At 36.6% G+C, this 72,089-nt stretch overlaps 1 pseudogene; it reads left to right on the top strand.

The window, feature by feature from the left end:
* Window positions 1-41,654: 41,654 nt before the first annotated feature.
* Window positions 41,655-41,753, top strand: LOC132280409 (small nucleolar RNA R71; annotated as a pseudogene).
* The last annotated feature ends 30,336 nt before the right edge of the window (window positions 41,754-72,089 follow it).

Here is a 72,089-nt window from a genome sequence, read left to right as displayed (position 1 = left end):
TAGACATTATGCCTTGTTCTTAAGTCCGTAATTAACTTGCATAGATATTATGCCTTGTTCTTGAATCCGCGTTTAACTTGAATAGATATTATGCCTTGTTCTTGAATCCGTGTTTAACTTGCATAGACATTATGCCTTGTTCTTGATCCGTGTTTAATTTGCATAGATATTATGCCTTATTCTTGAATCCTTGTATAACTCTTATTGTGTTAATCAGAATGTACTGATCTTGTTAATTGTATAGATATTGTGCTATGTTCTTGATTTCGCGTATTATCCCTATCGTGTTAATTGGTATATTCCAATCTTGTAAATTGCATTGCTTTATGTGATCCATGTATTCTAGTATCTTCTGGTCGTGTTGTATGGATTATTCCAAATCTTGCTTAATTGTATTAAAAATGTAATTCATGTTAATCTATGTTCAAGCATTCTTCTTATCGTGTTCTGTGGATTATTCCAATCTTGATTCATTTCATATACGTATGTATATAATGATTCTTGTTAATTTATGTTCTAGGGTAGCTTAGGATGCTCCCTGAGTCTCACTTTAACATAGACGTTAGGTGACATGAGCCTTTTGACATGTTTCACCTTAAGGTGATATATTGTAAAACGCTAGGTCGATGCATGCTCATTTCCTACGAGTAGCTTTATGTTGCTCACCCCAAAGTTACTGGGGCATATTTCAAGTACGAAGACTTTGTTCGTGATGCTTAGCATTCCTTGGATGTCGTGTAGCTTTCAAGTTTCAATTTCATGCAAATGTTAGCATGAAATGTGATTTTGTAGACTTATATGTCAAACTTGTATTATTTGACTCCATAGATGTAATGTGTACATAAGTACACCCTTTGTATTGCATTTGTATTGTATGAGATGAGGCCGGAGGCCAATGACATGTAATTTATATCCCATGTAATTTTCGACTCCATGAAATATTATGAATATATTGAGAAATGTTAAGTTATTATTTTGCCATGGTTGCATCGGGTGTGGGAATTCCATTTTCATTCTTCCACTAGGTCTCATTAATCTTGTATGAAGTGTGGCCAAGGGCCAAACGGTCATTTGTGTAACGACCCGGTCATTTGCCTTCCTTTCCTTTTTCCTGAAATTTTACGAATGAATTTTTTTCGTTTAATTTTCTTTTCTGAGCTCTGTTTCATATCGCTTAGTGTCAGATCGAGTGCTCAGAATTGGTTTCAGAGACTCTTTCACGTGGATTGATAACTTCCTTTTAGGACCGAGTCATTTTCACATTTTTCATTTTTCGATACTATGCGCTATTTCGTCCTCTTCCCTATTCTGTCTTATCCCCGTTTGTCAATTTTTGGCACAACCTCACTTTTTCGTGCTCGGAGTTAGTTTTTGACTTCATATATCTTGATCTTGCGTGGTTTCCACGAAATACGTATCTTCACTTTTTCAAGAAAGTACTCTAGTTGCTCCCGGTGTCCATAGGGGCATGGATGCACAATTCTTTAGAATCCTTTTCATTTCTTGGGGTGTTTTTTGTAAATATATTTTGAAGATATTTTATTTCAGGGGCATTTAAGAAAATATCTTTTGGAATATATTTTCATTCTGGGGCAGTTTCGCAGTTAACCCTTTTTATAGGGGCCATTGTGCAATTAACGAAAGTTATTGCAAAATATCTCGTCTGGAGCCTGGATCCTCGTACAAGATTCATTTTCACTTTTTGTTGGCTCGTAAATTCATAGAATTCCGTTCTGGTCGTTTTTCTCCAGTTTTAGAGTTTTTGGATCCGGTTGCCGTCGAACTTGTTCGGGGCATAACTTTATGCTCGGGACTCGGTTTTTGACGCCGTTTCTTCCGTTGTTCATATTTTCTTATTTTAAATCTTTTTATTCATGAAGTTTTGCTATTTGAGTGCGTTTACTCAAAATCCACTTTTCCGGACCCGGCGGGGCCCTTTCGGGGCACTTTTTGAGATTTCTATAAATAGGTTGCCCTAATTTTTAAAATCAGATTTTCAGACCTTCTTCCTCCTCTTGGCTGGCAGCCATGGGAGCACAAGGTGCTGCCTTCACTCTTTCTTCTCCCCCACTTGATTTCCTTGGTAGAAATCCTTCGGCTTTAGCATTTGTTGTTCGCCTCGTCGTGCTCTACCATTACCCCTTATTAGAAACCATTTTTGGCCAAGTTTTGAGTTTGGGTTTGAGGCCAAGTTTGGATTTTCATGGGGCTTCTTGGGGATTCATATAGATCGTGTTGTCCTCAACAAAACCCTTTAGTTTCGGCGGATTCGGAACATTTTTTTTTCAGTGGACCTTTGAGGTTTTCATCTCAAAATGAGGTAGGGGATGTTCTAGGTTTAAATTCTTGTTATATAGCATGCTTGTGATGCTTATACTACTTGTTTGCATGATTAAATATAAAATCTAGAGATTTCATTATTTATTTTTCTTGTACGGGATCTAATTTTCCCGGTTGCTCATGACTTAATTTAAACATATAGCATGATTTTATATTGCCCCTTGATATGCTCATTGTCGTGTATTAAAATTGGAACATTTGAATAAGTATTAAAGATTTTATTTAATATTTATCTTAGGTGAAATATTAATTCACATGGTCTTAACTAGCTTGAAATCAATATGTGTCAGCATATTAAATTAGGCCTTAGCATGCTCACCAACATAGTTGAATTTGAAAGTGATTGGAGGTGTTTTGAAAATTAGTAATTATTAATTAATTTGCCCCGAGTGCACTATTCACTCTATTTAAATTCTGACTTGATATTCTTGATTTACATGCCATATAGCTTCACATATATTTAATTTAGAATATTCGGTTAGGTTTTGAAACCTTTTATTTAATTAAATTCCATGTTTAAGATTAATCCTCATGGTGATATACAACTTGAAATTGAAGTGTCGCATGCTATAAAATTAAGCTTAGGTATAGTTGTTCACATATATTAAATTGGGATTAATTGCATGAGAATTGCAACTTTTAATTTATATTTAACTTTAGTGAAAGGTTAAGTCACATGGTCTTAAGTTGAATGAAATAAATTTGTAATGTGATATTACATTAGTCCTTGGCATATTCTCTAAGATATGTTAAATTGAGAGCATTTGGTTAAGTTTAAAAATCTAGAGATTTTAATTAAAAGAATTAATTAAAATCTATTTTGTGGTCCCATTAGCTTAATTAAGGTTTTAACTTGATATTTGTATTGGCCATGACTTGTTTACTGGTATATATTAATTTGGGACTATCTGAAGTTGTTTTAGAACCTTGGGATTTAAATTCGCACGATTTAATTAAAGTTCTACTTTGTTGTTCTAACAACCTAATTGAGTTTTAGAATTGATATAGGTGATGACCTTGCCATACCCTTTAACATGTATTAAATTGAGATTAATTGAAATTGAATCGGAAATCTAGAGAATTTAATTGTGTTTATCTATTTAAATTCTATCAATTTGCTCCATAATCTAGTTGTGTTTTAGAAGTGGTTTCTATATTGAAATCATGGACTTAAACTTGTTGTATATTCATTTGGTTATGTTTTGAACATTGGATAACATAGTTGCTATGTTTGCATTCGTGATAATATGTTTTCCTTATTGAATATATTGTTGCCTTGTGTAATGATTTGCACACTTCGTGTTAAACATCTTTCATGCATAGCGTGTAACGAATCGCACACTGAAGATTCGACATTCATCATATCATATTAGTTGTGGATTTAGAGCATGTATTGTATAGGTTTCCAAATTTGGTTGTGCTTAGTAGATAGTTGATTATCTTGCATATTCCTGTTGATATATGCGTTGCTGCATAACTTGCTGATTTTGGAAACTTGGGGATGTCATTGTTTGACTATGGCTAGGACATGTTCTAGTACGGGGAATAGTCCCTCTATATAGTCTAGTGCGCATATAGGGAGGTTACCCATGGGCTAGTAACCCTAAAGTAACTATGTTGTCGGTCTGATCCGGCGTGACGTCCGAGTATCCACTTTGTTTGATTTCGCATTTCATTTTCAAGTTGATAACTAGATGATGTTGTAACTTGTTGTTTCTTATTTGTCGTTCCATTTTAAGTTACATGATGTTAACTTTGCGAAATTGTGCTTTATGCATTGTATTGGAAGTTCCAATGTTGGTTAAATTGCATCGATATTGAAAATTGTGTTTTGACGTTCTAACAAAGCTTAGGATTGATCCTATTGATTTATTTATAACTTAGACGTTACGTGGCATGACCCACTTTTGTTGTTTTCATGCTTTAGATTTCAAGCTGATAGCTTTTAGAAATTGTATTTTGTTGCCTTGTATAATATACTTTTATGCGGTTAGATTGCATTGAAGTTGTAAATTGCGTTTTGATTGTTCAGCATGGCCTAGGATGATTCCTTAGACTTATTTATAACATAGACGTTAGGTGTCATGATCACTTTAGTTGATTCTGTATTCGAGATTACAAGTTAATACCTTTAAGAACCTATATCTTTTTGCTTTGTATAACGTGCTTCCATATTGTTTAAATGGCATAGATGATGTGATTTATGCTATAAACACTCTAAGGTAGCTTAGGATGCTCCCTGAGTCTCATTTTGATATAGACGCTAGGTGGCATGAACCCCTTTAACATGTTTCACCTTAAGGTGATAAATTTGTAAAATGCTAGGTCGATGCATGCTCATCTCCTATGACTAGCTTTATGTTACTCACCCCTACGATACTGGGGCATATTTCAGGTACGAAGACTTGGTTCGTGACGCCTAGCATTCCTTGGATGTCGTGTAGCTTTCAAGTTTCCATTTCATGCAAATGTTAGTACGAAATGTCATTTTGTAGACTTATATGTCAAAATATGTATATTTGATTCCATGTATATTATGTGTACTTAAGTACACTCCTTTCAATGTATTTGATATGTATGAGATGAGGCCGGAGGCCAATGACCATTATATTGTATTCTATGTACTTTTTAACTTCATGAAATATTGTGAAAATCTTAAAAAATCGCAAGTCATTGCTTCACCATGGTTGCATCGGGTGTAGGAATTCCATTCTCATTCTTTCATAGGGTCTCATAAATCATGTTTGAAGTGTGGCCAAGGGCCAAACGGTCATTTGATCCCGTTTTGTATTTTTGGATTTCGAGTTTTCATTCCAAGTTTTATTTTTGCCTTTTTGCCCGTTGGGGGGTCGAATTTTGTATCGGTGGTATATTTAAGTCGTGGACTATTGTAACACGTCCAAATAGGTAAGTTACGTTTGTGTGCATGGTCATTTCCGGGCAAAACCTTATCGTTTGTGTTTTGAGCCTCTTGTAAATTCATTTCGCATTTTTTTTGCATATTCTGATCTAGGGGCATTGTGGACCTTTCACGGTGGTTTTATTTTCTTCTTTCAACATGGTTGAATAGAAAACATGATTTTAGGGGGTGTTTCTTTTCCACATTTTTCCATAAAATGTCGTCTTGATTTCGGAAATCGCTTACGAAGTTCAGCTCTCAGTTTTTCAATTTAGCAGCTTTTTGGACCTCCATAACCAGATTTCATGGAGGGGCATTTTGGGCATTCTAAATTGCATTTTTTTTTTTGAATTCTTTTGTGAGTTACGTAGAAAATTCAATTTTGAAGGTGGTTTCTTCTTTGTGTTTTTCTAGAAAAATTCATCTTCTAGCCCATTTTTGCTCTCAGTTGCAGACAGTCACTATAGCAACTTTTAACCCTCTTGTTCAGTTCTGATCTAAGGGCATTTTGGGAATTTCACAGTGAGTTTTTTTCGATTCCATCCATGATGTCAGGTAGAAAACTCGATTTAAGGGGGGTTTCTTCTTCGTGTTTTTCCAAAAAAACTCGTCTTGACCTCCGTTTCAAGCCTCAGTTCTGGGTAGATAAAAAAAAAATGTAGCAGCAGCCAAGGGCTGCCACCAGCCATGTATTTGGGCGCCGGCATGCGCGCCGGTGGGCTCGCGCATGGGCGCCGTGTGCGCCATGGCCTTCGTCGGGCCGCCGCGATGTCTCAACTTCAAACCCTCGTTTCTACCTCGTCCGGACTCCAAATCGAGTGAACTTTTTCTTGAACTTGACTAATTTTTCACTGTCTTTCCAACGTTGTGCTTGGTTGCACCCGGATCTTCCTGGATAATTACCAGTTTACCCTTTTAGCCTTAAGTGCTCATTTTTCTTTGTCAGGCCGTTTCTCCTTTGTCCGAACTCCGAATCATACGATTCTTGAGTCCATCCTGATTATTTTTTTATTGTCTTTCCAGCGGTGTGCCTGGTGGCACCTGAATCCATATTTTTTAAAAATGACTATTTTGCCCCTGGGGGATTATTTGTCATATTTTGACCATTTGCTTCCGCATTAGTTCTCATTGAGTTCCATGACCTCATGGAAGGTCACTTTGACTTCTTAGAGTCCTATTTTCTATTTTCGCTTCCGCATATCGGATCCGTTATCAGGTCAAATCAGGGTCATCAAAATTTGACTCCATTTTATAACAGGACACGCTGGCCTAAAAACCAGGGTCATCAAAATTTGACTCCATTTTATAATTTTGGTTTTCAAAATTTCCGTTTCAAGTTTATTTTCGTCTTTTTGGCCGTTGCGGGGTCGGATTTTGATCAGCCATTTCTGGGAGCCGCAGATCATTCCTGCACGCTCAAAATTTCTATTTACGTTTGCGTCCATGATCGTTTTCATGAAAAACCATTTCGTTTGTGTTTTGAGCCTCTTATGGACTCATTTAACATTTTTGTTTCATAATCTTGCTTAAGGGCATTTTGGTAATTTTCTTTGAAAAATAAATTCTGTTCTTGACTTTGTCAGATAGAAAACATGATTTTAAGGGGAGTTTCTTCACGACATTTTTTCGAAAAATGTCATCTTGACCTCAAAAACCGCGCTCCAAACTCAATTTTTTGCATTTTTACTGTTTCTACTGTTTTTCTGCAACATGGGTGGGTTGAACCGGTTTAGGGTGGGCTGAACTGGTTCAAGGGTCATTTTTGGTTTAGCGTGGGCATTCTGTCCATGTTGAACCAGTTCAAGTCTTCCAGAGTTTTCAGTTTTGGACTTCGAACTTCAAACTGACGTAACTTCTTCGTTTCAACTCGGAATTGGTCTATTCTTGAGTCTAAACTGACCGCGTCGAAGTCAGCTTTCCAATGGTACTAATTTCAGCTTCAGATTTTTTTCTACCTTAAGATATCCTCATTTTAGTGAGAGGGTGTCGGATTTGATTCGAACCGGGATAGGGTTTTTCTGGGATTTCAGTTCCTTTGGCCTTGGGACTTCATGTGAAATTTCCAAAGGATGGTTTTGAATGTTTCTGATCTTATTTGACTTATTGGAAGTTAAATTCCTTCCTCTTAGGGTAAAATAACCATTTTACCCTTCGTCCTTCCTTTGGTAGGGTTTTCATACCCTTGTCCATGTTTTGCTTCCGCACTTTATTCCTTTGGGTTCCATGACCTCATGGAAGGTTATCAAAGGGTCTTAGAGGTGTGTTATGCCTTGAAAGATCATTGTCTTGTTTCTTGCTTTTGCATCTGGATCCGTTAACGGGTCAACCTTCTGTTCATCACTGTAGTACCGGGTTGAATCAAAACCCGAGTCGTTACACCCAGAATAACCATCACTATCATCGATCAAAAGGACAAAGCCATCAAAACAAAACCAACACTGATTCCATCCAAACTGCACTTGTAGCTAGCCAGTACGGTAACATGATAGTACCAAGCACCCGCCCACAAACTTACCCGCCCACGAAAACCGTAATCCCAGAGGAATCATCCCTAATAACCAGGGATCCTAAAAGGTCCATAACCTCATCATGGCCTAACAAATCCAGCACTACAGCGACGCCTAACAACTCACTTCATGAAAGCCCAAACAAAAGGTGACTCACCACCTACCTCAAGACCAATTCTAGATCAACAACGACCTAAACTACAATGAAACTGTGACTACAATCACCATCAATCTCAACTCGTGCCTCAATGACCAATCCCTTGTCATGCAAAATATGCAACATAGTTATGTATATACAAATGTAACCTAGCATACATCATATGTCATGCTCTTTACAATGGAATACAATCATACTAAATATACGACATACCACATATAGCACGTAAGCACATAAACATGTTATCAAACCAAAACATGTTATCATGAAGCATATAAACACGTAAAATAAAGCAACAAAAACTTGATATGCACCCAAAACCCATCGTCCAAGGTATTCAAACCTATGAGCTCTGATACCACTTATGACGGCCCAAGTTTTTCAACCCGGTGCGTTAGTGATGAATCAAAAGTTAACCCGATAACGGATTTGAAATGCGGAAGCGAAAGATAAAATAAAAGTCTATAGAGATATAAATCATCCCTAAGACACCCAATGTGACCTTCCATGAAGTCACAAAACTCAAAGAGAACAAAAGTGGAAACAAAGGTCAATACGGGCAAAATCTATTAACCAAGGGCAAAATGGTCAATTCACAAATAAAAAGAGAAACTTGACTCTAAACAAGTCAAACAAGGTGAATACAACCTAATCTAACCATTTCACAACATTCCAATAGGTTCCAAGATTATTGGCTAAGAATCCTACAAAAATGCCCTTTCTCGGTTAAAGTAAAAACTGACACTACCTCACTAAAACATGAATAACTCCCACTGTGATTTGAATCTGAGACTAGAATTGGTACCATTAAAAATATGACTCAAAATCCTTGAGTTTAGGCTCAAGAATAACCCCATTTGGATTAAAAATGAAGGAGTTATGACTGTTTGAAGTCGGAACATCAATGCTAAAACAAAACTGAAGAGGTAGCGGAATGATGGCTATTTCGGTAGACCAAAATAGAGTTTCGGATGACCAAAATTCACAAAAATTGTGCTGAAAATATGATTTTAAGTGGTGGAAGTTTTGGTAGACCGAATTAGGCCATCGGTCAACCGAACTGGGCACAAATGGTGAAAATGGCTACTCGAATAAGTGATTTACTGTTCATTGAAGTTCTCAAAGGCCATTGGTCAACCGAAGTGGAGTTTTAGATGACTGAAACTCCTCGAAAGGCTACTATAAGACTTGTTATAAGTGAGAAGTGTTAAGGCTTCACCCAAGCCTCAAACCCCAACACGAAATTGGTCCAAAAACATGATTTTAAGCTATGTAAGCATGCCAACAAGTGTACTTTACCTATTGAAATTTATTACAATGGCCCATGGCCTCATTACATGACATTTACTCCAATTCACATGCCAAACTTTAAAGGTTGATAAAAGTACATTTCAAATGCAAAACTTGAAATTTAAATACATACACTTGAACTTTAAAGTTTGTGGCCCTTGGCCTCATATCATACATATCAAATAAGTCCCAATTAGTGTATCTAAGTACACTTTACATGTCATAAAACAAAAATGGCATATTGAGCCTAACTAAATGTTACAATAACAAAAGTAAAATTTAAACATGCTAATAGTTGCATGTGAACAAGAATACTTTAAAAGAAACTTCAAATCTCCAAATCACCCAAGGCATATGCAAATCTCCAAATCTTGAATTCTGTACCTGATCAATACCCCTAGTAACTTCAGGGTGAGTAAACAAGTTTACTCGTAGAGAATGAGCATGCATCAACTCGATTTCTTTATAGATTTTTATAACAACATGAAACAATTCAAAAGGGTCATGCCACCTAATGTCTATGCCAAAGGTGAGACTCAGGGAGCATCCTAAGCTACCTTAAATCATTTATAGCATAATCACATCCTTCATGCCATTTCAACGACATAGGAGCATGCTATACAAAGCTACAAGATATAAATTCTCAAGGTTACCATCTTAAAATCTAAAATGCAATAGCAACTAAATATAACAATTTATTACAATTAGAATTTATAATACCACACATTAAGACATAGATTCTCTAAGTTATCAACTTGAAATCTAAAAGTGTGAAAACAACTAAATATAACAATTTAGTATGGACGTATTTAACAACATCAAATTGCCAATAACCAAAACCACAAGTCACAATTAAACATGATTGTCAACTTAGAATTGAATGCGAAATCAAATAGTGGAAGACTTGGACATCAAATCTCAGATTTCCACCGAGAACTAAATGGTTGTTCCGGGCATTAACCTATTGGGAAGACCACCCTAGTGCGCACTATAAAATAGGGAGAACTCATACCTCCCGTAGTAGAGCCAAACTCTAGCCATATCACTTGTAACAATGTCCTAAGACTCTAAAATAAACCAAATAAGTTCACAACTTATACATAATTTATATAATGCACGAAATCACCATCCATGCAGAAGTAGGTTAAAACCACACAATCCATGCCTTAGAGTTTCAATTCTAAAATGGCATATATAATGTCAATTACAAAGTCTGCAATAAGTATAACAACAATGTTATCCAATGCTTAAAACAAAACCAAATGAATACACAACAAGTCCAAGTCCATGATTTGAATATAGAAACAACTTCTAAAACACAATTAAAATCCATGGAACAAAGGGATAGAATTTAATTAAATCACGATAATTAAATCGCTAATTTCTAAAACAACTCTAAATGGCCCCAAATTAATATATGCTAGTACACAAGTCCTAGTCATCACAAACATCAAGTTAAAAACTTAATTAAGCCAATGAAATCATTAAATTTATTTTAATTGATTCTTTTAATTAAAATCTCTAGATTTTCATATTCACCCAAATGCCTTCAAATTCAAGTATGTTAAGGAACATGTAAAGACTTAACTTAAAAGCATATCACAAGTTATTTCCATGCAAGGTACGTCCATGGGAATTAAACTTTCACCCAAGATAATTATTAAATAAAAAGTGCAATTCTTATTCAAATAATTCCAATTTAATATATGTTAATAAACATATCAAAGCCAAACTTTCTAGGATATCACAATTTAATTCTAAGTAATACATCATCATGGTAATTAAATCTTAACCATAGAAAATAATTAAATTAAATTCTAAATTATGAACAAAAGCATGCATACAAGTTGTATAAGCATAAAAAACATGCAAGACAACAAAAATATGAAATTATAACACCCCCTATCTCCATTTGTGGTGAAATCTCAAATCCCCACCAAAATGAAACCGCTCCGAATCCGACGAAACTTCTAGGTTTTGTCGGGGACAACATAATGAACAAGAATCCCAAGGAAACACCATCAAAATCCCAACTTAACCTCAAACCTGAACTCAAGAAATGGCCAAAAATGAACTCTAATAAGGGGAAAGGTATAACACGGCAAGGTGAGCATAAAACACTAAGATACTACACCTTTTTACCTAAGGAAAGTGGCCGGAAAAGAAGAGAGAAGGGTGGCAGCCCCTTGTCTGCCATGGCTGCCAGCCAAGAGAGAGGAGAGAGAGAGAAAAATCTGACTTTTTCTCTTAAGACCTCCTATTTATAGAAAAACCCTAAAAGTGTCCCGAACGGGCTCCGCCGGCTCCGGAAAAGTGAAAATGGAGTAGACACGCTCAAATAATAAAAATCCATAAATTAAAAGGAACTAGAATGAGAAAATATGAATAACAGAAGAAACGACATCAAAAGCTGAGTCCCGAGCAGAAAGATATGCCTCAAACAAGTTTGGCGGCGACGGGAGCCAGAAACCCTGAAACTAAAGAAAAACAATCATAAGGAAATTCTATGAGTACATGACTCAATGAAAAGTGAAAATGAATCCTGTACGAGGATCTAGGCTCAAAATAAGGCATTTAGCAATAACTTTCATTAATTGCACAATGGCCCCTCCAAAAAGTGAAAACTGCACAACTGGCCCATAATGAAAATATTTTCCAAAAACTATTTTCTTAGAAACTCCTGAAATAAAATATCTTCAAAAGATATTTATGAGAAACACCCCAAGAAATAAGAATATTTCTGAAGAACTATGCATCCATGCCCCTATGGACACCGGGAGCAACTAGAGTACCTTTCTGCAAAAGTAAAAGTACGCATTTCCTGGAAACCACTTAGAATGTAGATACGTGAAGCCAAAACCAACTCTGAACACAATAAGTGTGGTTATGTCAACAAAGTGACAAACGGGGAAAAGACAAAATAGGGAAAATGATGAAAAGTGAATAGTGTCCAAAAAGTGAAAATGTGGAAATGACTTGGTCCTCAAAGAAAGTTGTCAATCCAAGGAAAGAAGTCTCGAATACCATCCTTGGGCACTCAAGATGACACTAGGTGTTGAGAATCCGAACTCAGAAAGGAAAAGATCGACGAAAAAATATATATATATATATATCCGTAAAAATCTTAGAAAAAGGAAAAGAAGGAAAATGACCGGGTCATTACAATCTATGTTGGCCACAATCACTAATCATGCAATATAATAATTTGCCTACAAGTAAATTCAAGTGCTACATACAAGATTTTCATACTAACTTTTCAATGAAACCTCCATTACTTAGCAACATAAGTATAACCCCAAGATATTCATAATAAGCCATCAATGAAATTAAAAGTATTAGGCAAGTCATTAAACAATAATCTACCTATTCAATTTAATTGTCATATACATGTTTTAATTCACAAATCCTAAGTCAAGCATATCAAATCTCCATTTATATGCAATTACAAGAATTTAAAAGGCATGTAATCAATATATATCAAGCTCCAATATATATAAAACCAAAAGAGGATAAACATACAACCACCCCTACCTTAATAGAGAATTGAATCTCTATAATCTAAAGCAACCAAGCTTAAAATGGAAAACTAAACTAGGGTTTTGAAGTGGAAGGTGAGGTAAAGCTTTTGTATTGCAAGCTTTATGGTCTAAGGTGAATGAAAAGAGGCCAAAATGAAGTCAAAAGCTCTAAGCCAACCTTTTCCTTCAATTGAGGCTAGGTTCGGATGAGGGTAAAGGGAATGAAGATGAGATAAAATGAAAAGTGGTGGGTGGAGGATCTAGTATTCCTCCACTCACTAGGTGTTCTTACATTATCTCTCACACACACACAATGCAAAACTCAATTTGGTGCCTACATTTGTCACCAATCCATGGCTCCTTCCTAGGCTTAATCCTAAGCCTACACTTATCAACCATCCAAGCCAACAAGTGCACCAATCCTAGGCCTACAAGTGCGTGAATCTCCATCCTCCACATGTCACAAGATAATGCTTCCAAGTGACTCCAACCCAATACCAACAAGTGGCTCCATGAGAGTGACACTTTCCTAAAAATGCAAAAAGGTCCTTTTCCAAAATATCTTACAAATTAAATTGCAAAGAGGTCCCTAAGACGAAAAGTAATTATTTTACATAATTACACTAAAATCCCAAAAATCAAGAATGTTTCCAAGAAAGTATGCATCCATGCCCTTTATGAAAAAAGTAAGCAACTAGCATGCTTTTCTACGAAAGTAAAAATATAGATATCATGGAAATCAAATATCATGGATGCATGCAAAGCCGGAATCAAATCCGAGCCTTAAAAGTGAGGTTGCGCAAGGAAAAACGATTATGGGAAAAAGATAAAATAGGGAAAAGGACAAAAGAAGAAAGGATGGACAATGACCGGGTTATTACAACCTCCCCACCTTGAAGGGCATCCCTGAAATCAAGTCGTAGCTGAAAGAGAGAACAAATGGGGATACCGGGAGCGAACCTCCTACTCGAGCTTCCAGGTAGCCTCCTCAATGCCGTGTTGTCTCCATAGGACCTTAACCAATGGAATGGTCTTGGTCCGTAAGACCTGCTCCTGTGAATTAAGAATATGGACCAAACCTTCCTCGTAGGTCACGTCTTTATCAACAACCACATCAGTCCATCGCAGAACATGCAATGGGTCCGACTCATACTTTCTCAGCATAGAAACATGAAAGATGTCGGGAGCCCTATCTAAGTTTGGCGGTAATGCCAAACGATAAGTAACCTCACCGATTCACTCCAAAATCTCAAATGGTCTAATGAACCTAGGAGATAACTTACCCGTCTGTCAAAATCTCAAAAGCCCCTTACGCGGAGAAATCTTAAGGAAGACATAGTCCCCTACCTCAAAAGACAATAATCGTCTCCTCCTGTCAGCGTAACTCTTCTATCTGCTCTATGTGGTAGCCAACCGCTGCTGAATCAACTTGATTTTCTCTATAGTCTTAATGACAATGTCGGGACCTAAGGCAACGGTATCACCGACCTTGGTCCAACAAACTAGAGATCTGCAAGGTCTACCATACAATGCCTCAAAAGGTGCCATGCCAATACTGGTCTGGTAACTATTGTTGTAGGCAAACTCAACCAAAGGTAAGTAGTCCTCCCAACTACCACTGAAATCCAATATATAAGCCCGAAACATATCCTTCAATATCTAAATGGTGCACTCCGACTGACCATCAGTCTGAGGATGGAATGCCATACTAAAATGAAGCCCAGTATCAAGAGCCTCCTGAAAACTCTGCCAAAAGTGAGACATGAACTGCGGATCCCTATTCGAAGCAATGGATACTGGAAACCTATGAAGCCTGACAATTTGCCTCACAAACAATCCACCCAGTCTCTTTACACTATCTGTCACTACCATGAGTAAGAAATGAGCATTCTTAGTCAACCTGTCAACTATGACCCATATGACATCATTCCCTGCCTAAGACCTCGGAAGTCCCGTTACAAAATCCATAGTGATATGCTCCAATTTCCACTCAGCCACTGGTAATGGTTGCAATAATCCTGTCGGTCGCTAATGCTCTGCTTTCACTTGTTAACAAGTAAAGCATCGAGCCACAAAGTGTGAGACATCCCATTTCATGCCCTGCCACCAAAACTGTCACCGCAGATTGTGATACATCTTCATACCACCAGGATGAACTGCGAGCCGAGAGTGGTGAAAATCCCGAAGAACGTCTTCACAACAAGATAAAGGAACAAATATCATCCCCTTATTCCTGAGACCACCATCTGAATGTAAGGTCCAACCCTCTACATTCTGGCCGCCTGAAATCCAAGCATGGATGGCCTTCATCCCCCTATCCTCCACCTATGCCTCAATAACTTTGCTAACAAGAGCCGGTTGAGCCATAAGGCTAAACAAAATAGCCGGTGAAACATCATCATAAGACTGTAAACCAAGATTTGCAAGCTCTTCTAGCATCTTCCATCTACGAATAAAAATGCTAGCACGAGTTCCCCGTGACTTCCTACTCAATGCATCAGCCACCACATTAGCCTTACTCAGATGGTACTATAACTCAAAGTCGTAATCCTCTATGAACTCAACCCATCTGCGTTGTCTCAAGTTTAAATCCTTCTGAGAGAAGAGATACTTGAGACTCTTGTGATCAGAGAAAACCTTAAACTTCTCCCCGTACAAATAGTGTCTCCACCCCTTCAGGGTAAAGATAACTGCTGCCAACTCTAAACCATGTGTCAGATAGTTCAACTCGTGAATCTTCAACTGTTGAGACCCATAAGCAACCACCCACTCTGTCTACATCAAGACGCAACATAAACCTTCCCGCGAAGCATTACAAAATATCACATAACCTAAACCACATTCGGGAATGATCAAAACTGGAGCCGATGTCAACCTGACCTTTAACTAATAGGCCTCGTTCCATATGAACTTGACCTAAACTCATAGGCCTCGTTCCATATGAACTTGACCCCCTTGTGGGTAAGTTAAGTCATAGGTGCCGCCAAACGAGAGGAATCCCTAACAAATCTCCGGTAGTAGCCAGTTAGGCCAAGGAAACTCTAAATCTCAAACATTGCCTTTCGGATATTCCCAATCCATCACCGATTTAATCTTCGATGGATCTACTGCAACACCGCCCCTTGACACAACATGTCTAAGGAACTTCACTTCAGGTAGCAAAAATTCGTATTTCTTGAACTTAGCATATAACCGATTATCCCTAAGGATCTACAACACTGTCCTCAAGTGATACTCATGCTCCTCCATCAATGCTAAGTATACGAGAATCTCATCAACAAAAACCACAATGAACTGATCAAGATGGTCACTGAATACATGGTTCATCAAGTCTATGAAAGTTACTGGAGCATTGGTCAAACCAAATGGCATTACCAAAAACTCGTAATGGCCATACCGTGTACAAAAAGTGGTCTTAGATATATCCTCATCCTTAACTGTCAATTGATAGTAACCTGTTCTCAAATCAATATTCGAAAAGCATGTCACTCCCTTCAACTGATCAAACAAGTCATCAATCCTAGGTAAAGGATACATGTTCTTGATAGTAGTGTGATTCAACTTGCAATAATCGATGCAAAGTCTTAAATACCTATCCTTCATCTTCACAAAAAGAACCAGTGCTCCCCATGGTGATGTACTTGAATGAATAAAGCCCTTAGCTTTTAAATCATCCAATTGAGCCTTCAGCTCATCAAGCTCTGCCGGTGCTATGCGGTACTGTGCCATAGAGATGGGTGCAGTACCGAAAATGACATCAATGGCAAAGACAACCTCCCGAATAGGAGGAAGCTCTGTCAACTCCTCTGGAAAGACATCTAAAAACTCATCTATAACTACTAGAAAAACACGGCCCAAGCTGCTATCCTCCTCAGCCAACAAGCTAGCCAAGTAAGATCTGTGGCGACTCCAGTCACCAATACTAAAAACAATCACCGGGTGGGAATCGCTCCAATCTCCCACGAAGGGAAAACTGTCTCCCTCAGGAGTACAAACAGTCACTCTCCCATGGAAGCAATCAATCGTAGCACGAAAGAAGGATAACCAATCCATCCCGAGAACGACGTCAAAGCCCGTCATATCGAAAACAACAAAATCAAACTTTAAGGTCCGCCCAACTATCTCGATAGCACAACCCCAAAAAATATGGTCTAAAAACACTAGACCCCCTATTAGTTTGTCAACACAAAGGAAACCATCCTACAGTGTGACTTCCAGGCCCAAGGAATATGCAAATGATGCAGAAATAAATGAATGCGACGCACCGGTGTCAACAAGAACTTCAGCCCATGAACTGAAAACTGGAAAGATACCTCGAATTGTAGAAGTCCAAATAGAGGTATCAGCCTGTGGCAATGCATAGACTCTTCCTTAAGCCCCTAACTACTGAGAACTGCCCTGGTGGCCCAACTGATGTCCGGAAGCAGTACGCGTAGAGCATCTGACCAGATAAGAACTAATTGGCTGCGCTACTGGCTGTTGTGCCTGAGGCACCCTAAAACCTGACTGCACAACTACTAACTGTGTCGGTGTGGCCTGTAAACCTATGTCACTCTTTGTTCTGCCTTGTAATTTTGGACACTCTCTCCTGAAGTGACCTGGTTGCTTATAATAGTGACAAGCTCTACGAACCCCCTTCGTCGAAGCCGTAGGCTTGCTAGCCTAAGACTGACTGGTCTATGGCTGAAGCTATAGACAGCGACGCTTGATATGCCCCGGCTACTGACAATGGTGACAAATCACTCCCCGGGCTAACCTTAAAGATACTGGAACTGTAGGTACAGACCGAGCCTATTGTGATTATCCCTAAATACGTGAACTATCCTTGGCCTTAGCTTTTTTGCACTGGCCCCCAACAGATACTGATAAAGCCTCTCCATGAGACTGCTTATATGAACCCTTGATCCTGAGCTGATCTTGGTCCTTTGCCTCAGCCAACATAGCTTTCTGCACTACCTCCCCGTAGGTCCTTAAATCTAATACTGAAATCCCTGGCCTAATATCAAGATGTAACCTATCCTGGAACTTTCTTGCCCTGAGCTCATCGGTAGTTATTATCTCCAATGCATAGCGGGAAAGTGAAGTGAAGCATGTCTCGTACTCAATAACGCTTATCATGCCTTGATAGAGACCTGTGAACTGTACTCTTACGTCTTGCCTCATAGCCCTCGAAAAGAAGTGGTCGAAGAACAATGTCCTGAACTCCTCCCAAGTCATCACCTCCACATCGTGGATATTGGTTATAGACCTCCACCAAATATCGGCATCTCCCATGAACATAGAAGCAGTTAGAGAGATCCTCAATCAGTCTGTAAGTACTGCCATGCTATCGACCTTGCGTACCATGAGATCTAGCTATGCCTCTGAAGCAAGTGGATCCATACTCCCCATAAATTGATCGATCTTAACCCGCTATAACTTCATGAAATAGTCCAATGCCTCATTAGCAACTGGTACCGGTGCTGGTGCTGGTATTGGAATCTATATCCCTACAATATACTGATGAAACATCTGCTGAATGGACTATGACAACCCTAGAGCCACTTCCTATGCGATCTGTTCCTCAGAAGTTGGTCCTGAGCCTCCCTAGACCCCGTGTGAGCCCAGTGTCTGCGACTTGTTCCTCAGTAGCATATACTCGAGGTGGTTAGCATCCACACCCTGAGCTGGAGCCCTGACTCTACTAGGAAAATCCCTGAGAAGCTCTATATCCTGACCTGCTTATCAACTCCGACGTGACGAGAATACTCTCCACGAGTCAAAACCATGGTGCTATACACACAACGAACAAGGTTAACAACAACACAAGTCATTAAGACATAATGCAACTCATGCCATGAATACACAAAACAAGTAGCACATAATGGAAGTAAGAAATGTATGTAATATACAGTCATGCTAAAATATACAAGCATATACGACATGCTAACGCCACACAAGTATATACAATGTACTAAAGCAAACAAGCACATATATCATGCCGAGACAATTAAAGTAAACTTCTAAACATACGTCCACATAAGTACGTAAACATGTTATCAAGAATCAACTAAGCACATAGAGCATGGCAACAGAAGCATGTTACGCACCCTAAACCCGTCGTCCTAAGGTTTTCAAACCTAGGAGCTTTAATACCACATGCGGTGGCCTAAGTTTTATAAACCCAGTGCATCAATGATGACCAAAAGATGACCTGAAAACGGATCCAAACTGCGAAAGTGAAAGATGATTACAGCAAAAGAAAAGAAAGGTTCTGAGCACCCGTTCGGTACTCAACGTTGATCACCCATTCGGCACTCATATAAGATCAGTGGTTTTAACCTATATGGTCAAGAGTTCGGACGTTCTGACCTACATAGTCAGGCATTCAAACTTATATGGTCAAGCGTTCTGATGTTCTGACGCTTCGGACATACAAGGTCAAGTGTACGGACGTTCTGACCTACATTGTGATGGCCCTGGTTTTTCAAGCCAGTGCATTCTATGATGAACCGAAGATTGACCCGATAATGGATCTGAATGCAGAAGCGAAAATAGAAAACATGACTCTAAGAAGTCAAAGTGACCTTTCATAAGGTCGTGGAACTCAAGGAAAACTGATAAGGAAGCAAAAGATCAAAACTATGACAAATAAGCCCCCAGAGGCAAAATAGTCATTTCTGAAAACTGTGGACTCGGGTGTCACCGAGCACACTGCTGGAAGGATAATGAAAAACCAATCAAGATGGACTCAAGAATCGCATGATTCGGAGTCCGGACGAAGGAGAAACGAAGGTTTAAAGTTGAGACGTTGCGGCGGCCCAACGAAGGCCATGGCGTGCCCAGCGCACATGCGCGAGCCCACCGATGCCCATGCCGGTGCCCAATGGCATGCATATGCTGACAGCAAGAAAAAAATGGGAGTTTCCAGAACTAAGGCTTGAAACGGAGGCCTAAACGAATTTTTCTAGAAAAATACCCGTCCAAAATCGAGTTTTCTACCCGACATTGTGGAAGTAAATGAAAAAAACTCACTGAAAAATCCCCAAAATGCTCCTAGATCAGAATTGGTCAAGAGGGACAAAAAGCTGCTAAGATGCAAACTGGAAGCTGAAACTTCACAAGGGATTTCTAGTACCAAGACAATATTTTCTAGAAAAACACAAAGAAGAAACCCCCCCCTAAAAACACATTTTCTAAGTGAGCATGTAAAGACTGGAATTTAATTCGTGAAGGAAAACTCCAAAATGCCCCTAGACCAGAATATGCAATAAAGATGCGAAATAAGTCCACAAGAAGCTCATTTCACCAAATAAGAAGTTTTTCTTGAAAACGATCATGCACGCAATGTAATATACCTAATAGGACATGCTACAATGGTCCATGGCTTAAAAATATCGCCGATGCAAAATATGACCCCCCCCCCCAACGGCCAAAATGACAAAAATGGAACTTAAAATGAAAACTTGAAACTCAAAATTATGAAACAGTTTCGAATAACCGTTTGGCCCTTGGCCGCACTTCATACAAGATAAATGAGACCTAGTGGAGGTGCCGGAGTACACTTTACACCACCTGATTTGAAAATGAACCCTTAAAGGCTCGGTTTCTACTATTTTAGCCCAAAAATGCAATATGTGAACTAAGATGCAAAAATGAAAACTAAATGGTGTTTGGCCCTTGGCCACACCTCACATATGGCAAATGAATGCTAAAGAATGAATTTCACACAAAATACAGACACCGGCGTGAGAATGACATATCAAAACCCTAGTTTTCATACTTTTCTCAATAAAGGCAAAATTCAACATTCATGAATATTCATGGATTTCAAATAAAGTTTGGCCCTCGGCCACAAATTATATACATGGAATGAGAATCAAAAAGTGTGCTTAGGCACACATTACAAGTTTAGAATCAAATATACACATTTGGCAAAAAAAAAAAAAAAAAAAAACTACAAATGGCATTTCAAGCCAACCTTTAAAAAAATGGAAATCTTCAAGTCCACAAACCATCCAAGCATAATGAAAATCTTAACCTTGATTCCTGTACCTGAAATATACCCCAGTAACTTTTGGGGCGAGCAACATAAAGCTACTCGTAGGAAATGAGCATGCATCGACCTAGCATTTTACAATCTTATCACCTTAAGGTGAAATATTCTAAAGGGGCTCATGCCCCCTAACGTCTATGTGAAGATGAGACTCAGGAAGCATCCTAAGCTACTTTAAATCATTTCTAACATAAATCGCATCATCCATACAATAAAAACCACAAGAAGCATGCTATACAAAGAAACAAGATGTAGAGTCTCAAGGTCATCAACTTGAAATCTAAAAGTATGAAAACGACTAAATGTAGCAATTTAGTATAGATGTACTTAACAACATCAAAACCTGCAAGCGTTCATTAGAAATCATGATACCTGGATGTACTTAACAACATCAAAATCGCTAATAGCCAAAACCACAAGTCACAATTAAACATGATTGTCAACTTGGAATTTAATGCGAAATCAAATAATGGAAGACTTGGATGACAAATGTCGAATCTTCAGAGCGCGATTCGTTACGCACTATAACAACATGACATATAAAATCTTCAGTGTGCGATTTGTTACACGCTATAACAATATAATCCAATATTGAAAACATAAACTGAAGAATCTATTGCAAGTCTAAAATCATGCTTTAAACATACTACCAATATCAAAGTCATGATTAAATCAATAATGCAATAGAAACAGAAATTAATCAAGTAAACTAATTAATTTCTCTAAGTTTCAAATCTCAATCAAATGGTCCCTAATTAACACATGTTAAACAACATAGCATGGTCATTGTATATACCAATTCAAAAACTTAATTAGGCCATTTGAACAATAAGGTATAATTTAATTAAAACATGATAATTAATTCTCTAACTTCTAGAACAACATCAAATGGTCCCAAATTTAGTATATGCTAGCATACAAGTCCTAGTTATCAAAATTATCAAGTTAAAAACTTAATTAAGCCAATGGAACCATTAAATGGATTTTAAATAATTCTCTAGATTTTCATACTCATCCAAATGCTCTCAAATTAAAGTATGTTATAGAACATGCCAAGACTTAGTTTAAAAACATATCACAAGTTAATTTCATGCACGGTACATCCATGACAATTAAACTTTCACAAAAGATAATTATTAAATAAAAGTGCAATTCTTATTCAAATAATTCCAATTTAATATATGTTAACAAACATATCAAAGCTAAACTTTCTAGCATGCCACAATTTAATTCTAAGTTATACATCATCATGAGAATTACATGTTAACCATAGAAAATAATTAATTTAAATTCTAGGACTTAAACCAAAGCATGCATACAAGTTGTATAATCATGGAAAACACTCAATACAACACATACAAAATCCTAAAACATCCCTTAACTCAATTTGAGATGAAAATCTCAAAAGCCACAAAATGAAATGGCTTCGGATCGGACAATACTTCGGGGTTTTGTCAGGGACAACACCGTGAACTTTAAACTCCAAAGAGGACCTACCAAAATCCTAACTTGACCTCAAACCCGAACTCAAAATTTGGCCAAAAATGGGTTCTAATAAGGGGGCAAGATGCACGTAGTCAAGACAAACACAAAATGCAAAGGCACTATGACTTTATGACAAAGGGAAGGAGGTTTAAATGAGAGGAGAAGGGTGGCAGCCCCCCTTGGGCTTCCATAGAAGGTTCTAGTCATGCATGGAGAGGGGAGAAGATGACTTTTGACTTTAAGTCCCCCTATTTATAGAAAATCTTAAAAACTGCCCCGAAAGGGCCCTACTAGGTCCAAAAAAGTAAAATTTGAGCAGACCCGCTCAAACGGTGAAACTCTATGAATGAAAAAGATTTAAAATGAGAAAAATGAACAACGAAAGAAATGGCGTCGAAAATTAAGTCCCGAGCAGAGAGATATGCCCCGAACAAGTTCGGTGGCAACAAGGGCAGAGTTAAACTGGAGAAAAATGATCAGAAGGAAATTCTAAGTGTACACAACTTGACGAAATGTAAAAATGAATCCCGTACGAGGATCCAAGCTCCAGATGAGGTATTTTTGCAATAACATTTGCTAATTGCACAATGGCCCCTCCAAAAAGTGAAAACTGCACTAATGGCCCAGAATGAAAATATCTTCAAAAAATATTTTCTTAAAAACCCCTAAAATAAAATATCTTCAAAAGAAATTTAAGAAAAACACACCAGGAAAGGAAAAAGATTCTGAAAAACTATGCATCTATGCCCCTATGGACACCGGGAGCAACCAGAGTACTTTTCTACAAAAGTAAAGATACGTATTTCGTGGAAACCACTTAGAATGAAGCTACATGAAGTCAAAAACTAACTCCGAGCATGAAAAGTGAGGTTGTGCCAAAAAGTGACAAACGGGAAAAAGGCAAAATAGGGAAAAAGACGAAATAGGGAAAATGACGAAAAGTGAGTAGTGTCAAAAAACAAAAAAATGTGGAAATGACTCAGTCTTTAAAGGAAGTTGTTAGTCCAAAGAAAAGAATCTCAGAAATCATTTCAAAGCACTCAAGACGACACTAAGTGACAAGAAACCGAATTCAGAAAGGAAAAGAACAACGAAAAAAAAAATATCCCTGAAAATCTGAGAAAAAGGAAATAAAGGAAATGATAGGGTCATTACAACCTACCCTCCTTAAAGGGATTTCGTACCCAAAATCTGGAACAGACAAAAGAGAACCGAACAAGATCAATGTAAGATCAAATGAAAGGAAAAACCATAAGGTCCTAAAGGACAACTCTAAAAGCCTAAAGGTCACTCGAAAGAACGCAAAAACCCAGAACTGGGTGACACTTCTTGAACGAATCAGCATATCAACTCAAAGTCAATCACCGAAAGAATTCCCAAGGCAACGGCAAGTCAAATCATGACAGATGGCTAAGAATGATATGGCAGTACGAACAATGACGAGAACCCGTCCACACTTACTCGTCAGTAAGGTAGCATGACAGTATATGGTACTAGTTCATAAAATGCCCTCAACAAATCAACTCAGAAGGAAACTTTTTGATACAAATGACATCAATGTCGAAAATGATCATTACTAAAAGCACTACGACAACCAGGCATCCGCGAGAGTTGGGGTAGCTAATCCCAAAAACTCTAACAACAATGTCACTGGCACCGTTACGTTTAAAGCCTTAAATCCCTAACACTAGCGTAACTAAAAACCCCCACATCTGAAAACACCAAAACAACAACACCAGTCACGAATCCACAGCCTGACGAGTCTGTGCCCTCAAGCCAATGGATTGGAACCACAAAACCAAAAACCTATGCACCGATCTGAAGTAGACCTACCATAAGGCTACATACAAAAGACAAAACATTGGATCAAAATCCCAATCATGGGCAACTAAAACCTCAAAACACAAGTCCACTACGTAGTTCTCTCATGATAATCCCAACATCCAAGGTCACAAAATCCGAACATAAGTGCAGGAAAGATGAAACAGTATAAACCAAATACTCACATAGTATATGCTCGCAAAATTTAAATGACATAAATCAAATAAGATCGTAATACTAAGCATAGTACACATAAGGTAAACCAAATAAACCACCTATCATATAGAGGTTAAACAAATAGCAACGTGCTATACACCACCAGTGGCGCAAACATGATAAACAGTTACAGTATAAGCAAATGTATCATATACATCCTCATACAACGATCACATAGTCATACACCCTAAACATGTTTTTAAGGTATGGCCGTTAACAATGGAGCTCATAAACATGTAAAAGTGATCACACAAATGGCAAGTTCGTAAAATCAAAAGAATAAATGCAATGCCTCTTTAAAGACACCACACGGAAAACGTACAACCGAACCTAGATGAGTCCAATCTCTCATTCCGAGGAAAGGAAACAACCCCCAAACCAAGATGCCAACAAGTTCGGTGGGAATTCTATAGGATTCTACTAGAACCCTAACACGATGCCTCAAAAAGAAACAAGATTCATAACAACACGAGTTATTATGTTCGAATGCAACTTATGCCATGAATGCACGAAACAAGAAACAAGGCAAAGTATGCAACATACAGTCATACTAAAGCAGATAAGCATATACGACATGCTAAAATGAATTAAGTAAGCTTCAAAATAATTTGTCAATGAAGCATGTAGACAAGATATCAAACCAAGCATGTTATCAAGAAGCACGTAAACATGTTATAATGCTGAAACATGTTAACAAATAACATATGTATACGTATAATATAGCAACAAAAATGTGATATGCAACCAAAACCCGTCGTCCAAGGATTCAAACCTAGGAGCTCTGATACCACCTGTGACGGCCTTAGTTTTTCAAGCCAGTGCATCCTGTGATGAACCAAAGATTGAACCGATAACGGATCTGAATGTGGAAGCGAAAATAGAAAATGAGACTCTAAGAAGTCAAAGTGACCTTCTATGAGGTCATGGAACTCAATAAGAACTGATACGAAAGCAAAAAATCAAAAATATGATAAATAAGCCTCCAGGGGCAAAATAGTCATTTCTGAAAATTATGGACATGGGTGCCACCGAGCACACCGCTGGAAGGACAACGAAAAACTAATCAAAATGGACTCAAGAATCGCATGATTCGGAGTCTGGACGAAGGAGAAACAAAGGTTTGAAGTTGAGACGTCGCGGTGGCCCAATAAAGGCCAAGGCGCGCCCGGCACACATACGTGAGCCCACCGGCGCCTAATGTCATGCACAAGTTGACAGCAAGAAAAAAATGAGAGTTTCCAGAACTGAGGCTTGAAACGGAGGCCTAAACGAATTTTTCTAGAAAAACACGAAGAAGAAACCCCCCCTAAAATTGAGTTTTCTACCCGATAATGTAAAAGGAAATGAAAAAAACTCATTGACAAGTCCCCAAAATGCCCCTATATTAGAACTGGTCAAGAGGGACAAAATGCTGCTAAGATGCAAACTGGAAGCTGAAACTTCATGAGGGATTTTTGGTACCAAGACGACATTTTCTAGAAAAACACGAAGAAGAAACCCCCCCCCCCCCCCCCTAAAATCACGTTTTCTAAGTGACCATGGGAAGACCGGTATTTAATTCTTGAAGGAAAACCCCAAAATGCCAATAGACCAAAATATGCAATAAAGATGCGAAATGAGTCCACAAGATGCTCATTTCACCAAAGAAGAAGTTTTTCTTGAAAATGATTATCCACGCAAATGTAATTTACCTAATCGGACATGCTACAATGGTCCATGGCTTAAAAATATGGCCGATGAAAAATATGACCCCCCAACGGCCAAAATGACAAAAAAGGAACTTGGAATGAAAACTTGAAACTCAAAATTATGAAATTGTTTCGAATGATCATTTGGCCCATGGCCACACTTCATACAAGATAAATGAGACCTAGTGGAGGTGCCGGAGCACACTTTACAACACCCAATTTGAAAATGAACCCTTAAAGGCTCGGTTTCTACTATTTTAGCCCAAAAATGCAATATGTGAACTAAAATGCAAAAATGAAAACTAAATTGTGTTTGGCCCTTGGCCACACCTCACATATGGAAAATGAATGCAAAAGGATGAATTTCACACAAAATGCAGACACCGGTGTGAGAATGACATATCAAAACCCTAGTTTTCATACTTTTCTCAATAAAGGAAAAATTCAACATTCATGAATATTCATGGATTTCAAATAAAGTTTGGCCTTTGTCCACAAATTATATACATGGAATGAGAATCAAAAAGTGTGCTTAGGAACACATTACAATTTTAGAATAAAATATACACATTTGACAAAAAAAAACTACAAATGGCATTTCAAGCCAACCTTTACAAAAATGGAAATCTTCAAGCCCACAAACCATCCAAGTATAATGAAAATCTCAACCCTGATTCCTGTACCTGAAACATACCCCAGTAACTTTGGGGTGAGCAACACAAAGTTACTCGTAGGAAATGAGCATGCATCGACCTAGTATTTTACAATCTTATCACCTTAAGGTGAAACATGTTAAAGAGGCTCATGCCACATGACGTCTATGTCAAGATGAGACTCAGGGAGCATCCTAAGCTATCTTAAATCATTTCTAACATAAATCGCATCATCCCATGCAATTCAAACCACAAGAAGTATGCTATACAAAGCAACAAGATGTAGATTCTCAAGGTCATCAACTTGAAATCTAAAAGTGTGAAAACGAGTAAATGTAGCAATTTAGTATAGATGTACTTAACAACATCAAAACCTACAAGGGTTCGTTAGAAATCATGATACCTGGATGTACTTAACAACATCAAAATCGCCAATAGCCAAAACCACAAGTCAAAATTAAACATGATTGTTAACTTGGAATTTAATGCGAAACCAAATAATGGAAGACTTGGACATTAAGCTCAGAATTCTGCCGAGACCTCAACGACTGTTACGGGGACTAACCCACTGGTAATACCACCCCTAGTGCGCACTATCTCGACGGGGAGAACTCATACCTCCCGCACAAGAGCCAAATTCTAGCCATAACATAGGAACAATGTCCCAAGTGACTCCAAAATAAATAAGTTCACAACTTATATACGAAATATATATAAAGCACGAAACTACATTCCATGCGTAAGTAGCTTGTAACCACACAGCTCATGCTCTAAATCCACAACTACTATAGGACGACAAATGTCAAATCCTCAGAGCGTGATTCGTTACGCACTATAATAACATCACATGTCGAATCTTCAGTGTTCGATTCGTTACACGCTATAACAATATAATCCAATATTGAAAACATAAACTGAAGAATCTATTACAAGTCTAAAATCATGCTTTAAACATACTATCAATGTCAAACTCATGATTAAATCAATAATGCAATAGAAACAGAAATTAATCAAATAAACTAATTCATATCTCTAAGTTTCAAATCTCAATCAAATGATCCCTAATTAACACATGTTAAACAACATAGCATGGTCATTGTATATACCAATTCAAAAACTTAATTAGGCAATTTGAACAATAAGGTAGAATTTAATTAAAACGTTACAATTAATTCTCTAACTTCTAGAAAAACATCAAATGGTCCCAAATTTAATATATGTTAGCTTAAAAGTCCTAGTCATCAAAATTATCAAGTTAAAAACTTAATTAAGCCAATGTAACTATTAAATGGATATTAATTAATTCTTTTAATTAAAATCTCTAGATTTTCATACTCATCCAAATGCTCTCAAATTAAAGTATGTTAAAGAACATGCCAAGACTTAGTTTAAAAACATATCACAAGTCAATTTCATGCGAGGTACATCCATGATAATTAAACTTTCGCAAAAGATAATTATTAAATAAAAAGTGTAATTCTTATTCAAATAATTCCAATTTAATATATGTTAACAAACATATCAAAGCTAAACTTTCTAGCATGCCACAATTTAAGTCTAAGTTATACATCATCATGAGAATTACATGTTAACCAAAGAAAGTAATTAAATTAAATTGTAGGACTTAAACCAAAGCATGCATATAAGTTGTATAATCATGGAAAACACTCAATATAACACATACAAAATCCTAAAACATCTCTTACCTCAATTTGAGATGAAAATCTCAAAAGCCACCAAAATGAAACGGCTCCGAATCCGACAATACTTCGGTGTTTTGTCGGGGACAACGTCGTGAACATTAAACTCCAAAGAGGACCTACCAAAATCCTAACTTGACCTCAAACTCGAACTCAAAATTTGGCCAAAAACGGGTTCTAATAAGGGGGAAAGATGCGCGTAGTCAAGACAAACACAAAACGTAAAGGCACTATGACTTTATAACAAAGGGAAGGAGGTTTAAATGAGAGGAGAAGGGTGGCAGCCCCCCTTGGGCTGCCATAGCAGGTTCTGGTCGTGCATGGAGAGGGGAGAAGTTGAGTTTTTGACTTTAAGTCCCCCTATTTATAGAAAATCTTAAAAACTGCCTCGGAAGGGCCTTACCGGTCCGGAAAAGTAAAATTTGAGAAGACGCGCTCAAACGATGAAACTCCGTGAACGAAAAAGATTCGAAATGAGAAAAATGAACAACGGAAGAAATGGCGTCAAAAATCGAGTCCCGAGCTGAGAGATATGCCCCGAACAAGTTCGGCGGCAACCGAGGCCAGAGTTAAACTGGAGAAAAATGACCAGAACGAAATTCTAAGAGTACACAACTCGACAAAATGTAAAAATGAATCTCATATGAGGATCTAGGTTCTAGACGAAGTATTTTTGCAATAACTTTCGCTAATTGTATAATGGCCTCTCCAAAAAATGAAAACTGCACTAATGGCCCAGAATGAAAATATCTTTAAAAAATATTTTCTTAAAAACCCCTGAAATAAAATATCTTCAAAAGATATTTACGAAAAACTCCCCAAGAAAAGAAAAAGATTTTGAAAAACTATGCATCCATGCCCCTATGGACACCGGGAGCAACCAGAGTACTTTTCTACAAAAGTAAAGATACGTATTTCGTGGAAACCACTTAGAATGAAGATACATGAAGTCAAAAACTAACCCGAGCACAAAAAGTGAGGTTGTGCCAAAAAGTGACAAACGGGGAAAAGACAAAATAGGGAAAAGGACGAAAAATGAATAGTGTCGAAAAGCGAAAAATGTGGAAATGACTCGGTCTTTAAAGGAAGTTGTCAATCCAAAGAAAAGAGTCTCGGAAATCATTCCAGAACACTCAAGACGACACTAAGTGATAAGAAACCAAACTCAGAAAGTAAAAGAATTACGGAAAAAAAATATCCGTGAAAATCTGAGAAAAAGGAAATGAAGGAAATGATAGGTTTATTACAACCTACCCTCCTTAAAGGGATTTTGTCCCCGAAATCAGGAACAGACAAAAGAGAATTGAACAAGATCAATGTAAGATCAAACCAAAGGACAAACCATAAGGTGCTAAAGGACAACTCCAAAAGCCTAAAGGTGACTCATAAGAACGCAAAAACCCAGAACTGGGTGACATTTCCTGAACGAATCGGCATATTAACTCAAAGTCAATCACCGAAAGAATCCCCAAGACAACGGCAAGTCAAATGATGACAGATGGCTAAGAATTATATGACAGTACGAACAATGACGAGAACCCACCCACATTTACTCGTCAGTAAGGTAGCATGACAGTATAAGGTACTAGTTCATAACTTGCCCTCAACAAATCAACCTAGAAGGAAAATTTTCGATACAAATGACATAAATGTCGAAAATGATCATTTCTAAAAGCACTACGAGAACTAGGCATCCGCGAGAGTTGGGGTAGCTAATTCCAAAACTCCAACAACAATGTAACCGGCACCGTTACGCTTAAAGCTTTAAATCCCTAACGCTGGCGTAACTAAAGACCCCCACATCTGAAAACACCACAATAATAACACCAGTCCCGAATCCATAGCCTGATGAGTCTGTGCCCTCAAGCCAATGGATTGGAACCACAAAACCAAAAACCTATGCACCGATCTAAAGTAGACCTACCGTAAGGCTACATACAGAAGACAAAACATTGGATCAAAATCCCAATCAATGGGCAACTGAAACCTCAAAACATAAGTCTACTACGTAGTTCGGTCATGACAATCCCAACATCCAAGGTCACAAAACCCTAACATAAGTGCAGGAAAGATGAAACAGTATAAACCAAATACTCACATAGTATATGCTCGTAAAATTTAAATGACATAAATCAAATAAGATCATAGTACTAAGCATAGTACACATAAGGTAAACCAAATAAACCACCTATCGCATAGAGGTTAAACAAATAGCAACGCGCTATACACCACCAATGGCACAAACATGATAAACAGATACAGTATAAGCAAACGTATCATATACATCCTCATACACCCTAAACATGTTTTTAAGGTATGCCCATCAACAATGGAGCTCATAAACATGTAAAAGTGATCACACAAATGGCCAGTTGGTAAAATCAAAAGAATGAATGCAATGCCTCTCTAAAGACACCATATAGAAAACGTACAACCGAACCTAGATGAGTCCAATCTCTCATCACGAGGAAAGGAAACTTCCCCAAACCATGAATGCACGAAATAATAAGTAAGGCAATGTATAAAATACGCAGTCATGCTAAAGCAGATAAGCATATACAACATGCTAAAACGAATTAAGTAAGCTTCAAAATAATTTGTCAATTAAGCATATAGACAGGTTATCAAACCAAGCATGTTATCAAGAAGCACGTAAACATGTTATAATACTAAAACATGTTAACAAATAGCATATATACACGTATAACATAGCAACAAAAATGTGATATGCACCCAAAACCCGTCATCTAAGGTATTCAAACCTAGGAGCTCTCATACCACATGTGACGGCCCTAGTTTTTCATGCTAGTGGGTTCTGTGATGAACCGAAGATTGACCCGATAACGGATCCGAATGCGGAAGTAAAAATAGAAAACAAGACTCTAAAAAGTCAAAGTGACCTTCCATGAGGTCGTGGAACTCAATGAGAACTGATGCGGAAGCAAAAGATAAAAAATATGACAAATAAACCCCCAGGAGCAAAATAGTCATTTCTGAAAACTGTGGATTCGGGTGTCACCGAGCACACCGCTAGAAAGACAATGAAAAACTAATCAAGATGGACTCAAGAATCGCATGATTCGGAGTCCGGACAAAGGAGAAACGAAGGTTTAAAGTTGAGACGTCACGGCGGCCCAACGAAGGCCATGGCGCGCCTGGCACACATGTGCGAGCCCACCGGCACCCAATGGCATGCATATGCTGACAACAAGAAAAAAAATGGGAGTTTCCAGAACTGAGGCTTGAAACGGAGGCCTAAACGAATTTTTCTAGAATAACACGAAGAAGAAACCCCCTCCAAAATCAAGTTTTCTACCCGACAGCGTATAAGGAAATGAAAAAAACTCACTATAAAATTCCCAAAATGCCCCTAGATCAGAACTGGTCAAGAGGGGCAAAAAGTTGCTAAGATGCAAATTGGAAGCTGAAACTTCACGAGGGATTTCCAGTACCAAGACGACATTTTCTGGAAAAACATGAAGAAAAAACTCCCCCTAAAATCACGTTTTCTAAGTGACCATGTGAAGATCAAAATTTAATTCCTGAAGGAAAATGAAAAAATGCCCCAAGACCAGAATATGCAATAAATATGCGAAATGAGTCCACAAGAAGCTCATTTCACCAAAGAAGAAGTTTTTCTTGAAAATGATCATGCACGCAAACGTAACTTACCTAATAGGACATGCTACAATGGTCCATGGCTTAAAAATATTGCCGATGCAAAATATGACCCCCCAACAGCCAAAATGACAAAAATGGAACTTTGAATGAAAACTTGAAACTTAAAATTATGAAATGGTTTCAAATGACCGTTTGGCCCTTGGCCACACTTCATACAAGATAAAAAGGACCTAGTGTAGGTGCTAAAGCACACTTTATACCACCCGATTTGAAAATGAACCCTTAAAGGCTCGGTTTCTACTATTTTAGCCCAAAAATGCAATATGTGAACTAAAATGCAAAAATGAAAACTAAATGGTGTTTGGCCCTTGGCCACACCTCACATATGGTAAATGAATGCTAAAGGATGAATTTCACACAAAATGCACACACCGGTGTGAGAATGACATATCAAAACCCTAGTTTTCATACTTTTCTCAATAAAGGCAAAATTCAACATTCATGAATATTCATGGATTTTAAATAAAGTTTGGCCCTTGGCCACAAATTATATACATGGAATGAGAATCAAAAAGTGTGCTTAGGCACACATTACAAGTTTAGAATCAAATATACACATTTGAGAAAAAAAAAAAAAAAAAAAAAAAAAAAAAAAAAAAAAAAAACTACATATGGCATTGCAATCCAACCTTTACAAAAATGGAAATCTTCAAGCCCACAAACCATCCAAGTATAATGAAAATCTCAACCATGATTCTTGTACCTGAAACATACCCCAGTAACTTTGGGGTGAGCAACATAAAGCTACTCGTAGGAAATGAGCATGCATCGACCTAGCATTTTACAATCTTATCACCTTAAGGTGAAACATGTTAAAAGGGCTCATGCCACCAGATGTCTATGTTAAGATGAGACTCAGGGAGCATCTTAAGCTACCTTAAATCATTTCTAACATAAATCACATCATCCATACAATTCAAACCACAAGAAGCATGCTATTGAAAGCAACAAGATGTAAACTCTCAAGGTCATCAATTTGAAATCTAAAAGTGTGAAAATGAGTAAATATAGCAATTTAGTATAGATGTACTTAACAACATCAAAACCTGCAAGGGTTCGTTAAAAATCAAGATACCTAGATGTCCTTAACAACATTAAAATCGCCAATAGCCAAAACCACAAGTCACAATTAAACATGATTGTCAACTTAGAATTTAATACGAAATCAAATAATGGAAGACTTGGACATTAAGTTCGGAATTCTGCGGAGACGTCAACGGCTATTACGGGGACTAACCCGCTGGTAATACCACCCCTAGTGTGCATTATCTCGACAGGGAGAACTCATATCTCCCGCACTAGAGCCAAACTCTAGCCATAACATGAAACAATGTCCTAAGTGACTCCAAAATAAATAAGTTCACAACTTATATACTTAATATATATAAAGCACGAAACTACATTCCATACACAAGTAGTTTGTAACCGCACAGCTCATGCTCTAAATCCACAACTACTATAGGATGACAAATGTCGAATCTTTATAACGCGATTCGTTACTCGCTATAATAACATCACATGTCGAATCGTCAGTGTGCGATTCATTACACGCTATAATAATATAATCCAATATTGAAAACATAAACTGAAAAATCTATTACAAGTCTAAAATCATGCTTTAAACATACTACCAATGTCAAACTCATGATTAAATCAATAATGCAATAGAAACAGAAATTAATCAAGTAAACTAATTAATTTCTCTATGTTTCAAATCTCAATCAAATGGTCCCTAATTAACACATGTTAAACAACATAGCATGGTCATTGTATATACCAATTCAAAAACTTAATTAGGCCATTTGAACAATAAGGTAGAATTTAATTAAAACATGTATATTAATTCTCTAACTTCTAGAATAACATCAAATGGTCCCAAATTTAATATATGCTAGCATACAAGTCCTAGTCATCAAAATTATCAAGTTAAAAACTTAATTTAGACAATGGAACCATTAAATGGATTTTAATTATTTCTTTTAATTAAAATCTCTAGATTTTCATACTCATCCAAATGCTCTCAAATTAAAGTATGTTAAAGAACATGCCAAGACTTAGTTTAAAAACATATCAGAAGTTAATTTCATGCAAGGTACATCCATGATAATTAAACTTTCACAAAAGATAATTATTAAATAAAAAGTGCAATTCTTATTCAAATAATTCCAATTTAATATAGGTTAACAAATATATCAAAGCTAAACTTTCTAGCATGCCATAATTTAATTCTAAGTTATACATCATCATGAGAATTACATGTTAACCATAGAAAATAATTAAATTAAATTCTAGGACTTAAACCAAAGCATGCATACAAGTTGTATAATTATGGAAAACACTCAATACAACATATAAAAAATCCTAAAACATCCCCTACCTCAATTTGAGATGAAAATCTCAAAAGCCACCAAAGGCTCCGAATCCGACAATACTTCGGGGTTTTGTCGGGGACAACGCCGTGAACATTAAACCCCAAAAAGGACCTACCAAAATCCTAACTTGACTTCAAACCTAAACTCAAAATTTGGCCAAAAATGGGTTCTAATAAGGGGGAAAAATGCACGTAGTCAAGACAAACACAAAACGCAAAGGCACTATTACTTTATAACAAAGGGAATGAGGTTTAAATGAGAGGAGAAGGGTGGAAGCCCCCCTTGGAATGCCATAGCAGGTTCTGGTCATGCATGGAGAGGGGAGAAGATGACTTTTTGACTTTAAGTCCCCCTATTTATAGAAAATCTTAAAAACTGCCCTGAAAGGGCCCTGCCGGGTCCGGAAAAGTAAAATTTGAGCAGACATGCTCAAATGGAAAAACTCTGTGACAAAAAAGATTCAAAATGAGAAAATATGAACAACGGAAGAAATGGTGTCGAAAAGCGAGTCCCGAGCAGAGAGATATGCCCTGAACAAGTTCGGCAGCAACCGGGGCAGAGTTAAACTGGAGAAAAAAGATCAGAAGGAAATTCTAAGAGTACACAACTTAACAAAATGTAAAAATGAATTCCGTACGAGAATGCAGGCTCCAAATGAGGTATTTTTGCAATAACTTTCGCTAATTGCACAATGGCCCCTCCAAAAAGTAAAAACTGCACTAATGGCCCAGAATAAAAATATCTTCAAAAAATATTTTCTTAAAAACCCCTGAAATAAAATATCTTCAAAAGATATTTATGAAAAACACCCCAAGAAAAAAAAAAGATTCTGAAAAACTATGGATCCATGCCTCTATGGACACTAGGAGCAACCAGAGTACTTTTCTACAAAAGTAAAGATACGTATTTTGTGGAAACCACTTAGAATAAAGATACGTGAATTCAAAAACTAACTCCGAGCATGAAAAGTGAGGTTGTGCCAAAAAGTGACAAGTGGGAAAAAGACAAAATAGGGAAAAAGACGAAATAGGGAAAAGGACGATAAGTGAATAGTGTCAAAAAACGAAAAATGTGGAAATGACTCGGTCCTTAAAGGAAGTTGTTAATCCAAAGAAAAGAGTCTCAAAAATCATTCCAGAGCACTCAAGACGACACTAAGTGACAAGAAACCGAACTCAGAAAAGAAAAGAATAATGGAAAAAAAATATCCGTGAAAATCTAAGAAAAAGGAAATGAAAGAAATGACAGGGTTATTGCATACATGGTCAGGCGTTCAGACTTATATGGTCAAGCGTTCAGATGTTCTGACCTACATGGTTAGGCGTTTAGACTTACATGGTCAAACGTTCTGACGTTTTGACATTTTGACGCTTCGGACTTCATTGGTCAAGCGTTCTGAGTTCTGACCGGCATAGTCAGGCGTTTGGACTTACATGGTCAAACATTCTAAAATTTTGATCTACATGAGTGTAGGAATGGAGAACCAGTAACCCTGATCTAAACAATATAAAGCCTGGAAGATCCCCTTTTTCTTCTAAGTGCCATGACTGGTAGGGAAAGCATTGAGGTGAAGCACGGAATCAAAGAACCAGTACTGGGGATCAATCTTGACCCGGTCTGTAAATGTGTGCCCCTCATATGCCACTTATGGAGATAATATGGCTACATAGTCAACGCAGTGGGAAATGGTGGATGGTCAGGGAACAGAGGCTCCTGAGTATCATTAGCCAGTGGAGAAGTGTGGGGGCATCAACTGGTAGCAGCTATGGTAGGGAGAGAAATATCGATCTCCTGACCGTCAATGGTAGACAACTGTTTCTGCTAGAGTCATGATGGCATCAATGCCCTTATATGACCACCTAGTCTAGTCAAGTGTAGCGAATAGCTCTGTATCAAATCTATACTCGGTCTCCCGTTTCTTACTGGTGTAAGACTCAGCGGGGACCTCTTTGATAATGGCATGCTTGGCATCCATGGCAGATGAAGAAGAAGAAGATGAAGAGGAAAACTCTGCAACTGGAGATGCAGGCTATGGCACTCTAGGAACTCTCTTTCTGGCAAGAGTCTTTCTTCTAAGCTGTATCTACAAAAACAATTACAAATCAATGCACAGGTAGAAATTATAGTAAGCAACTAATAAGGAAACATAAAACATGCCTGAACAGATAGAAATTGCGAATAGATAAATAGGATCATGCTTGTGCAAGAAATGATTAAGAAAGCTTCAGAATCAACATTCTACATGCCTCAGCTAAACAAAATGGATTATATAGGCAATAATAGCATAGAGGGCAGAAAAGTCACATATGAAACAGATGGAGCAGAAATATGATCAATAGGATAAGCATAGGCTGTGTTGTGCATGAATGATGCAATGTACATTTATAAACCTAAAACTTAAGAAGATGCTGCAATGGTATGAGAAGTAAACTCTGGAATGACATCGTATCAATTCCTAGTAAGAATGTCTACAAGTGCAACAATGAAGATCAAAATAGAGCAACAGGATAACATGGAGCATATAGGCATGGCAAGTGTTAACCTAGGACTCAAGAAATAGGCATGTCATGCAATAAAGACTAAGTGAAATGTATGATTACAAAGCACAACAATCCAAGTCATGTTATGACAAACAAGTTCAAGAAAGAATCTCAGACATTGTATGCAACTAGATGGCATATATCTGAATGATGCACAAATAAGAACAACTCCAGACAAAGAAATATCCTGTATAGCAATGCAATAAAATCAATATCCTATGATTACACATGGCTAGTGACTTCCTTCAATGCTCAAATGAAGCAGAGAATGGTTAAATACTAAGCTTACCATCTGTGAATCAAAATCTGGACTGGACAGAACCTCGATCATCAAGAATAGATCACCAGTGTATAAGATATTAGGATAATGGCATGTAATTAGATAAACAGGAATATCAAGTAAACATAGTCCTAACTTGGTTCACATTTCAATTCAAAATCTTAACTAAGGCCAAAGAACAGATACAACATCCAAATCATGCATTTGAAATTCTCAAGATCCATAACATACCCCCAAACTTAGTCAGAAACCTTATTTGGCAGGTCTCAAAGTAAGTAAGAACAAGAAAATCAAAATTATGATAAAGAATGTCAAGAGACAGCAAACTGGGGCCCTAGCATGGCAAGAATTAAGAATTGGATCATATACAAGTTCAGAGGCACTTAGAACATGCAAATGGATGCAAAATGAATCAAATCGAACAAATTTCAACTTAGTTAAGGGCATTTTGGTCAAGTTTGGAATTTTTCAACACTTTTGGGGCAAAATTAGAATTTTTGAAAACTTTGGGTTTAAAACATTCAGTTGCATTGTAGAAAAGCTTCATGACAGGAATCATGTAATGTGAAAACCAAAAGAAGGAATCATGCAATTCAACTTCACATTTTTCAATCAAAGCTCAAATATTTCCCTTTTCAAATCATTTGAAACCCAACAAGTGTGATCACAAAGCATGTCAGCAATGAAAACTCATTTTACCAAAATAATGCACTCAATCCAATCAAGATTTTTGCAAACAAGTCCATTTAAAACATTTTACATGCATTAAGATAAGACTTAGCATTTTCAATTTCAAAAGCACACAATCAAATCAAGTCATGCTTGCAATCAATGAAGACAACTTAGAACAAATCCATGTATTCCTTTTTCAAAAACAAATAAGACAAGATGGAACTATGCTCACAACAATTTAAACTTTCAAAGCCATTTCAAAATCAACATCAACATTTCATCTTTGAAAACAAGTTAAAACTTTATCTTTTTTTTCTTTTTTTCTTTTTAATCCAAAATCAATTTTAAAAGTCTTTTCAAATTCTATCTCATGTCCCAAAAATCAAACCACATGCCTTGTTTTAAAAACTAAGTGTAGAAATTTTTCAAAAATCCGCCATGGTTTCCCCTTAAAAATGGATATACAAAAGTTTTTCAACACAGCAAACAATCAATCAACTTCAGTATTCCACATTCAAAACAATCTTATTCAAGAATTCAACAATTAAAAAGGGACACCGCCCACAACGATCCACAAAACCAATTCAATTTACCCATTCTCCTTCTAACAACTACAATTAACCACATTTACCTCATTTCAAAGTTTTCCAGCACCATTCAACATATATCAAAGGTTAGGCCCAACTCAAGTATTTCCAATTTTTTCAACTTTTTGCATTTTTATATGTTTTTTTATTTTTTATTTTATTTGTTTTTAATTTTCTATTTTGTTTTCAATCAATTTTTTATGTACAAGAATATACAAAATGACAATTAAGCAATACTAAAACCAAAATTAAAAAGAGAGCAACAAACAACATAAAAATAAACCAAAATAAAAATAAACTTGATGCAAAAATAAAAATCAAAGATTTGGAGCTCACCCGACAATTTAGAGAGAAGAGAAGAGTGGAAGAAGAGATCGGGAGTGAAAGCAGAGGTTTTTCAACCTCGCCGGCGTCAGAGAAGGTGACCAGAGACTCGCCGAAGTCTCGCTAGAATTTTCAGAACTCGCTGGAGCTTGATTCGGGTCCTCCTTAACCTAAATCGGCTAGAGGTGATGAATAAAATGTAAAATGAGAGAGAAATAGAGAGATTAGGGGAGAAGGAGCTTGGCCGAATGGCCAAAAGCGTTACCGGCATTAATAGAGGTTACCAGCGGTCGCTTTGGCTTCTTAGGGTTTAGCCATGATGAGAGGAAGGTGGTGAGGTGGTGAGGTGGTGTTGAGGGAGAGAGAATAATAGATTGAGAGATAGATGAGAGGGTATGAGAGAGAATCGGTGAGAGAGAGATGGTTATGGATGCTAGGGTTTGAGTGAAGGAGAAGTGAATAGGGAGGGAGAAAAAGAAAATAGAAAAAGAAAAGGAAAAAGAAAAAGAAAAGAAAAATAGGAAAAATAGGAGAAAAAAAAAAAAGAAAATGAAAAATAAAAATAAAAATAGGAAGCTGAACAGGCTAAAAGGTATTTCCGAAAATTTCAAATCACTCATTTTCGATCAAATTCAAATGGATTTTGATCTATTAAACGTACCCTTGATCGATCAAAATGGAAACTGAAGGGTCCTCATCACAGGGGATTCGATCGATCGAAGTGAGACTTCGATCAATTAAACTTGAGTTTGATTGATCGAAATGTCCCTGATAGTACTCAAAATGCAGAAAATGGCTCTAAAGCCAGATTTTTCAATGCAACACATATCTAGACGACACAGAAACATGTAAAAATAGAAATGAGGGAGGAATAGGGTTGTCAAACCCTACTAAATGTACTAGTCTTTAATGTCTCTAGCAAGACGTTGGGCTCTTTTAGCTTGGATAAAAAATCTTATTTGGCATCCCCTCCTTAATAAGGTGAACAACATTTTGAATCCCACCCAACAAATGGTTCCTTAAAAAACTTTTTGGATTTGAATCAAAAGAGATTGATTATCCTTTGTCAATGCAACTCTTGGGCTTCCATGCCCTTTTAAAATTTTTTTTTTCAAAACAACATTCTTAGAAATCATTTTGGAAGGTAAACTTTTGGAAATTTCATTTTCTAGTAAGACTCAACTTTTTCAAATTCATTGTCAAGACACTTTTCCACAACAAACACTTCTTCATGCTTGTCTATTGAACTCGGGGTTGGATTAAATATATTTAACTCCACTTTCATATGCCCAAATGATATTTTCATTATCCCCGTCATGCAATTGATGTTGGCATTTGCGGTTGCTAAGAACGGATGGCCAAGGATAACTAGAATTTGGCTTTTGGGATTTGGGACTGGCTCCTAAATCTAGAAGAGCCCGATTAATGACATGGTCACTAATGATGCAAGAAGTACTAGGTGAACCGGGGTCCTTAAATTTTGGGAGAGTGTTATGTTGCAAAATGGAGCTTACTTGCTCGGTCAAGACCACTTTCTTTGGTGATTGGCTTTTGTTCTTCCTCTTTTGGGTGAAAAGATCTTTTAAGAATTTGGCATAAGCCAGAATTTGTTTGATTGCATCCAAGAGTGGAAGATTAATATTCACTTGCCTAAACACTTCAATTATTTCATTCACTTTGGTCTTTAGCTTTTCAAGAGAAATGGACCCTTTGAAGGCATCCAGAAATGGAGCCTTAGGCTTAAAAGCTTTTTAAAAATCTTTCTTTGAATCACTTTCAACACAAGAAGTTTTCAAGTCATCTTTCAAAACTTTTCAACAAATGGCTCATGCACATGCAATGAAGGAGGAATAAAATGGGAAACGGGACGGGTGTCAACTTTTGTTTGCACCGGTTCACTCACTTCATTTTGGACATCAACTTGATTGTCAACAATTTTTCCACTTCTCAAGGTTGTCCTCACATTGACATGTTCAATTATGTGACCTTCCGATGAGGAATTGGTCTCCACAACAAATTTTTACTTTGGTGGATTCAAAGGCATTTTCTCTTTTTCTCTAGCATTCAAAGTACTAGCTATTTGCCTAACTTGGGTTTCTAGATTAGCAATGGATTAGGAATGGGAATGAAGCAATTGAGTGTTTGCCTCTAAAGTACCCAAAGTGGTCAACACTTTCTCCTCCAAAATGGGACTCCTAGAATTTCCTTGAGAGTAAAATAATTGACTAGGAAAATGAAAATTGAAAATTAGTTTCCATGTGATGATTAAAAAGAAGATCTATAACCTTGGGAACCTTAGCCTTGCATTGGGGGCGGAACATACTTGCCTTGAAAACCACATTGGGGAAGGTTTAAGCCTTCCCCTTGGCTTTTCCAAGAGAAGTTTGGATGGTTCCTCCACCTGGGATTATTGTGTGAGTCATAGAGATTATTCTTTGGTTGACAAAGACGGCATTTGCTTGTTCATGGTTCTCACTTTGCACATGTCCATAGGGAAAATTAGAAGTAGAATGTAAGACACTAGAATAAGTCATGCATGATTTATTAGAATTATAATGATGAACATGATTAGGGGAGAAAGACACTTGATTCACCAAATTTTAGTTGATTAAAAATTAATTAAATCTTTGAGATAAAGAATTGACTTCGGCGGCTATGTCATTGGAATTGTCAACATGATATAAGCCGATATTCTTCCTTCCACCTAAATTTCTACGATTTTTAGAAGACAAAGATTGATGCATTGAATTTTCACTCATGCTTTCATAAAGACGCCATTCATCATCTTCATGTCTATCAAGATAAGAACCACCCATAGATGCATCAACCATACCCTTGAAATTATCCGACAAACTTTCAAAGAAAAATTGCACCAATTGCCATTTAGGAATGTCATGATGTGGACACTTCCTAAGTAAATCATTAAGGCGCTCCCATGCCTCATGAAACAATTCCCCTTCCCTTTGAGAAAATTCTCGAATTGAAGTTCTCATAGCATATGTCTTTGAAACTGGATAGTACTTCTTCAAGAACTCTTGTTGCATTTCTGCCCAAGAAGTTATCGAAAAAGGCCTAAGATTGTTGAACCAATATTTTGCCTTATCTTTAAGGGTAAAAGGAAAAATTTTTAATCTTAAAACCTCTTTCGGCATGTCCGTGTATTTCACGATGGAACACACTTCAAGAAACTCATCCAAATGCTTGTAAGGTTCTTCACTTGGAAGTCCATGATAATTGGGAAGCATTTGAATAGTTTGTGGTTTAATTTCATAGTGATGTGCTCTAAATGGAGACAATTGAATGCAACTGGGTGCATTATATTCATTAGGCACATAATGGTCACGCAATGTAAGAGGAGGATTCACAATTGGTGGTGTTACATAAGCACCTTGATTGCCTTGAATAATGAGAGGGTGTGGAGCAAAAATTGGCCTAGGCAATCCTAATGGAACTTGGCTTTGTTATTGTGGTGGAATGAAAGGTCTTGGCATGCCTAATGGTACTTTAATACTGTTATGATGCACATTAGGGTGGCGGATACCTTGTTGGTCTATGTGACTAAGGTCCTCCACATGGTCCTCATTAATGTCTTCCATTGATGAAATTCAATGACTAGAATTACCATTTCCCTTAGAATGACGAACAAATGATTTAAGATTCAAATTAAGTGGGACAAGAGTATGATTTAATGACCTACGACCATGCATGCATAAACAAAACAAAAACAAGCAACAAGCAAGTAGCAATCACTTCACCTCCGTAACAAATCAATAATCAACAATCCTCCACATACGATGATCCCATACTCCCATGCTTTGAACAATATGCAAGAAAAATTAAATTGCCTCCACGTGGGCTCACGATCTATCTAGGAAAATAAAGACTTACCTTCACGCGGGCTCACAATTTAACTAGAGATTAAGTTTAGAAAGGCTCACAAAGGTTCTTTAAGCAACTTCAATTAATTTTTTAATTTTTTTCTTTGCCTTGCTTGCTTTGCAATTTTTATTTTATTTTTGAGCTTTTTATGCTCTTGTTTAGCTTCACTTGGCTTCTTTTGCTTCTCTTGCTTTTCAATTTCTCTTTACTTCACTCTCTTGGCTCAATTCACCTAACCAATCAAGAACAAACATAATAAGCAACTAAATTAAAATAAAAATAAAACAAGATCAAAATAATACTAATTCCTAATTAATTTCCAAATACGACAGTGCCAAATTCTTGGCAACAGCACCAAAACTTGGTGTGGTGTCATGCCGATGCACCAAATTGCAATGAAAATGTGTGTAGTGTGGCCAAGTTTAAATTTATGAAATGCCACTACCACTTCTAACTAAAAATATAGCTAGAGTGAGTAGGGATCATCCCAAGGGATTGGAGGTGTATTTGTGATGGAAATTAATGTCGGATTAGTAGGTCGAATGATCAAAGATTGTTGGTGATTGATTACTTAAGCTACAATGCAATTAAAGATTAATGCAAGTAAAAAGAGAGCAATTTAGAAAATAGGGAAAAGATATAGGAGAGAAGTCTTGGGGCATAGAATCACCACTAAGCTTCACTTCATCAAACACTAGCAATTGTACATTAATGGGAAAATTTAAATTATAACTTGTGTGTGTATGACATCAATTGAAACTAAGCATGGACGACAAATAAGTATAGATTGTCTAGTCAAGTTTAATGAATAGCACAACCTATCAAATGAGACCAAGATTCCATTCAATTAAACCATAATTAATACACGCACAAATATCTAGAGATATACACTCTTTGCATTCAAAAGTATGGAACATCAAGAAACAAGAACGAATTGTTCACCTAACTAAGAAATTAAAGCAGTTACACTACAACTAGGCTAAAGACATAAAATTAAACTAATTAAACTAGAGATGTGATACAATCCATCAAGAAACAAGTGTGAACCATCAAATAAATCACAAAAGTGTTCCATTAAGCATCATGCCTTGACCATCATTAGATTAACATCATCAATACACTTAGACATGCATCAAATTCATTAAATCTATACATAAAACATGAACATCAATTCTAGCATACATAGACATATGACTAAAGCTAAATGATCAATTGAAAGCATTAATCCATACAAATCAAGTAGAAATCACAAGATCTATATTTATTCATGGTCAAAACATCTATTACAACTAAAATTCCCAAAAAATACACAAAAGCTAGGTTTGAGAAGCAAGCCTAGGGGCTATCTCTAGCCCCAAGAGAAGGATTTAGTCACTCATTGTAGAGGACATGGAACCCTTAAGGGCAAGCTTGGAGGTTGGCATTATCATCTTCATCCTTGTTTTCTTTTCCAAAACCCTAATTCTAGAGAGAAAAACTATTTATTCTATAATTGGTAATAATAATAATAATTCTCTCTACTATAATGATGTTCAATAAATTAATTACACACTTCTTTGAGTAAGGACCAAGTCAGAATAATAGCCTCTGATTGGAGGAAATTTGCAGCTATGCACGGTAGGTAGAAACCAGCGCGCTCGGGATTTAGACAGCTTACTGCCAGCAGGCATTTCGATTGATCGAAGATTTTCGATCAATAAAACACTTAGCTTTGATCTATCGAAGCTGATGTGGCATCAAAATATCTTTGGGCCTTATCCACTTTGCTGAGCTGGCACCATCTTTATTTCAATTGATTGTACACCACTTCGATCGATCAGGACTTCCCTTCGATTTATCGAAGTTTCTCTGGTGCAATTTTCTTGGCTTCTTTCCAACTTTGCTCCTTAGCTCCAAAAAAGGTCTAAATGGCCCTTGTTAGCTTGTTTGAACATTATTCACCTGAAACAGGCAATAACATAAATAAGTATCTAAGACATGAAAGTAAGATAGATGAATGGACTAAAATACCCTAGCTTAGGTGTTAAATGCGTCACATTTGAGCACTCATCACTTTTCTACGAAAGTAAAAATACATATATCATGGAAATCAAATATCATGGATGCATACAAAGCTAGAATCAAATCCGAGCACGAAAAGTGAGGTTATGTAAGGAAAAATGATTAAGGGAAAAAGACAAAATAGGGAAAAGGACGAAAAAAGAAATTACCAAAAAAAGTAAGGATAAAAAATGATCGGGTCATTACAGATTGTAAAGAGAGTTTGGTTTGGTTTGTTTAAACTACAATTGAACTTAGAAACATGCAATATACTTAAACTAAAATGAGTAGAGTAAAAGAGATAGGAGAGGAGGTTTAAGGCATAGGAATCACCACTAAGCTCATTCACTAAACCACATATCTTCAACTAATTGGGGAGAAATTATGTTGTAAACTAAATGTGACTACTAATTACATTAATGAACATGGCTACCAAATTCAAGCATGAATTGTCTACTTAACTACAAGCATGAATTAAAGTGTAGTGCAATTCATGAAGCCTACGCATAAACTATTTAATTAATCAACAATTGCAGCACACATCAATTTAGAGAATAATGCAATTTGCAATAATAAGCCATAGATTATCAAATTCAAGCATGGATTGTCTACTTAACTAGAATTAAAATGCAATTAAACTATAATTAAGATAAGACAATGAATTTAAATCAATTAAACTAAAGATGTAGTGCAATCTAACTAGCATAAGCATAATCAATCAAATTAATCAATAAATGCGTCTAGTGAAATCCATGCATAGTCACCACTAAATTCTCAATTAATCACACATAGACATGCAACCAATCTAGAGAATTATTAGGAAGAATTTAACAATAGAAATCATAGGAAAACCCAAATTTCATCAAATACACAAGGCTATAACATCATTTATGATGCGCTCATCAATCAACTAATGCTCGGTGTGTGACAAAATGTTGCCAAGTTTGAATTTGTAAAATGGCACTACCACTATTAACTACTACTAACGTAGCAAGAGTGAGTAGGGATCGTCCCAAAGGAAAAACAAGGTATTTCGGAATCAATGTTGGATTAGTAGATCGAATGATGAAAAAAGTGTTTTGTTAGTAGAGTTATACTACAATTTAAACTAAAGTAATGCAATGTAAAACAACTAAACAAATAATGTGTAGAGAATCAGAGAGGATTCTTTGGACATAGAGTTCACCACTAAGCCTTGCCTTTCTAGACATTCAATTTTGATAAATTAGGGGGATTTTATGTTGTAAAAGAAGTCTGTGCCATTACTTGAAATATTAAACTTAGATAGCCAAGTAAGCATACATTGTCTAATCAATCTAGTGAATAGCATAACATATCAAATTAAGCCATTAATCCTTCCATAAGCCCCCAATTAATGCACACTCAGGAATTTAGGGAAATATATTACTTGTACTCATAAGCATGGATTATCAAACAACAAGAATAGATTGTCCACATATGTAGGAAATTAAACCAATTACACTATAACTATGCTAATGACAAGAAAATTAAACTAATTAAACTAAGGAGGTGGCACAATCCATCAAGAAATAAGTATAAACCATCAAATAAACCACAAGAGTAATCCTTTAAGCACCATACTTTGACCAACATTAGACCCATTATTTTAATACACAGACATGCATCAAATGTAAAGAATCAAGTGTAAAACATATAATCATTCATTCTAACATACACAGACATATGAATAGAATGAAAAGATCAATTGGAAGTATTAAACTACACAAATCATATAGAAATAAGATTTATATAATTATGCGGTCAAAACAAGAATTATAACACAAATCCCCACCAATTACAAAGCATCAAAGTCTAGGAGGCATGCTTAGGGCTATCTCTAGCCCAAAGAGAATAGCTTAGCCAATCATGGTTGTTGTCATCCAACCCTTAAGGGCTCTCTTCATGGTTGAATTTATCCTCCTCCCTTGGTGTTCTTGGTAGAAACCCTAGAAGAGTAGAAGAACTTTCCCAAAATGTATGTTCTCTCTCTATACTCTAGTAAATTCTCTCTCTAACTAACCAATCTCTTTCCTAAAAATAGCCAAATTCCTTATATAAGTAGCTTAAATGTCATACCTAATGGTCGGACCTCATGCACTAGGACATCCAAATGATTGCACCACGAGCACACCTTTAATTCGGCTTGAAATCTGCTTTGCACTCATTTTGAGGCAGTTCAATCGATCACACTGTTGCTCCAATCAATCAAAGTATGGTGGCACAATTATTTAGATAAGGACAAGGACTGAGATATTTATGGGAAAGGGACAAAAGTGGTTATAAGGATATGATTAAAAGGTTCGATCGATCAAAGAAAAGCTTGGATTAATCGAATAGGAAATTTTTCTGAGGATAAGGACAAGGGTTTGATCCATCATGGCAGGGTTGGAACGATTACAATGTGACCGATCATAGCTTGGTTCGATCAATTGAAGAGGAAATTTTAACCACTTCGTTCCTTTCTTCCACCAGACTTTATATTGCTTCTTCTAAAGCTCTAATTTAGCTGATTTGACTTATTTTGGGGATAAGTGATTGAAAAGGAGAATAATATGAAATTACACTAAAAAAGGAAAATAAGATAGAATAAGGTCCTAGAACATTCAAGATTAAGGGGCTTAAATGCTCAATTTTCAGCGCTTATCAATTTATAACATTAATTCCCCAAAAAGTTAAAGACTAGGGTTTAGATTACAAGCCTAGGGCTTATCCAAGCCCTAAGATGAGGTCTAGCCACTCATGGAGGAAACGGATGTGATCTTGGGACCCTCAAGGGCAATGTAATGACTCGGTCATTTTCTTTCCTTTCCTTTACTCAGATTTTTACGAATATTTTTTTTTTTTCCGTTGATCCTTTCATTTCTGAGTTTGGTTTCTCATCACTTAGTGACTTCTTGAGTGCTCGGGAATGGTTTCTGAGACTTTTTCCTTGGATTGACAACTTTCCTTAAGGACCGTGTCATTTCCACATTTTCACTTTTTGTACACTATTCACTTTTCGTCCTTTTTTCCATTTGTCACTTTGTTGGCATAGCCTCACTTTTTGTGCTCGGAGTTGATTTTTGACTTCATGTACCTTCATTCTAAGTGGTTTTCACAAAATACGTATCTTTACTTTTGTAGAAAGGTACTTCGGTTGCTCCCGGTGTTCATAGGGGCATGTATGCATAGTTCTTCAGAAACATTTTCTTTTCTTGGGGTGTTTTCATAAATATCTTTTAGAGATATTTTATTTCAGAGGTTTTTAAGAAAAAAATTTTGGAAGATATTTTTATTCTGGGTCATTAGTGCGGTTATCACTTTTTAAAGGGGCCATTGTGCAATTAATGAAAATTATTGCAAAAATGCCTCATTTTGAGCCTGGATCCTCGTACGGGATTCATTTTCATTTTTGATGAAGTCGCATACTCTTAGAATTTGCTTCTGGTCATTTTGCCCCAGTTTTAGGGTTTTTGGCCCTAGTTGCCGCTGAACTTGTTCGGGGTATATCTCTCTGTTCAGGACTTGATTTTTGACACTGTTTCTTCCGTTGTTCATATTTTCTCATTTTGGTTCTTTTTCATTAATAGAGTTTTGCCGTTTGAGTGCGTCTACTCAAATTCCACTTTTTCGGACCCGACGGGACCCATTCGGGACACTTTTAGGGTTTTTCTATAAATAGGGTGTTATGAACTGAAAGGTTAACTTTTTCATCTTCTTCCTCCCTCCTTGGCCGGCCATCCATGGCAACCTTGGGCTGCCATCCTTCTCTTTTCTTTTCTGGCCACTTCTTTTTGGTATTTTGCCGTAGTGCCTTAGTGTTTATTGTAGGCTTTGGTGAGATCTTCCTTTTCCCCTTATTGGAAATCCGTTCTGCCATTTCTTGAGTTCGGGTTTGAAGCCAAGTTAGGATTTTAATAGGCCTTCTTTGGGGTATAATTTTCACACTGTTGTCCTTGATAAAACCCTGAAGTTTCGTCGGATTCAGAGCGGTTTCATTTTGGTGGCTTTTGAGATTTTCATCTCAAATTGAGGTAGGGGATGGCTTAGGTTTATATTAATGTTGTATTGATTGTTTTAGAAGCTTATACAACTTGTATGCATACTTTAGTTCAAGTTCTGGAATTTAATTTCATTATTTTCTATTTTTAAGATTTAATGCTCATGATGGTATTCAACTTAGAATTAAATTGTGGCATGCTAGTAAATTAGGCTTTGGTATGTTTGTTAACATATATTAAATTCGGATTATTTGAATATGAATTACAACTTTTATTTAATAATTTCCTTTTGTGAAAGTTTAATTCTCATGTTCGTATCCTGCATGGAATTAACTTGTGATATGCTATTAGATTAAGTCTTGGTATGTTCTTTAACATATTTTAATTTGAAACCATTTGGATGAGTTTGAAAATCTAGAGATTTTAATTAAAAGAATTAATTAAAATCTATTTAATGGTTCCATTGGCCTAATTAAGATTTTGAATGAATATATGTAATGACCATATTCTGTTGTTTAACATATATTAATTAGGAATCATTAGATTTAGATTTGAAACCTAGAGAAATTAATTAGTTATTTAATTAATTTTCATTTCTATTGCATTACTAATTTAATCATGTGTTTGACATTGGTAGTATGTTTAAATTATGATTTTAGACTTGTAATGGACTCATGAATTTATGTTTTTAATATTGAATTATATTGTTATAGTGTGTAACGAATCGCAGTTAGAACATTCGACATTAGTCATCCTATAGTAGTTGTGGATTTAGAGCATGTGTTGTGTGGTTTCAACATACTTATGCATGGAAGGTAGTTTCGTGTATTATTAAATTCATGTATAAGTTTTTAACTTCATGTATAAGTTGTTAACTTATTTATTTTGAAGTCAGTTGGGACATTGTTACGTTGAGATTACTAGGGTTTGGCTCTAGTACGGGGACAAGAGTCTTCTTAGTCATTTGTGCACAAGGGATGGTATTCCCAGTGGGTTAGTACCCGGAATAACCGTTTAGGTCTTGGTTTACTCCGAGATTTGATGTCCAAGTCTTCCACTATTTGATTTTGCATTCAATTCCAAGTTGACAATCAATGTTTAATTGTGACTTGTGGTTTTGGTTATTGGCAATTTAATGTTGTTAAGTACATATATGCATTATGATTTTTAATGAATTATCACAGGTTTTAATGTTGTTAAGTACATTTAGGCATTGGGCAAATGTCGCGTCCGGATGCCATTTATCAAGCAGAAATCAATTTAAGGTACCTGGCAAATGTCGCGTCCGGATGCCATTTTCAGCGTTCGGACGCCATCACCTGCTTCATGCTGTGTCTGAACGCCATTTTTGGCATCCGGATGCCAACACCTAATTACGATTTTGAATGAATATATGTAATGACCATGCTATGTTGTTTAACATATATTAATTGGGAATGATTTGATTGAGATTTGAAACCTATAGAAATGAATTAGTTATTTAATTAATTTTCGTTTCTATTACATTACTGATTTAATCATGTGTTTGATATTGGTAGTATGTTTAAATCATGATTTTAGACTTGTAATGGATTCATGAGTTTATGTTTTCAGTATTGAATTATATTGTTATAGCATGTAACGATTCGCACTTTGAAGATTTGACATTTGTCATCCTATAGTAGTTGTGGATTTAGAATATGTGTTGTGTGGTTTCAATCTACTTGTGCATAGAAGGTAGTCTCGTGTATTATTAAATTCATGTATAAGTTGTTAACTTATTTATTTTGGAGTCACTTGGGACATTGTTACGTTTAGATGGCTAGGGTTTGGCTCTAGTATGGGGACAAGAGTCCTCTCTCTAGTATAGGGACAAGAGTCCTCTTAGTCATTTGTGCAGACGGGGTGGTATTCCCAGCGGGTTAGTGCCCAGAATAACCGTTTAGGTCGTGGTTTATTCCGAGATTTGATGTCCAAGTCTTCCACTATTTAATTTGATATTCAATTCCAAGTTGACAATCAATGTTTAATTGTGACTTATGGTTTTGGTTATTGGCGATTTAATGTTGTTAAGTACATTTATGCATTATAATTTTTAATGAATCATCGCAGGTTTTAATGTTGTTAAGTACATTCAGGCATTATGATTTTTAATGAATCATTGCAGATTTTGATGTTGTCAAGTACATTCAGGCATTATGATTTTTAATGAATCGTTGCAAACTTTTATGTTATTAAGTACATTTATGTAAAAATGTTTAATTGTAGCTTGGGAATGATCTTATAGATTCATTCGGGACATAGACGTTAGGTGGCATGACCCACTTTTGTCGTTTTCATATTTTAGATTTCAAGTTGATGGCTTTGAGAATCTATATCTTGTTACTTTGTATAGCATGCTTCTATGTTGTTGAAATTGCATGAATGATGTGTTTTATGCTAGAAATGTTCTAAGGTAGCCTAGGATGCTCCCTGAGTCTCACCTTTGACATAGATGTTAGGTGGCATAACCTTTTGAATTGTTTCACTTTAAGGTGGTAATTTTGTAAAGCGTTAGGTCTTTGCATACTCATCTCCTACGAGTAGCTTTATGTTACTCACCCCAAGTTACCGGGGACATTTTTCAGGTACAGGAATCAAGGTTGAGATTCATGTTTTGCTTGGATGAATTGTGGACTTGAAGGTTTCCATTCTTCTGAAGGTTGGCTTGAAATGCCGCTTGTAGCCTTATATGTCAAAATGTGTATATTTGATTTTAAACATATAATGTGTGTATGAGCACACCTTTTGACGTTTATCTTGTGTGTATGTATAACATAAGGACAAGGGCCATTAATTTTAAAGTTCACAAGTATGTTTTAAACTTGTTTCGAATCATTGGAATTCATGTTTAGCTTTAAGGTTGGACCTAGCACTTTTTCCATGCATTGCAGCAGCAGTTTTACTGCTTTCTGTTTCGTCACTTGGCTGTTATGAGCTTTATATTTCGTTGCTCGGCTGTTAAGAGCTTTCTATTTCATCACTTAGCTGTTAAGAGCTTTCTATTTCGTCGTTCGGTAGTCAGAATACCTGACCTTGTAAGTTCGAACGCTTGACTATGTAGGTCAGAATACCTGACCATGTAAGTCAGAACGCCTGACCTTGTAAGTCCGAATGCTTGACCATGTAGGTCAGAACGCCTAACTATGTAAGTAAGAATGCTTGACCATGCAAGTCCAAATGCTTGACCCTTCCATTAGAACGCCTGACCATGTAGGTCAGAACGCCTGACCTTATAAGTCCGAATGACCAACCTTGTAGGTCAGAACGATTGACCTTATAAGAGTGCCAAACGAGCACTCAATGTTGGAGAGTGTCGAACGTGCGCTTAGTGTTGAAGAATGCTAAACGTGCACTCAGTGTTGAAGAGTGTCGAACGTAAACTCAGTGTTGAAGAGTGCCGAACGTGTGCTTAATGCTGAAGAGCGCCAAACGTGAGCTCAGTGTTAAAGAGTGCTGAAGAGTGCCGAATGTTTGCTCAGTGTTGAAGAGTGCCGAACATGTACTCAGTGTTGAAAAGTGCCAAACAAACACTCAATGCTTTGGCTTTGGACAAGAACTCGTCCATGCCTCATAATCTTTCTCTCTTTTGCTTTGATCATCTTTCGCTTTGGCATTTTGGACCCATTTTTGGGTCATTACTGACTCACCGGGTTGCAAAACTTGGGCCGTCACAAGTGGTATTAGAGCTCCTAGGTTTAAATACCTTGGACGACGGGTTTTGGGTGCATTTTATGCTTTTATTGATTTGCTTTGATATGTTCACATGCTTTTTGATAACATGCTTATGTGCTTATGTGCTTATGTGTTATATGTGGCATGCCGTTTGTTTAGCATGATTTTATTCTAATGTAAAGAGTATGGCATATGATGTATGCTAGATTGGATTTGTATATGCATAACTGTGTTACATATTTGGCATGGCACAGGATTGGTCATTAAGGCACGAGTTGGGGTTGATGGTAATTGGAGTCACAGTTTCATGGTAGTGTAGGTTATTGTCGACGTAGTATTAGTTTTGAGGTAGGTGATGAGTCACCTTTTGTTTAGACTCTCGTGAGGTGAGTCATTTGGTGTTGCCGTAGCGCTGGATTTGTTAGTTTTGGGCCATGATGAGGTTATGGACCTCTTAGGATACTTGGTTGTTCGGGATGATTCCTCTAGGATTGTAATTTTCGAGGGTAGATACATCTGTGGGTGGGTGCATGGCACTGTTATGCTACCGTACTGGCTAGCTACAAGTGCGGATGGAATCAATGTTGGTTTTGTCTTAATGGGCATAGTCCTTTTGATCGATGATGATGATGGTTGTTTTGGAGATCAGTCGTAGTGATTGATTTGGTTGTTGTTATTATGGTTATGGTTGCCATTTCCTTTGAGTTCTCTTGTATGATGAAGCTTTTGGGATCAAGTCGATTGATTGATGTTTTAGGTAGAGAGAACATTGCACTGCTAGTGTTACTTGTAGTGCCACCTCTAGATTCGGAGATAGATTGTTAGAGTCTTACTATTGTGGTAAGGGTTTACGTTTGTTTTGAGACAGATTGTTATCGCATTGGTTTTTTGAGTCATTTTATGGTTAGGACTGGTCTTTCCTTTTACCTTGACACTCTAGGACACGATGTCTATAGGGTTCATTATTGTATTATTTTTATCTTCTGCAGTTTCGTTTACTACCATATTAGTAGTATGATTTATGATATTGTAATGCATGAGTAGGTGGGGGTGTGCCCATATTTGCTTTCTTGTTGTGTGGCATTAGCATGCCTTCTTTATATACTTAGAGATGCCATGTTGTTACTGTACTTAGTGACATGATTTTGTGCTTACGTGGAGATGTGTTACATGTATCATTAATTTTTATCTATATGAGTAGATGTACTTACTTGGTAGTTGCATTTCCTTGTTTTGTGCACGTCTTCCATGTTTAGTTTTTCCCTTTTTGCTCTTTTTTTGTATTTCTCGTGTTGACATTTGTGGGAGAATAGGGTTTCTCCTTTTTTCTTGGTTTGAGTAAGGGACTTCACAAGGAGTGAGTCTCTTCTCTTCGTTGCGTCGTGCATAGTTTTGGGGTTGGCTGATCCATGAGGATCAACATTGTTGTCTTGAGTTTTTGGTGAGGATTTGGTTGATTTTGGTCGACTTACTTCCATGTAGAAGGTGAAGTCTTTGACCTTGTTGTCCTTTGTTTCAGAGACGGAGTTATAGTGTTGTCCTTCTTAGGACTGGTGGTTTCTTTCTTTCACGTCTTCCCTTGGGGAGTTTTTGCCGTGGTTGTTGAAGGAGTTGTGGTGCTCAGAGTGAGTTGATTGGAGTGAGATCATTTTACTGGGACTTGTGTCCATTTGATTGAGGATTTGGTTGACTTATTGTGTGAGTTTGATGTTGTTTAGGGATGCCATTTGGAAACTTGTTTCAGTTTTGGGGACCTAGACGTGGTTGACTCTTAGGAGAAGTTATGGGGGATCGTTGTTGGAAATGGCTTATTTGTGGAGTTTTCTCATTCTAGTTATGACTAGGCATAGTTTTGAGGAATCATAGTTCGAGTGGTTGTTTATGGATTGAAATTGAGGAATTTTGATTTAACTTGGTGTTGCCATGCACGGTTTCGAGATTTTCATTTTTGTAACCTCAGTTGTTAGGATTTTGATGCGTGTGCCACTTGGTGGACTGGTATTTCGAGGATTTAGTTATCCATGATAGGGATAGGGATATGGATCCGATGTTTGATTACGATATATAGGACTTTTGATGAAATGTCTTGTAGTAAGGTTCGTTTTGATTTCTGGAGGTTTTGATTTGCTTTTAAGGTTTTGGATTCTTGATTGATGTTGTTAATAGGAATATTTTGAGACATCGGAGATGTTGGTTTTGCTGTATTGAGGATTTGGGGCCTTAAGCATGATGGAGCCTATGACATTGTTGTCAGAGTTTGGGATTGGCCGGGATGGTCTGGAACGTCTTTGGACTATATTCCAACTTTCATAGATGCCTAGTTCCCACATTGCTTTTGGCCATGATAGTTTTGCGAAATTGATGTCATTTGTATCAAGAGGTTCATGGGTAGACCTAGTAGGGGGCAGGTTATGAATTAATGCCTTATACTGTTATGTTACCGTACAAAGTTATGTGTTATGGGCGAGTGCTAGTTGTTGTTGATGCTACCTTACCGATGAGTAAGTGTGGGTAGGCGTTGGGCACTATCTTTGCTACCATACATTTAAGTACATCGTGGGCGGGTTCTGGTTGCTATTCGTACTGCCACGTCGTCCTTGTTCGGTACCCTGATTTGATACGTGGTTATTTTGGAGTTCTTTTGGTGGTTGTTTTTGGTTCCTTATGATGGTTTGTCTGACCTTGGGTTCTGTGTGTGAGTTTTGACTTGTCGTGTGGCCATGTGGTCACTTTTCTTTGAAGAGGTTGTCTTGTCATGAGCGCGTGGGTGCAAATGACATTGGTTTGTGGGATCTCCTTCAGTTTTGGGATTGCTTTTGTTACATGTTGTGTGGGATACTTGGAGATGTACTCCGTAGTGCCCTAGTTTAGTCTTTTGTTTTGTTGGGGCTAGATTTCGTTGGGAACGAAATCCTTTTAAGGTGGGAAGGTTGTAATGACCTAGTCATTTTCCTTCCTTTCTCAAATTTTTATGTACATTTATTTTTATTTTTATTTTTTTTCCGCTGATCCTTTCATTTCTGAGTTCAGTTTCTCATCACTTAGTGTCGTCTTGAGTGCTCGGGAATGGTTTCCGAGACTCGTTCCCTTGGATTGACAACTTCCTTTAAGGACCCCATCACTTTCACATTTTCATTTTTTGGACACTATTCACTTTTCGTCCTTTTCCCCATTTGTCACTTTGTTGGCATAGCCTCATTTTTTGTGCTCGGAGTTGATTTCCGGCTTCATGTACCTTCATTCTAACTGGTTTCCACAAAATACATATATTTATTTTTGTAGAAAGGTACTCCGGTTGCTCCCGGTGTCCATAGGGGCATGGATGCATAGTTCTTCAGAAATATTTTCTTTTTTTAGGGTGTTTTTCATAAATATCTTTTAGAGATATTTTATTTCAAGGGTTTTTAAGAAAATATTTTTGGACGATATTTTCATTATAGGTCATTAGTGCGGTTATCAGTTTTTAGAGGGGCCATTGTGCAATGAATGAAAGTTATTGCAAAAATGCCTCGTTTTGAGTCTGGATCCTTGTACAGGATTCATTTTCACTTTTCATCGAGTTGCGTACTGTTAGAATTTCCTTCTGGCCATTTTTCCCCATTTTCAGGGTTTCTGGCCTCGGTTGCTGCCGAACTTGTTTGGGGTACATCTCTCTCCTTGGGATTCGATTTTTCATGTCGTTTCTTCCATTGTTAATATTTTCTCATTTCGATTCTTTTTTGTTCACAAAGTTTTGCCATTTGAGAGCGTCTACTCAAATTCCACTTTTCCGGACCTGGCGGGACCTGTTCGAGACACTTTTATGGTTTTTCTATAAATAGGGGGTTATAAAATGAAAAGTGAACTTTTTCATCTTCTTCCTCCCTCCTTGGCCGGCCATCCATGGCAGCCTTGGGCTGCCACCCTTCTCTCTTCCTTTCCGGCCACTTACCTTTGGTATTTTGCCGTAGTGCCTTAGCATTTATTGTAGGCCTTGGTGAGATCTTCCTTTCCCCCTTATTGGAATTTCATTTTTTCCATTTCTTGAGTTTGGGTTTGAAGCCAAGTTGGGATTTTGATAGGGCTTCTTTGGGGTTTAATGTTCACCGTGTTGTCTCCGACAAAACCCCGTAGTTTCATTTTGGTGGCTTTTGAGATTTTTATCTCAAATTAAGGTAGGGGATGTCTGAGGTTTATATTAATATTGTATTGATTGTTTTAAAAGTTTATACAATTTGTATACATGCTTTAGTTCAAGTTCTAGAATTTAATTTAATTATTTTCTATGTTTAAGATTTAATTCTTATGATGGTATTAAACTTAGAATTAAATTATGGCATGCTAGCAAATTAGGCTTTTGTATGTTTGTTAACATATATTAAATTAGAATTATTTGAATAAGAATTGCAACTTTTATTTAATAATTTCTTTTTGTGAAAGTTTAATTCTTATGGTCGTAACTTGCATGGAATTAACTTGTGATATGCTATTAGATTAAGTCTTGGCATGTTCTGTAACATACTTTAATTTGAAACCATTTGGATGAGTTTGAAAATCTAGAGCTTTTAATTAAAAGAATTAATTAAAATCTATTTAATGGTTCCATTGGCCTAATTAAGATTTTGAATGAATATATGTAATGACCAAATTCTGTTGTTTAACATATAGTAATTAGGAATCATTAGATTTAGATTTGAAACCTAGAGAAATTAATTAGTTATTTAATTAATTTCATTTCTATTGCATTACTGATTTAATTATGTGTTTGACATTGGTAGTATGTTTAAATTATGATTTTAGACTTGTAGTGGACTCATGAATTTATGTTTTCAATATTAAATTATATTGTTATAGCGTGTAACAAATCGCAGTTCGAAGATTCGACATTAGTCATCCTATAGTAGTTGTGGATTTAGAGCATGTGTTGTGTGGTTTTAACCTACTTGTGCATGGAAGGTAGTTTCGTGTATTATTAAAGTCATATATAAGTTGTTAACTTCATGTATAAGTTGTTAACTTATTTATTTTGGAGTCAGTTGGGACATTGTTACGTTGAGATTGCTAAGGTTTGGCTCTAGTACGGGGACAAGAGTCTTTTTAGTCATTTGTGCGCAAGGGATTGTATTCCCAGTGGGTTAGTACCCGGAATAACCGTTTAGGTCTTGGTTTACTTCGAGATTTGATGTTCAAGTCTTCCACTATTTGATTTTGCATTCAATTCCAAGTTGACAATCAATGTTTAATTGTGACTTGTGGTTTTGGTTATTGGCGATTTAATGTTGTTAAGTACATTTATGCATTTTGATTTTTAATGAATTATCACAGGTTTTAATGTTGTTAAGTACATTTAGGCATTGGGCAAATGTCGCGTCCGGATGCCATTTATCAAGCAGAAATCAATTTAAGGTACCTGGCAAATGTCGCGTCCGGATGCCATTTTCAGCGTTCGGACGCCATCACCTGCTTCATGTTGTGTCTGAACGCCATTTTTGGCGTCCGAATGCCAACACCTACTTCATGCTGCATCTGGACGCCACTTGTGGCGTCTGGACGCCGTTGCCTGCTCTCTCTCGCGTCCGGACGCCACATCCGGTGTCCGAATGCCATTATGCATATGCCAAATCCTGAACCTCATTGCTACTAGAATTGCACCCCGCTACAGTGCTCGTCCGAACGCCATACCTTGCTTCTGGAAGCGAAAGCCCATGAAGCCAACCCTAGCCCAGCTCGGGATTTTATAACCTCAACTCTTTCATTTCTCATTCACAACCTACACGTCCCACTTTCTAACCCTACCGTTCCAATCCATATCATAATCATATTTCACTCTTTTCATCCCCATTTATCCTCCACCCATCATCTCTAATCATCATTTTCCATCATAACCATAATCTTTCAATCAAAGAGGGAAAAGTTTCAAACTCCAAATTGATGTAAGTTATTTTCTCTTTTATGTTTCAACTATTGATTATTTCATAGAGATTAGAACTTGGTTTTGTGGGCAATTAATTTATTTAGTGAGAAATTGGTGTGCTTCAATTCTAGATTCGTGCTTGTTGGATTCAAATAATCTACTCTTTACAAGTATTCTTTACTTTTTAGTCTTGCATACCACATGTTCAACAAAAGTTCTAAACCAACTTTCATCACTCAAATGGCTTCTTCTTCCACTTCTAAGTGCCCTCGCAAATCAAAGAGTTCTTCTAAGGAAACTACTGATTCGGATTGGTCTAAATGGCCCCTTTAATTTGAAACTACATTTGATGTTAGGAATGTCTTTCGTAGACGTGATAACACAGACTGGGTAGTCAAAAATCTCAAGAAACAGGGACTAGCATCCATTTTTCAGCCATGTCATAATGTGGTTCATCCTTGCTTGGTTCGTCAGTTTTACCATAATCTTTCTTACAAACCTCAAGAGCCAACCAAGCTTTTCACTAAAATTAATGGCACCATGTTTTCAGTTACATTAGAGGATATTGCAGTTACATATGGATGTCCAATCAACTCCCCAGTCGATGTGGGCGGTCAGTCTCTCTTTACTCCCCTACCAGATATTCTTGATTTATTAGACGACCTAACCGATGTTTTGAAAGAGGTAGCACATAACAATCTCAAAAGTTTAGATAGCAATTCACCTAAAAGATCTTTTGTTCCACCCCGGATTTGGTTCATTGAGGTTTTACTGGCTACAAATGTTTTTTCGATTGGGAACCTACAGTAAATAACAGTGTCCTCTTGGATTGTCTCTTTTCAATAGAGAATGAATTTTAGTTTTTAGTTCCCACTTTGATTATGAATCAAATCTTGAAGGTTTATAACAAATTGATTGTCCGCAAAAAGGAAAGCTCTTTGACTTGATCATTTCCGTTTCCCTATCTCATCACGAAGCTGATTAAGAACCAAGGGTTGGTGATTTAGTGTAATGAGAAACGAGAAACTACAAAGAAGGTTTACAATTTTAAGGATTGGAAGGAGAAACTTCTTGCTCATACTGGTGCAATCAATGAATGATCATGCTCCTAAAGGAGCAGACACTTCACCCTCTAATTTGTAGGGTGAACTGATTGCTCTTTAGTTTTATTTAGTTCATGCTATTTATTTCTGTTTTGTGTGCTTTGAATAAGTTTAGGATTTGGGCCATGTTTGGCATGACAATTGTGGGTGCATTTTTTGATGTCCACATAGTTTGGTTTTTTTTCCCAGTTTTGAATAAAGCATGACATATTACTTCATATTTCTATCTTTATATATGTCTATAATTTTATGCTTGGTATATAGTTTTTGTGAACATATTATCATGTCTAAGTTTGGGGGAAGAAATTTCACTTTTCACTACGATTGGTTGCACTGAAGTTATTATATCGTGCTTGGTAGTCTCTTTCCTTTTACATCTCTTGACATACTTAATTTCTATACATGTTTTCATACATTAAGGACAATGTATCATTTAAGTTTGGGGGTGTTGAGAGTTAGCTACTCATAGGCAGATTGTCATTATTGAATATGGTTGAATTATTTATAGTTGAATTGATTTGTAAAAAAAAAATAAAAATTATGTTTAGGCGAATGATTGTTGGCATTGTTTAAACTAAGTTTGGTGGGGGGGGGGGGGGGGGAATTTATGTGATTAATACAGCTTGTATGCTTATATAGGATATCAAGGAATGATTGAAAGTTGTCAGCATGATTGCTCATATGAGAAATGTCCATTGCATGATTTAAATGTTTTACTTTGGAGTCTTTCATCTCTAAGTGACTTCACAATGCACATTAAGCAAACCAAAAATTGCATTCCCTTCCTTGTGGTTTTACTTAATTGACTCCTTGAATTGGTAAGGTCCGTTGAATAAAATAATCCTTGGCATATATATATATATATATATATATATATATATATATATATATATAATTGCATTCTTTCAACATGTCAACTGATTAAAAAGGAAGACAAGGAAAGAATGTAAGATGTATGATTAGTTTAAGTTCGTAGCCTAACCATTCCGAGTCATTATGCCCTTAGGAGTGTCTTTACACTTAATGCCCTAAGACCATTTGGTTTGGGAGTCGTTGGTTCAACGCTTGCTACATGGGGCGGTTAGAGAGCTTAAGGAACTTAGACATTGCACAAGATCATACATAAAAAATTTTTAAAAAAAAAAAAAAAAAATGTGTTCAATTAAATGTATGCCTTGGATTATGATTTCAAAAGATTGATTAAGAATGGGAAAATATTAAATGAGGCATAAAAGGGTTAAAAGTGAATTCTTAAAGAAAATGAAATTTCAGTTCACTTTTAAGGATCTTAAGATAAATTCTATTATAAATGAGATATTAAAGATCATGTATGTGGAATAGTCTGTTGATGCATGAGCGCTGGGATGTGAATATTGTTTTGAGATGTCATTGTATGCATACTTGTTGTTGTCTTCTTGATGAAGTTTTTCCCCAAAGTCATATATTTCAATGTACACTAGAATGAGCCTTGTTGCTTAGTGTTTGTGGGTATCATTTATGGTAAACCTCACAAGACTTCACCCGTCCTCTAGGGATACCTAAGGGTTTAAAAGGCTTGTTGTATATGCTAAATGCAATCATCACTTCCATAAAAGAGGAGAAGTTTGTGTTTCAATTTTGTTTTGTTAACGGACTAACAAAATGTAAGTTTGGGGGTCTGATAAGCGTCAAATATTGCATATTTAAGCGCCCTTAATTGCATTAGTTAAGCCCATTATTTGCTCTGTTTATATAGATTAACTCCATTTTTATGTTTTTGTGTTTTTGCATGTCTAATTGCGAAAAATGAATAAAAATAAGGTTTTAAAGGATTTTGAAGCACAATTCAATTCGAGCTTACATTTCAAGTAATCATCAAAAGGAGATGTCATGAAGAGGCAAAGGATGCAACCTGAGCTAAAGAAAGGATTCTGTGCCAGAGTAGCATGCCTGGCGTCCGGACGCCACCTCCCATAAGCTCACGTCCGGACGCAGCCTTTGGCGTCCGGACGCTATATCATTAGGGCCTCGCATCCGGATGCTAATCCTCGCCTCTGGATGCGAGACGATGGCCCCTATGTATTTTAATCCGATTTTGTGTATCTTAAGTGGGGGATTCAAATTTTAAAGGGGGTTTTGTATTTTTGAACTCATGGGAGGATAAAGAGGGGGAAAGGCTGAAGGAGTCTGGTCTTATTTTTGTTTTTGAAAAAGATACATAGAGAGAAGAGGATTTTTAGGATTCTTAGAGGAGGCTTACAAATATGGTGAGAGAGGGAATTTTATTCTCTTCTTCAATCCTGGAGGTTGTAGCCATATTCATGAGAAGCTAAATCCCTTTTCTAGGGATTTGATGTAACCTAAACCAAGTAAACATGGTTTGATTTGTATTTCAATCTCGGGATTTTTTATTGTATATATTTAGTTTCATAAATTAGAGGTATTTACATTGACTTGATTTTCTTTACATTGAATTGATTTATGTGTTTATCATATGAATATATATTTGTGTTGATTTGTTATCTTGTCTTAGAAATCATATTGATACAAGTATTACTCTTGATTTCCTATAGTGACAATGGGAGAGAATTTATGAAATGGTTATATTAGCATGAAGTTGAGCATTTGTATAGGTTATACCTAAGAAAGATGGACTATGCTACACCCTTAGATTAATGTAGTTAGGTAGATGGTCTATACCAACTGAAGATAATCTATAATATTTAATTGATTTCATGTGCTGCAATATACTATTGAAGGACCTTGATAGGCCATACCTAGGGAAGATGGTTCATACCACAATCTAGTTTAGGTAGATGAACCATGCTAACCAAAGATGGGTTATGCTTAGTCCCAAATGTATGATCTTCTTAACGATGTTATGGTAGTTTTATGCTCCTACACATTATTATATATATATAATTGTCAATCCCCAAGTTGAGAACAAGTTCTACATATTTATGAGGTTGAGGTGAAGTCAATTCCCTAGCCTTCTCTTTATAAGTTCAATCCATCTTATTCACATTATTTACTATTTTTTGAAACTTAAATTCGTAGGTTAAGTGACAAACCAATCGATTTATTATTTCTTTTATCAAATGCATGAAGTAGTTGTATAATTCTATTTGCCATAAACTAGCAATCCTTATGGTTTGACAACCCTCTACTCTAGTATTAATCTGCAATGATGAATGTGTTATTGTTATAAGTGTTAATTTTAATTGGTATACATTTGTGCACATCAATTATCTCCTTACCTGTACAATAACCCAAACAACTAGGGTGAGTAATCAAGTTACTCGTAGGAAGAAGTATATGCGTATACCCTAAAGTTTTAATATCTTTGCAAAATCAATATAGACGAATACAAGGGATCATTCCACTTAACGTCTATGTTCAAGGTGTTCTAAGGGATCATCTTAAACTAACATAAATGATTCTTTAACAACACAACATCAATATGGATGTACTTAACAACATTAAATCACCAATAACATAAATTACAAGTCACAATTAAGCATTGGTTGTCAACTTGGAATTGAATGCGAAACCAAATAGTGGAAAACTTAGACATCAAATCCCGGAGTAAACCAAGACCTAAGCGGTTATTCTGGGCATTAACCCGCTAGGAATACCACTTTAGTGTGCACTATCTCAAATGGGGAGAACTCGTACCTCCCACACTAGAGCTAAACTCTAGCCATAAAAATCGCATCAATGTCCCAAGAGAATCCACAATCTTGATTAAGTTCAAAGCTTATATACAACAATCAGGCGTTATGATCTATCAGGCACTCGGACTTACATGGTCAGGTGTTTTGATGTTTTGACCTACATGGTCAGGTGTTCTGATGTTATAACGTTCTGACGTTATAGCGTTATGACGTTATGACCTACATGGTCAGGCGTTCTGACGTTCTGACCTCCGAATGACAAAATAGAGAGTAAAACTCAGGGCATGTTAACCACCTTCCATGCACAAGTAATTTGAAACCACACAGACCATGTCTTAGGGTTCCAAGTCTAGAACGACATAATAAATAACAAGTCCTCATCATAATATAATGTATAAAACAATACCACCAACTTATCAATTAAATCATGCTTCAACAATAAGCTTTATATACTAAAAACAATCAATAAGAATGTAGAATTATCATCATAACAAATATAGCAATTCAAGTCAATAAGAATTGTATATAACATTAATAATTCTACACAAGGTAAATACATATCATACATGCTTAAATCAATAAATCCTAAGTCACATGTGAGGATTTCCTATCATATACAAGACTGCAATATTAAAAGCATGTACACAATATATATTAAACCCCAAAGGATCATAAAACACTCAAAGCATAAAGATACTACCACCCCTACCTCAATAGAGAATTGAATCTCTATAATCCAAGCAACCAAGCTTTAAAAATGGAAAACAATTCTAGGATTTTGTAGAGGAGAGTGAGAGGAAACTTTACTTCCCAAGGTTTAAGGTCTAAGGTGATTGGAAGGAGGCCAAAATGATGGAATAAGCTTTATGCCAAGCTTTTCCTTCAATGGAGGCAAGGTTCGGATTGGTGCCTACACTTGTTACTAATCCATGGCTTATTTCTAGGCTCAATCCTAAGCCTACACTTGTCAACCATCTAAGCTAACAAGTGCACCTATCCTAGGCCAACAAGTGGGTGAATCTCCACCCTCTAAATGTCAAAAGATTAAGCTTCCAAGTCACTCCACCCCAATGCCAACAAGTGGCACCATGAATATGTGACACTTGTCACACTTTCCAAAAATTGCAAGAAGGTCATTTTCCAAAATATCTTCCAAATTAAATTACAAAATGGTCCCTAAGATGAAAAATAATTATTTTATATAATTACACTAAAATCCCAAAAATCAAGAATGTTTCTAAGAAAGTATGCATCCATGCCCTTTATAAAAAAAGTAAGTAACTAGCATGCTTTTCTATAAAAGTACAAATACAATTACCTTTGAAATCAAATATTACCGATGCATGCAAAACCGGAATCAAATCCGAGCACGAAAAGTGACGTTATGCAAGGAAAAACCATAAAAGGGAAAAAGGACGAAATAGGGAAAAAGACAAAAAAAATAAATTACCGAAAAAAAGAAAGGAAGGAAAATGACCGAGTCATTACACATATAATGACATCTCAAAACAATATTCAATTCCCAGCATTCATGCATCAACAAACTTGTCCATATATATGATCTTTAACATCTCATTTATAATAGAATTTCATCTCCAGTTCTTTAAAAGTGAACCGAAATTTCATTTTCTTTTAAAATGCACTTTTAACCCTTTTATGGCTCATTCAACATTTTCCCATCCTTAATCTATGTTTCAAAATCATAATCCAAGGCATGGATTTATTTGAACACATTTTTTGTTACTTTATTATTATTATTATTATTATTATTATTATGTATGACCATGTGTAATGTCTAAGTTTCTTAAGCTCTCTAATCACCCCATGTAACAAGCGTTGAGCCAACGACTTTCAAACCAGATGGTCTTAGGGCGTTAAGTGTAAAGACATTCCTCAGGGCGTAATGACTCGGAATGATTAGGCTATAAACTCAAACTAATCATACATCTTACATTCTTTCATTGTCTTCCTTTTTAATTAGTTGACATTTGAAAAGAATACAGTTTTATTTTTTTTATTTATTTTTTATTTATTTTTATTTTATTTTAATACGCCAAGGATTATTTCATTCACTCAATCTACTAATTTAGGGAGCCAATTAAGTAAAACCACAAGGAAGGTAATGTAATTTTCGATGTGCTCAATGTGTATTGTGAAGTTACTTAGAGTTGGAGATTCCAAAATAAGATATTTAAAATCATGCAATGGACTTTTTTTCATTTGAACAATCATGCTAGCAACTTTCAACCATTCATTAATATCCTATATAAGCATACAAGTTGTATTAATCACGTAAATTCCTCCTCCCCCCCCCCCCCCCCCAAAAACTTAGTTCCAATAACACCAAAAATCACTTGCTTAAACATACAATATTTATTTATTTATTATTATTTTTTAATATATTAACAATATAAACACATCTGACAATGACAATATGAATAAGAATAGTTAACTCTCAACACCCTCAAACTTAAATGATACATTGTCCTCAATGTATGAAAACAAGTATAGAAATTAAGCATGCAAAGAAGTGTAAAAGGAGAGAAACTACCGAGTGCTAGATAATAGCTCCAGTGCAACCACTCGTAGTGAAAAAGCTAAACTTCTCTCCTCCAAACTTGGACCTGATAATCTGTGCACAAAAGCTGGATACCAAGCATAAAAGCATAGATATATATAAAGATATAAATATGAAGTAATTTGTCATGCTTTATTTAAATCTGGGAAAGAAAACCAAAATATATGCACATTAAAAAGTACACACACAATTGTCATGCCAAACACGGCCCAAATCCTAACATTATTCAAAATACACAAAGCAGAAATAAATAGCATAAATTATAAAAACTAAAGAGCAACACAATGCTCAATCCTCCATAAAGGTGGAAGACGATAGACCCGGACCGGCACCACCACGGTCGATAAGTGACTGCATCATTGCCTGTAGAAGCTGCTATCCTTCTCGTGTCTCCTTACAAAAGTCTGTAAGGTTGCCCTCTATAATACCGACCTGCAGCTGAAGAACATCAAGTCAGTTGCCGAGAGAGTCATACTCTGCTCTAGTAATGACATGTGGTATTGGATTAGTAGGGGTAGGGTTATCATTCTCAGCCTCTAAAGGAATCTTTCAATTTGGAGATTTAAACCTTGTCTTTTTTGATGGATTGATAATGATGAAAGAGGAAGACTTGATGATTAATGAAAATGGAGAAAGTGAAAAAAAAGTTTGAGAAGGTTGGGAAGGTAGGGTTAGAAGGTGGGATACATAGGTTATGAAGATGGAAGGGAGGAAGTGCAATTATATAATGAATGGGGCAATTTATACAAATAAAGCTGGGCTCGAGTTCCTCTAATTGGGCCTTCGCATCTAAATGCGACACAAATTATAATGAAGCACTCTCTCAAACTTGTATGCGTAATGGAATGCTATGTATGGAATGGCGTCCAGATGTTGGAGGTGGCGTTCGAATACGGGAGCTCCAGGGGTTGGCGTCCGGAAGCGAGTTCCTACATCCAGACACGAGATGCTTTAGCGATTGGTGTCCGGACGCAAGTTCGTGCGTTCGAACGCGAGAAGCTTCAGGGTTTATGAATTGTTGATCAAAAGATGACCAAAAATGTTACTGAACCTTTATATGACTATAGAAACTCATTATGGCCATTTGAATGGACATGTAAATGATTCTTGAAGAATGCGAAGTGGAAATTCTATTCAGCCATCTGTATAAATTTCTTAGTTCATGGTAACAAGGATGTAAGGAAGCTTAGAATGGAAAGAATTTGTTTCCTTGAAGTGCTAAATTTAATGTCGATAGCTAGATGATATGGGAATCTTTCTAGTCCTCATAAATTGGATCCATCAAGATGATGGAATCCAAATATCCGACCGAGACTAGGTTGTCAATGTAAGGCTTAAGTCGCTGACCATTGACCTTAAAAAGATTCCCATTCTTTTGGTCTTGGAGCTCAACTGCACTAAAGGAGGAAGTGATTAGAAAAGGACCTTCCCAGCATGAACAAAGCTTTCCTAGGAAGAGTTGCAACCGGGAATTGAAAAGACAAACTTTTTGACCCAAAGCAGAAGACTTGTTTATGATATGTTTATCATGGAATGCTTTAGTCTTTGCTTTATAAATTTGGGCATTTTCATAAGCCTCATTCCGGATTTCTTCTAGCTCATTGAATTGTTATTTTCTATTAGAGCCGGCCTGATCAAGATTAAAATTAAACTTCTTTATGACCCAAAAGGCACGATGCTCTAATTCAACCGGAAGGTGACATGCCTTATTGTAAACAAGCCGGTATGGTGACATGCCAATTGGCGTCTTAAATGCAGTTCAGTAGGCCTAAAGCAGATCGTTCAGTCGTAATGACCAATCTTTGTTGTAATGACTCGATTATTTTCCTTCCTTTCCTTTTTCTTAGATTTTCACGGATATTTTTTTCCACTGATCTTCTCTTTTCTAAGTTCGGTTTCTCATCACTTAGTGTCATCTCGAGTGCTCAGGAATGGTTTCTGAGACTCGTTCTTTTGGATTGACAATTTCCTTTAAGGACCACGTCATTTCCACCTTTTTCGTTTTTTCGACACTATTCACTTTTAATCTTTTTCCCCTTACACTATTCACTTTCGTCTTTTCCCCATTGGTCACTTTTTGGTACTTCCTCACTTTTTGTGTTCGGAGTTGGTTTTTGACCTCACGTATCTTTATTTTAAGTGGTTTCCACGAAATACGTATCTTTACTTTTGCAGAAAAGTATTCTAGTTGTTCCCGGTGTCCATAGGGGCATGGATGCATAGTTCTTCAGAAACATTTTCTTTTCTTGGGGTGTTTTTCATAAATATCTTTAGAAGATATTTTATTTTAGGGGTTTTTAAGAAAATATTTTTGAAAGATATTTTCATATTAGGTCATTAGTGTAGTTAGGCCTTTTTGCAGAGGTCATTGTGTAATTAATGAAAGTTATTGCAAAGATGCCTCGTTTTGAGCCTGGATCCTCGTACAGGATTCATTTTCACTTTTTGTCAAGTCGTGTACTCATAAAATTTCCATTTGGTCATTTTTTCCCCAGTTTCGGGGTTTCTGGCTCCAATTGCCGCCGAACTTGTTCGGGACATATCTTTCTGCTCGAGACTCAATTTTCGATGTCATTTCTTCCATTGTTAATATTTTCTCATTTCAATATTTTTTTATTCACGAAGTTTCACCGTTTGAGCACGTCTGCTCAAATTCCACTTTTATAGACTTGGTGAGGCCCTTCCGGGACACTTTTATGGTTTTATTATAAATAAAATGTCTTAAAGTGAAAAATCATTTTTACCATCTTCGTCTTCCCTCTTGGCCAGCAGCTGTGGAAGCCCAAGGGGCTGCCACCTTCTCTCTTTTCTTTTGAGCTCATTCCTTTTGTTAAAAAGTCGTAGTGCCTTTATGTTTTGTGTTTGTCTTGACAACGCGCATCTTTCCCCCTTATTAGAATCCGTTTTTGGCCATTTTTTGAGTTCAGGTTTGAGGTCCATTTTGGATTTTGGTATGTCCTCTTTCGAGTTTAATGTTCACCGTGTTGTCCCCGACATAACCTAGGAGTATTGTCGGATTCAGAGCATTTTTCTTTCGCTGGGGATTTGAGATTTCATCTCAAATGGAGGTAGGGGATGTTATAGTTTATATTTTTGTTGTCTTGCATGCTATTAATGCTTATACAACTTGTATGCATGCTTTTGTTGATAATCTAGAATTTAATTTAATTATTTTCTATGTTTAGGATTTAATTCTCAAGATGATATTTCACTTATAATTTAATTGTGGCATGCTAGTAATTTAGGCCTTGGTAGGGTTGTTGACATATATTAAATTTCGATTATTTGAATAAGAATAGCAACTTTTATTTAATATTTTTCTTTTGGGAAAGATTAATTAATAAAGTTGTATCAAGTATGAAATTAACTTGTAATGCGATGTTAAAGTAGGCCTAGGTGAGTTCTTTAACATATGTTAAATTGAGAGCATTTGGAGTTGTTTAAAAATCTAGAGGAAATTAATTAATTAGCTTAATTAATTTTATTTTAAGTGTTTTATTCACTTAATTAGTTATTTGATGTGATATATGTGATGACCGTGCTATGTTCTTCAACATATATTAATTTGAGATTATTTGGAATTGATTTGGAATCTAGAGAATTTAATTATTTTTATCTAATTAAACTCTATCTAATTGCTCCATGGATTTAATTTTGTTTTGGAAGTTGTTTCTATGTTTGAATCATGGACTTAGACTTGTTGTACATTCACTTGGTCACATTTTGAGCATTAGATAACATTGTTGTTATATTTAGATTCATGAGTTTATGTTTCTAATATTGAGTAACATTATTATAACGTGTAACGAATCGCACACTAAAGATTCGACATTTGTCGTGCCATTGTAGTTTTGGACTTGGAGCATGTATTGTATGTATTTCCAAATTTGGTTGTGCGTGGTAGATAGTTGATTATCTTGTACATACATGTTAATATATACGTTATTGCACAACTTGTTAATTTTGAAAATTAGGGATGTCGTTGTTTGACTACGGCTAGGACATGGTTCTAGTATGGGAGATTGTCCCTCTATAGTCTAGTGCGCACATAGGGAGGTTACCAATGGGCTAGTAACCCTAAAGTAACTATGGTATCGGTCTAATCCGATGTGATGTCTGAGTATCCACCTTGTTTGATTTCGCATTTCATTTCAAGTTGATAACTAGACGGTGTTGTAACTTATTGTTCCTTATTTGATTTCCCATTTTAAGTTTTAAGATGTTCACTTCGAGAAATCATGCTTTATACATTGTATTAGAAGTTTCAATGTTGGTTAAATTGCACCGATATCGTGATTTGTGTTTTATTGCTCTAATGTTGCCTAGGACGATTCCTTAGACTCATTTAGAATATAGACGTTAGGTGGCATGAACCACTTTAGTTGATTTCGTATCTTAGATTTCAAGTTAAAAACTTTGAGAATTTATATCATGTTGTGTTGTATAGCATGCTTCTATATTGTTTAAATGCATAACTGTTGTAATTTATACTAGAAATGCTCTAAGGTAGCTTAGGATGCTCCTTGAGTCTCACTTTGACATAGACGTTAGGTGGCATGAGGCCTTTTAACCTGTTTTACCTTAAGGTGATAAATTTGTAAAATGCTAGGTCTATGCATGATCATCTCCTACGAGTAGCTTTATGTTACTCACCCCAAAGTTATCGAGGCATTTTTCAGGTACGAAGACTTTGTTCATAATGCTCATCGTTCCTTAGATGACTTGTATCTTTTAAGTTCTCATTTCATGTAAATGTTAGCATGAAATGTCATTTTATAGCCTTATATGTCAAAAGATGTATCTTTGATTCCATATATGTAATGTGTATGTAAGTACACCTTTTGTAATGTATTTGACATGTATGAGATGAGGCCGGAGGCCAATGACGATTAGTTTGTATCCTATGTAACTTTCAACTTCATGAAATATTATAAAAATATTAAAAAATGACAAGTCATTTCTTCACCATGTTAGCATCGGGTGTGGGAATTCCATTTTTATTCATTCATAGGGTCTCATTAATCATGTTTGAAGTGTGGCAAAGGGTCAAATGGTAATTTGAAATCATTTGTTAATTTTGGTTTTCAAAATTTTCATTTCATGTGTATATTCGCCTTTTTGGCCGTGAGGGGGTCGAATTTTGCATTGGCCATTTTCGGGAACCGCAGACCATTCCCGCGTGCTCAAAATCCCTTATTACGTTTGTGTGCATATTCGTTACAGCCTAGAAATGCATTTGAGGTCAAATGCATACTTGGTGCAAAATTGCATTTTCGTCATTTTGAGCCTAATCTAATCTAGGGGCATTCTAGACATTTCCTAGCAAGTTTTTTTGTTTCCATCCTCATTGTCTGTAGAAAACTTGATTTTGGGGGGGGGGGGGGGGGGGGTTTCTTCTTTGTGTTTTTTCCAAAAAGGCCCAAAAATTCCTCAAAATCACATTTCAAACTCAAAAACTTACTAAGCTTGTCTACAAGACGAGCGCTCATAAATAGGGCAGTGGGTTTTTGCCCTGGGGTGTGCTTTGTACGAGTGCTCATTGCCTTTAAATGAGCACTCGTCCATACTATTCATGTGTGTGTGTGTGTTTGGTTCAGCACTGCACCTCTGACTTTGGGTCATTGTATCTTCTTCATTTTAACTCCGAATTGGTCCATTCTTGAGTCTAAATTGACCGTGTCGATATAAGTTTTCCAATGGTACCAATTACAGTTTCAAATTCCATTTGTAGCTTAAGATATTCAAGTTTTAGTGAAGTGGTGTTTGTTTTTGGTTCGAATTGGGACGGGTTTCCCTTCCTTCGACTTCACGACTTGATATCTTTGCTGCCCGGACTCTGAATCAAGTGATTCTTGAGTCCAGCTTTGTTAATTTTCCATTATTTATCCAATGGTGTACATGGGGGTACCTATTTTAGTTTGGAATTACCAGTTTACCTTTTGAGCCTTAAGTGCTTATTTTTATTCATCTTGCCATTTTTCTTTCGTCCGAACTCTGAATCAGACGATTCTTGAGTCCATCTAGTTTTTTTTTGTCTTTCTAGTGGTGTGCTCGGTGGAACTCGAATCCATATTTCTAGAAATGACTATTTTGCCCCTAGGGGCTTAATTGTTATTTTTCCGATCTCTTGCTTTCGCACTTTATTCCTTTAGGTTCCGTGACCTCATGGAAGGTCATCTTAGGGTCTTAGAGGTGTGTTATGCCTTGGGAGATTGTTTTCTTGTTTCTTACTTCTGCATTTTTGGATCTGTTTCAGGTCATTATAGGACACACTGGTTTGTAAAAATCTAGGGTCATCGCATTTGTGGTCCAATTGAACCGTGTTTTCAAAAATATGCTTGATTTCCTAATTTGAGACTTCCACTTGACCACTCGATTGAGGATGGTAAGGTGTGGCAACCTTATGATTGACAAAGTACTTAAGCAGAACAGATCAAAGATAACGATTGTAGAAATGAGATCCTCCATCAGTTAAGAGTGCTCG

The sequence above is a fragment of the Cornus florida genome, unplaced genomic scaffold (genome assembly GCF_030987335.1).
Source record: "Cornus florida cultivar Cherokee Brave unplaced genomic scaffold, ASM3098733v1 CherokeeBrave_3.0.0_Hap2_Chr10, whole genome shotgun sequence".
Taxonomy (NCBI): Eukaryota; Viridiplantae; Streptophyta; class Magnoliopsida; order Cornales; family Cornaceae; genus Cornus; species Cornus florida.
Note: the sequence above shows the minus strand (reverse complement) of the source record. Positions and strands in the feature narration are given on the sequence as shown.